The 72,089-nt window shown below is 43.6% G+C and overlaps 1 protein-coding gene across 2 annotated transcripts; it reads right to left on the minus strand.

The window, feature by feature from the left end:
* Positions 1–690: 690 nt before the first annotated feature.
* On the minus strand, positions 691–33,182 carry ANXA7 (annexin A7). 2 transcript variants are annotated; one of them, XM_075258002.1, is made up of 14 exons: positions 33,036–33,182; positions 20,314–20,353; positions 18,726–18,891; positions 17,965–18,255; positions 17,346–17,386; positions 16,995–17,012; positions 15,137–15,242; positions 14,963–15,057; positions 9,648–9,761; positions 9,157–9,327; positions 8,651–8,821; positions 7,964–8,039; positions 7,225–7,337; positions 691–1,147 (listed from the first exon to the last, which is right to left on the minus strand). In XM_075258002.1, the coding sequence occupies exons 2-14, from the start codon at positions 20,350–20,352 to the stop codon at positions 1,025–1,027; spliced, it is 1,524 nt and encodes a 507-aa protein (XP_075114103.1). In that variant the 5' UTR covers position 20,353; positions 33,036–33,182; the 3' UTR covers positions 691–1,024. The 2 variants fall into 2 exon arrangements, with proteins under 2 accessions (XP_075114103.1, XP_075114104.1); XM_075258003.1 differs by lacking the exon at positions 16,995–17,012.
* Between the last annotated feature and the right edge of the window lie 38,907 nt (positions 33,183–72,089).

The raw sequence follows: 72,089 nt of genomic DNA on the forward strand, positions 1-72,089 counted from the left end.
TCTTCAGGCGGAAAACGCCTGAAGAAAGATCATGTCACTTTTTCTGCTAGCAGAAAAAAAAAAAAAGCTAGCTGTTCACTTAGGGCTCCATTGTAAAGGGGCTGATTTTGAAGCGAAATCAGCTGTCAAAATCTGCCACTTTGCCCACGTGTGAACTAGCCCTAAAACAGCAGAGGGCCGGCAGCCATGGTCGCTGTTTACCTCCCAAGCAGCCACCATATGTAAACACCTGGTTATTTACCGTACTATGACGACGGATGTTGGGAAGGGGTTAACAGTTGAAGAATAAGATTGAACCCACAGATCTATTTTTACCAGATCAGTCAGCTGTTAATTTGTTAAAAACAGACCCACTGATTCCTTGTGTTTCTTTTGAAGCGGACAAAAAAACCCAGCCATGTGAATAAGGTCTTAATCTTGGCAATGTTACATAAACCAGTAAATGAGGAATCTGATTAAAGAAGAAAAGGTTTAGCAGAGCCATATAGTGACCAAGATGTTACTGATTGGTTTGCAAATGAAGAGAGTAACACCTTCTAATATTAGTGAATTTGGGGTCAGGTAACACTCAGATCATCTGCAGTCCAGGCCAACTCTTGTCTACATAGGACTTCACCCTCATACGCAGTCATTGTCCCATAAAGGACTTTCACGAGAGTTAACCAGTAAGAGTACAACACACAGCAAGTGTAGGTAGAAAACAAAAAGGATTAAACATTTATTCATGCTATATGCAGATCATGTGAATTATGCAGAGTATGGGAATAACTATGATAACATTGTCATTTTTAAGTACAAAGTGTAACATATTTCTCAAAGGAACACGTACTAAAAATGCCTAAAATGTGTTTCCTGGTAACAACAAGGTCAGGAAGAACCCCGGAGAAGTGGTTTTATGAATGCATGATGGGTAACAAACAGCATATAAAGAACACAATCACCTGCCTCCTGTACAGAAACCTTCAGCACCATCACTGACCACATATAACACATGAACCCCAGCACACGGCATTCACAGGGTGGACTATTGGCCAGTGATGGCAAGCAGCATCTTTCTGTAGTCTCCGCTCGTATCTCCTTGGATCATGGAGGCAAGGCTCTTTTGGTACATCTGTACAAAGGCTTGTTTTATCTGCACAAGATCAATCTGAAGAGACAAGATGCAGAACATTGTAAGGTGATGAGCTGCTTATAGTTTTCTAGGGTAAATGACAATGTTCACTAAGCAGAATTGTATTGTAATACTAGGGCACAAAAAGTCACTTGATAGTTGAGGGTCTGCCTCAGGAACTTAGAGCTGCTCCATAGCCCCTTGCCTTAGTGGTCTCTTGGTTGGATGTTACAGCCATTAAACAGAGCGGAGAGGTTGTGTAGTAGTGATCAGCATGGCAGCCTACCTGTGGGGCACTTGTAGTACTTATGTCTCTCAATAGTGTTTAAAGAAGACCTTTCACCATCTCCTAACATTTAATCGTTGCTGTTCTACCAATTCCAACGCAATTTTTCATCTAGCCTCCACCATTCCCAAGCAATAAGTGCAGTTAGTTTTGGTGCCTCATATAATGTACTGTCAGGTGGGCAATGTCAGGCAGAAGCAAGGGGTGTGATTCGGACACTGGCTGCCTCTTTATATCCTTTAATAGCTGCTGTTCCACTAGTTCCTGCACAGTTGTAATTTTATTTTTCTCTAGACCCCATGAGCAATAAGTGCTTTCAGTTTTGGTGCCTGTTAGAGATGAGCGAGTACTGTTGGGATCAGCCGTTCCGAACAGCACGCTCCATAGAAATGAATGGATGCACCTGGTACTTCCGCTTTGATGGCGGCCGGCCGCTTAACCCCCCGCGTGCCGTCTACATTCATTCATTTGTATGCGAGCGTGCTGTTTGGACCAGCTGATCCGAACAGTACTCGCTCATCTCTAGTGCCTGTTTAGTGTTTGTACTGTTAGGACGGTGGCGTCAAGCAGGAGCAGACAAGGGGGTGTGACAGCTCTGAATCACACCTCCTGACAGTACAAAGCTTAAAGGGGTATCCCCATCTACATAATTATTTTTTAATTTGTAGATGATTAAGAGTTAAACATTTTTGCAAATATAAGTAATTAAAAATTCTGCAGAGTTTTAAAGATTTTCTCTAACTTTCTGAGTGGTGACAGTCTGTTAGCCTGATTGGTTGCCATGGATACGACCACCAATGCAGAAACCTTCTAAGGTCAGAAAATCAGCCATGATGTCCTTATTGTGGCCGGGATATCTTCTGATACATGTAGTGTCTCTGCCTGATAACCCAGGTATAATAAGAAAGTCATAGCTGGGTTCCAGACAAGTCCCAGACCATAGAAAGATTCTACATTAGTGGTCGTATCCATGGCAACCGATCAAGATAAAAGACTGTCACCACTAAGAAAGTTAGAGGAAATCTTTAAAACTCTGCAGAATTTTTAATTACTTATATTTGCAAAAATGTTTAACTTTTAATTATCTACAAATATAGATCTGATTATGTTCATGGGAATATCCCTTTTAAATAGACACTAAAACTAACAGGATTGATTCAAAACAGTGTTGAATTGGAAGTAGTGAAAGGTTCTCTTTATAAAAGGTGTCCATGGTAGAGTGGAGTCCTAGGGGTACTTGTTATACCCGTGCAAGTAGGCACATATATTGGTCTAAGTATGTGCCTAGCTCACAGGGGGTTAAACCATCCCAGGATTCATAAATTCACAGTCTGGATGATAGTTAAAACTAACATCCAGACCGAGTATGTGCCTACTTGCAGGGGTATAACAAGTAAGCACGGCCCTCCACCCCAATCAGTTTTGGTGCCTGGTGTGCTACTTGGGCTCTGTACCGTCAGGTGGGGAGGGAGTAGAGTCAGACAAGAGCAACGAATGGACAGCTTTTATGGGAAGGCCCCTCCCTCCAATGACACTTTGGTACAATATGATACCAATTATAGCAAAGTGTCACTGGAGACAATCTCGTTTTGAGTGACACCAATATAGCAGAGGCCTTCCTATAAAAAAGTTGCTCCTGTCTGACACTGCACACCTGATGTGCTACTTGGGCTCTGTACTGATTGCTAAGGAATGGTGGGGGCTAGAGAAAAAAAAAATGCAACTGTTCCAGAATCAGAAAAACAACACCTAACAGAGGATAAGAACTTGTAGAGGGGGTGGTTAAAGGTCCTGTAATCACCCCTGTAGTAGTGTATGTAGTCAGTAGCTCTTCTTATCCCTTTTGAGTAAATTCATGGATACAGTTGCCATAAGGACAGAGCCATGGAGGCAGTGATGTATACAGTAGCAGAGTAATATGTCTTGCCCACATACTGCAAATACATTTCAAGCATATCAACTACTACAGGTAAAGCTGCAACAAAAACCGCCTATTTCCTTACTTGAAGGGGAACGTGCTGCAGAATTTTTCTGTGTTCCCCTAGCTAACAAGTTTCCAAAAATATTAAAAGGGGTTATACAAGATCAGAAAAACATGGCTGATCTGCACTAACCATTCCATAGACAGGTATTTAATACTCTAGCACCCCTTTAAGGAGGACCTGCCTGTATGTTTTTCAAAAATAATGCTGGCATACAGATTCTAAGGCTCCATTTACAAGATTGACAATTGTCAGAAAGCTGCACCAAAATCAATTGATTTCAATAGGATCATTTATATGAACATTTTTTGGGGGGGTGCTGTCCAAAATTAGGACATCCCATTTTCATTGATCCTTCAATAGACTCACGCCTATTAACCCCTTCCCAACATGCGCCGTAATAGTACGGCGCGTGTCGGGTCTGTAACTATGGCACTTTAAGCAGTAGACAACCGGCTCTGATGCCTCCGATTGGTCCCCGGACCGATCGGAGGCATTAACCCCTCCGGCGCTGCTGTCAAAGGCACCGGAGGCGCCATTTTCCCGGCGGCGCATGGGCGCCGCCATTTTGTCAGGGATCGCCGGCTCCTGGAGCATGCTCCAGGGCCGACCCCCCGTTGCCATGACAGCCGGGAGCCTTGTTAAAGGCTCCCAGCCGGTCTGCAAATTCTCTCTTTTGCAGGCTGGTGTATACAGCCTGCAAAAGAGATGATGATTTTTTTTTGCAATGCATTAGCATTGTAATGCATTGCATTAGTGATCAGACCCCCTGGGTAAATGCAAAAAAAAAAAGTTAAAAAAAATATTAAAAAATATAAAAAGAATTAAAAGTTCAAATCACCCCCCTTTCCCTAGAACACATATAAAAGTATTTAAATACTGTGAAACATATACATGTTAGGTATCCCCACGTCCGAAATCGCCCGCTCTACAAATCTATAAAAATATTTTTCCTGTTCGGTAAACGCCGTAGCAGGAAAAATAGTCAAAAGTGCCAAACCGCCGTTTTTTCACTGTTTTAATTCTAATAAAAATTTGAATAAAAAGTGATCAAAGCAATAACATTTCCCGAAAATGGTAGAACTAAAAAGTACACCCGGCCCCGCAAAAAAAGACGCCCTATACATCCCCGTACACGCACGTATAAAAAAAGTTACGGCTGTCTGAATATGGCGACTTTTAGAAAAAAAAATTAACACCGTTTTGGAATTTTTTTTTTAGGGGTCAAAATGTAAATAAAACCATATAAATTTGGTATCCCTGGAACCGTACCGAAACAGAATATAGGGGACATGTCATTTTGGCTGCACAGTGAACGCCGTAAAACCACAGCCCGTAAGAAAGTCGCAGAAATGCATTTTTTTCTTCAAATCCACCCCATTCTGAATTTTTTTCCTGCTTCCCAGTACATTATATAGAATAATTAATGGTGGCATCATGAAGAAAAAATTGTACCGCAAAAATTAAGACCTCATATGACTCTGGGAGCGGAGAAATAAAAAAGTTATGGGGTTTAGAAGGAGGGGAGTCAAAAACGAAAATCAAAAATGCTATCGGCGGGAAGGGGTTAAGAGATCCCTGAAAACAGGAGTCAAATGGATACAAAATGGCTTTGAAGAAATGATGTATTTAGTAAGAACCTCTCTGAAAGGGATCTTCATGGCAGTTTTGCAGCATGGTCATCTGAATAAAGCCATAGAGTGTCTGCCCACTTTTGTTATCCAATGGTGTGATGCCCTGTGCCGGATGTACTTTCTTTGCCCTAAACCCTGAAATGTGGAAGGATTTACGTGTACCCACAGTATAACTGTAGAATTACTACTCATTATAATGTATAAGGAAAAATCTTTGTACCGTGTTAGCTAGTGGATATGAAATAAAACATTTTTTTTTGAGAGAAGTCTTCAGTAGTTGATACCTTTATTAATGGCTAACTTGATGCCATATTGCGAGCTTTCGGGAACTACTAGAATGGTCCCTTCATCAGGCTGGTATAACACAATGTCTAATGTCTGAATGCAAGCATATTTATACAGGAATAGAGAGTTAGATGTAAAATAGATGGAAAGCAGAACATGCAAATAAACCGTTCAAAAAAACATATATATCAGTTCCCAGGAAAGTTCTCTGGGTTTATGGTTCCTTTGATAAGTCACTTGGTGTCTAGTTGTTGTTAAACATCATAAGACCCTGTGACTGGTTTAGCCCCATTTGGAGTGTGTCAAAGGTCATCATGAGTTTAAGTAAAACCAGGATCTTCATGTCATTGGTGATATTATTTTGGCACAGGGAGGTCAATTCTCTGCTCTCTAATCGTATGTCGGTGTGAATTCATCCTCATCCTAAGTGACTGTCCTGTCTCCCCTACATACAGCCCCCCAGGACACTTGGTACACATTATTAAATACACTACATTAGATGTGCTGCAGGTGAAGTTACCTGGGATCTTGTAGTCTTGATCAGAGTTTGGGATCTTTATTTTATCCGTAGTCAGTATGTGAGGGCAGGTCTTGCACCTCTTCTGTCCACATGGAAATGTTCCTGTGTTAGTTGGAGGTGACAGTGAGCTGCTAATAATCATATTCCTGAGGTTTGGTGGCTGCCTATAGCACAGGAGAGGGGGGGTCTGGAAATATGGATTTTAGACGGTGGTCTTTTTGCAGTAGTGGATGTAATTTGCGTGTGATTCCTCTCAGCGTCTCCAGGTATGGGTTATATTTGACAACCAGGGGCACCCAATTGTTTTCCTGTTTGGTATTGTATTTTAATAAATCCAATCTTGGTATTCTCATGTCCCTGTTAATTTGGTTATCAACTGTTCTTGGATGGTAACCCTGCCTCAAGAATGTGTTTTTGAGGCCTTCAAGTTGTTCGTCTCTATCTGCAGGGTCTGAACATATGCGATGGTATCTGATGGCTTGGCTGTAGACAATGGAGTTCTTTATGTGTTTGGGATGAAAGCTATCCCATCTTAGGTAGGTAGGGCGGTCAATCGGCTTCCGATACAGCGATGTCTCAATTTTGTTGTCCTGTATTTATTTCAGTGAAGGAGTGATTGAGTGTCAGGTTGATGGTGGGATGGAACTGGTTGAATTGTTCATGGAAGGTTTTCAGCTGTTCAGACCCAGTCCAAATAATTAGGATATCGTCAACTTGACCTGCAGCACACCTAATGTGGTGTATTTATAATGTGTACTAAGTGTCCCACTGGGGGCCTGTATGTAGGCGAGACAGGACAGGCACTTAGGATGTACTCACACAGACATACGACTAGAGAGCAGAGAATGGACCTCCCTGTGCCAAAACACTTCTGCAAACAAAATCATAATATCACCAATGACATGAAGATCCTGGTTTTAAGAGGAAATTTCAAAAACAACAATGGTTTTATGACGTTTTACAACAAGTAGACACCACGTGACTGTTCAAAGGAACCATAAACCCAGAGAACTTTCCTGGGAACTGATATATATGGGTTTTTGGTTTTTTTTACTGTATATTTGCATGTTCTGCTTTCCATCGATTTTTGCCTCTAACACTCTTCCTGTATAAATATGCCTGTCTACAGATAGTGTTATACCAGCCTGCTGAAGTGATAGCTTTAATATCCCGAAACCTCGCAATATGTCATTTTTTAAGTTAGCCATTAATAAAAGGTATCAACTACTAATTTTTTTTACTCATTATAATGCAGCAATTTTACAACCTGTGGGGCAGCTATTGGATGAATGGGCGCCTGTGCCCTGGAACTTTTATGCCCTTGGGCAGACAGCATCGGGTGAAATTTACAAATCTTCCCCATTATTATTATTGATAGTTGTAATGAATATAAACCAGAACCATACCTCACTGCGGGTTACAACCACCCGGATCAAAGTTGAGTCTTTGGTACCGGCTCCTTTCATGGACTTGTAAAGTCGCTCAGCAAAATAGGCTGGACGGTTTATAGCACACTGCACTGTAAAGAGATTCAGAGAGTGTTACTACAGCACTCATAGCAGAGCGGTCCACATAGCTGATCTTTAATGACCTGTCTAAAAAGAGACCACAGAAGCAGCTTCACATTTGCACAGTGGTTGTGCTTGGTATTGCAGTTCAGCTCATTCTCTTGCGAATATGACCAGCTCACAGATCAGTCCCAAATCAAGGAACATATAACATGGTTTGTGAAGCTGAGGAAGCATTCAAACAGTTGATTCACAGGAGACCTTTAAAGGCAGACTCCCAAATGATTAGAGTAGGACTCAAATCTGGAAGACACTTTCAGGCCAAGGCCTCACATTGCGAAAACCTGCAAATTGGATGGAATTCTGGCTAATCCCATCCAAACATTGCAGAAAATAAAAATCAGCAGCAGACATAATGCAACTTCAAAAACATTTGCTAGGTGCAGCACGTCTGTTATATCTATGGAAACACCCTGCTTTCCTCCACAGTGGGTTTGGGGTTTTTTTGTTTTTTTTTGGCTGCAGCCCACTACATGGTACAAACCGTACTATACATTTATGAAATATCAGCATATAAAGTTTCTATGGATGTATAACCAAACCAAATAAATACAATGTCTTAAGTATGATCACTTACAAATTGCCTTTAGTCCGTCTTCTATATGTCCAGAGAATTCTCTTCCTATGGCACTTATCAAGTCACGCTTTGAAATCTGCAAGAGACCAAGAAGTAAGCTTTATAAAGATCAAAGAGTACAAGTACAACACTGGATGTGCTAGAACTGGGCAAAAGGTCTCCCACTGGCACAAATATTGGTTTCTATAGCTTGCAGTGAGAAGTTTCTATGGTATACTTAAGTACAATTAGTTTCCTGGCCATGGCCCCCATTTTGAGTCACTTGGTTGTCGCACTTGCCTTGTGACAGGATATCCATCACACTAGACGAAGCAGCAGCATTGTTCATCATCACATTGGGATATATGCAGGATGTCTACATATAGTTCATTATTCATGGATGGAAAACTATGAACAAGCCCGCACACATGAATGCTCTCATTACACAATACAAGCCTCATGGTATTGTTCGCTATAAACAGTCTTTACATAAACCTGATGAATTTCTAAATGATTTGTAAAACTTTATGAAATACTAATATCTGGACTTTACTACACTATAGAAATATCTGGCTAAGGAATTGCTTTGGAGTTTTTCAGCAAGCTTTGTGAAAACCAAAAGGCGTGTGAATAAGCCCATTTTATGTCATTACAAGTCTTCATATATTATATATGGCAATGATAGAGTCCGATTAGTCAGTTACTTACTCTGCAATAGGCTTCTGACACAGCCCTCAAGTGTGGGAAGCTACGACTGGCCAGCACCAAATTAAAGGAAGACTCATCTGTCCCCAGTTTTCCTTCGCCAGCCTGGTAAAGACGCTGGGCATCTTGTTCAACGATTTGCATATTCACATTCTGATTTTCATCTCTATTGCCCTGAAGACAGATAAAAGACCTTAAGAAACAGAATCTAATGCAGATGACAAGGTGGAAAATAATAGGAAGGGGAAAAAAAAATATTCAGAAGTTTGCTTAGGTTTAAAGGGGTTGTGCAGTATTAGAAGACATGGCTATTGGTCACAGGCACCACACTACAGCTCAGTCCCATTTATTTTCATTTGAGCAGATGGACCCCACTGACGGCCAATATGGCTGGACTCCAGGGGTCCAGTTATCTGGTGATGCTTTAGGATTTCTATTGATAATGACAACTGCTGCACAGATGAAAAGCACAACTGCATCTAAAGCCAAGCATTGTGAGAAATCCTTACCTGGCACATAGACACAAGCAGTCTCTCAAAATGACCAGAGGTATCGGATCGGATATCCTTCTCAATGTCGCGCCCAAATTCGGATTTGTAACATGCCACAATGTTCCTAATCTCACTGTTCGTCCTGGAGCACAGGATCTCAATGAGCACACCTTCTTTAGTCCCCGCACCCTACAAAAGGGGGAAAGATAGAATAGCTCAAAATGCAGAAACACTAGAAAATCTTCTAGACCATACAAGTGTACAAGCAACAAGATAGTGAAGACCGCCTCAGAAGTCCAATGAAATGGGCTCTGCACAAAGTGCCTACCAGGGTTATACAAGTTTGTGACAACATTCAGACCCTGACTAAATCATGATCACTGCTCCATATACAGTCACATGGCAATTCGCACTCTATATGGCACATTTTATTTAAAAAAAATTCCTATTTTCTGATAAAAAGTATTCTTTACAAGTTTCTGGTTTATGAAACTGCAATGTCACGTTACCTTCATGGCATGGTAGATGCTATACGCGTCATAGTACGTCTGGGGCATGAAGAGGGCGATGATAAGCTCTTCCACATGGCCACTTAGTTCGGACTTTAAATCTTTGATTAAATCCTACAAAAACAGAACAAGACCCAAGTTATAGTTAGAGATTTCCTAAGTTTACAGTTAAAGTAAAGGTAAGCAACAAATATATTTTTATTAAAAGAAATGTGACTGTTCCTGTCAAGGGAGAAAAAAAGAGACACGAGACCGTCCAGCCAGCCACTCACATTGCAATACAGCTCTACTGTAAAGCACAGAGGACTCTCTTACCTCTGTCCCCTGGAGGAGGTCATTAGTACAGAGGGAGGGGAAGGAGGAAGGGAAAGCTGTTCTGACTATGGACACAAAGCTAAATATCCTGGAGCCAGCTGTTTTCTATAGGAGATTTCTTTGCAGCAGCCTCCTCACACGCTCCCCCGCCGCTCTCTCCGCTCACTGCACATGTGTGTCGGGCAGCTGGCTGCGTATGGCAGGTAGACTGCAGTAGAGGCGCCGGTTTTCGGCAATGCACTGTATAATACCGGCGCCTCTATTGCAGTCTACCTGCCTAGGCTGCAATACAAGCACACGTCTGACAGGCCAGGGAGGCAGCGCGAGGCTCCGGCTGTCATAGCAGCCTGATGCCAGCCCTCACTCTGCCTCATATATGCCATACGCAGCCAGCCGCCCGACACCTATGTGCAGCGAGCGAGCTGAGAGAGTGGTGGGGGAGCGTGGCAAGGTGGGTTCAACTACACTGGGGCTGATGGGGAGGGGGGGTGCATGAAGCCGGGGGCAGAGATTGGGGGGGGGGGGGGACAAGAGACTGGGAGCAGAGATGGGGGGGGGGGGGGACAAGAGACTGGGAGCAGAGATGGGGGGGGACAAGAAACTGGGGGCAGATGAAGGGGGGGACAAGACACTGGGGGCAGAAATGGGGGGGACAAGAAACGGGGCAGAGGTGGGAGGCTAAGAAACTGGGGGCAGAGATGGGGGACAAGAAACTGGGGGCAGATGAAGGGGGGGGCAAGAAACTGGGGCAGAAATGGGGGAACAAGAAACTGGGGCAGAAATGGGGGAACAAGAAACTGGGGCAGAAATGGGGGAACAAGAAACTGGGGCAGAAATGGGGGAACAAGAAACTGGGGGCAGATGAAGGGGGGGCCAAGAAACTGGGGCAGAAATGGGGGAACAAGAAACTGGGGGCAGAAATGGGGGGACAATAAACTGGGGGCAGAAATGGGGGGGACAATAAACTGGGGGCAGAAATGGGGGGACAATAAACTGGGGGCAGAAATGGGGGGACAATAAACTGGGGGCAGAAATGGGGGGGGGACAAGAAACTGGGGGCAGAGATTGGGGGACAAGACACTGGGGGCAGAAATGGGGAGCCAAGAAACTGGGGGGCAGACATGGGTGGACAAGACACGGGGGGGGGGGGCAGAAATGGGGGGGCCAAGAAACTGGGGGAAGACATGGGAGGACAAGAAACTGGGGGCAGATGAAGGGGGGGCAAGACACTGGGGCAGAAATGGGGGAACCAAGAAACTGGGGGCAGAGATGGGGGGGCCAAGAAACTGGGGGCAGATGAAGGGGGGGCAAGAAACTGGGGGCAGAAACGGGGGAACAAGACACTGGGGCAGAGATGGGGGAACAAGACACTGGGGCAGAGATGGGGGAACAAGACACGGGGGGGGCAGACATGGGTGGACAAGAAACGGGGCAGATGAAGGGGAGGACAAGCAACTGGGGGCAGAGATGGGGGGGACAAGAAACTGGGGCAGAAATGGGGGAACAAGACACGGGGCAGAAATGGGGGGACAATAAACTGGGGGCAGAGATGGGGGGACAAGACACTGGGGGCAGAAATGGGGGGACAAGAAACTGGGAGCGGGTCATTCCGTGTCAAGTGAACCAATGATTTTTCCCTCTATATTTTTAATTCTTTTGAGATTTTGTCATTTGGTAATAGTGTGTCAGAGAATGCAAAATGTGAAGAAAAAAAAAATTCTAGAAATTTTTTTGGATTTTTAATTGATTTTCAAAGTTCAGAAAAAGTGCGAATTTCGGTGTTTCCTGCCTTTACATTTCTCCTCATAACTTAGGCTAGAAAAAAGATAGAGAAACAAAATAAACGCCATTCTACTCAGAACTATACAGGCTTTCACCAAATATGTCACAAGAGTATCTTTGTTAATATTTTACCCATGTGAACACAAACGCAAAATTTTAAAACGCATTTCCGAAAAAAAAACGTTTTATTTTAAAAATTTCAAAAAAATGCACATGGGCCTGCTATGCCCTTAGCCACATCTGTACCAAAATTCAAGTTGGGATTGCGATGGGATAATATTTTAAAATCTAACTATTACAGTGTCATTCCGAAAATCTTGAATTCAGATCTGTTCAGCCTGTGGTCTAAAATGACAGTGAAGTCCATGAAGTGGTAGAAGGCGGCACAAGATTGGCAATGGATGACATAAATGGTTATGTGACCTGTGAATATTATCGGCGCTGGTGGCTGGCTACTGTACTCTCCAAAGATTGTGAAAATGAAGACAATAAAATTGACTTTTTTGCATCCTTCTGGTCCAGCACCATCCTTTGTGTATCCAAGAAAACAAGACATTTTACAAGTCAACAAAAATCAGATATTAACTCAGGTGGAGCCTAACACCATGACAGGCCGGACATACTCTTTGACACAAAAGGAAATGGCTATTGCTAGTAAGCGCTTATGGACAAGATTACATTTCACTCACTAGAAAGGACAAATTGATGATAAAAGGCCAGTAGTTTAAAAATGTCCTATTAATTGTTTGATTGGTTCATATTTTATAGAATGAGGATTTATCTACTGGACTATTTTTCTTAATTACATGTTTAGTGATATAGTAAAAAACAATTGTTACATGTAGAAATAGGTGTTATAAATATTGGTTCTTGTACTCTTAACATATAATTAGGATGAGACTATTTAGAAAATCGCACTTGAGGATATGAGCAGCTTTTTTCTTTCGGTTTGTTCAATGCATTCAGGTTGAAAATGCTGGACAAGTTGTGTTATGATGATAAGATGTATTTATTCTGGCACTTATGGGATTTGTTTTTTTGTTTCTCTTTATTGTTGCATATAAATGTTGAATTCAGCAAGTTGTAATTTGAAAAGAAAAAAGGAAGAAGCTCACACAAACATAAAATCAGATGATTCAAGCCTTAAAAAATTTTTTTTAAAAAAATTAAAAAAAATTGATCCCAATTTGGTCCCAAGTTGAAAACCTGTACAAATATAACCAAGAACACAAGTAACACAAATGCATTTTTTTCACAATTTTACAACATACGTTTTTTTCACAATTGCACATCAAAATTTTGAATTTGATTTCTCCAAAACAAAATAAAAAGAAACATCATCTTGTGACATATCAAATGAAAGCCGGTACCGCTCTGAGAAAAATGATGCCTCTCCCACCTATCTCCCTCCCACTTTATCTTAATTCTAGCCCAAGATATGTTAAAAAATGTAAAGCCATACCAGGCCAAAATTCACACTTTTTCAAAACTTTAGAAGTCTATAAAAAATTAACTGATGAAGAAAAAAAATTCAAAACTTTTTATTTGTAATTAACTTAAGTTGTACTTCATAAAAAATAAAAAAAATCTAAAGACGTCAGGTAAAAAAAAATATTCCTATTTGGGTCACTTGATATGGAATGACCCGAGCAGAGATGGGGGGACAAGACACTGGGGGCAGAAATGGGGGGACAAGACACTGGGGGCAGAAATGGGGGGACAAGACACTGGGGGCAGAAATGGGGGGACAAGACACTGGGGGCAGAAATGGGGGGGATATGAAACTGGGGGAAGAGATGGGGAGGACAAGAAACTGAGCGGAAGAAGGGGGGGACAAGAAACTGGGAGCAGAAGAAGGGGGGGACAAGAAACTGGGAGTAGAAGAAGGGGGGGACAAGAAACTGGGAGCAGAAGAAGGGGGGGGACAAGAAACTGGGAGTAGAAGAAGGGGGGGGGACAAGAAACTGGGGGCAGACATGGGAGGACAAGAAATATAAGCGGTTCAGCGCCACCACCAACCCGCAGACGAAGTCGCAGGTAACTGCTAGTAGTGTAATAAAGCAGAACAGGTGCTTACACAATGTCTAGGCCTCCAGTTACCACAAACCCTAGTGACTGTGAATCCTTAGACATACAATACCATTGTCAGACAGCAGGTGGAGCGCAGGATTTTTACTTCTCCATCAAAAAATACATAGACTGAATATACAGTGTAAATGTCACATGATAGTAGTGACTCAAGTAGTGTATACGTCATGGTCTATCACATATTATATAATACAGAACCTGCATTAAGTCTCAAGACTTTAAGACTCATCACCAGCAAGGCTCCCGAGTAATGAGTCTTAGGACAACCCCAATCAATCAAGACACCTGCAGATTGTATTAGTACACACAGGTCAAGTTTACTTCATCTTCTTCTACGTCTGTTGTTCTGATCCAGCATAACATCAGAATACAGGTATGAAAACTAATAGGATGACGGATGCACAGTAAAAGGGGGATTTATTAACAAATCTATGCCAGTTTTCTGGTGTAGCTGTGTGATAATGAGGTGGGGGAAATGGGGCAGGGCAGGGAGCCTGAGCCCAAAAAATTTATGAGTAAACTGGTGTGCAGTATGCAGGAATTCTCCAGTTCCTGACTGGCATAGACTTGCACCTTGTGCCAGTCAGACCTTTATTAAAAAGACAAGTGTATTCAACGCCAGTCTTAATAAATCTGCCCCACTCTATCTGTATTGGTCATTCATTGTAATGTAAAAAAACTAAATGGAAGCGCTGGCTTCAGTCTCGTTTGTTCACTTTTTAAACAGAAGCAGAGTGGTGCCTGCAGGACTTTGAGTTTTCAATTGGAAGACAACCACCAAGATGGAAGAAAACTTTCTATCTACATCCATCATTATATTAGCTTTTCAGTCCTCTGTTCTGATCCTGTGACTATCATAAAGTATTACAAGAACAAATAAATACTGATGTAAACTTAGCCTTAATAGAGTGACTCAAGAGTCCATACTCAGCTTTATCAGAGCACAAAGCCTTATAGATGTGGGAAAATGATCACAGCATTGTTTGCATAGAAATTGCCTAAGCAAATATCACCGATCCCTATTCTCCCAGTATTCAAATATGGTTGTAGACTAGCAGCACAAGCGTTCATGTCAGTAGGCCTGGTCACACCCATCATACGTGCGGTGGCTAATGGACGCCGGTTCTTACCTTTCCATAAGCGGTCTTAAATGCTGCCTTAATCTTCTGCCTTTGATCATTAGAACGGTTAGCAACGACGTCAATGATGGCTTGTTCATCAGTCCCTGTGTAAGACAAAACGTCAGTCAGATATAGTGCAGTATTACGAAGGCAATAGCTAACAGACTAAGTTACCGTCCTTACCAAATCCTTTCATGGCTTTTCTCAGTTTTTCAGCATCAGCTAAAGCATCAAAATTTGCTGCAGGTCTGATGGTTCCCTGAGTGGCAGTCATTGCAGCAGCAAAAGGCTGGAAAAGTAACGACAGACATTAATGTAGTGTATATGGTATACCTCTAATAAGATGTACAGGGAAGATGCCACATTAGAACATTACACCAGATCTGCCATAATGCTCTGATGAAGACGAGGCACAAGACAAAACATACTGATGAATATACGGCTCACCCAGTGTCACTAGGTCCCAGATGATGGCCTGTAGTATAATTTAGCATTTAAATGGAGTGTTTCTTAACTGGTGTGACCTCAAACTGTGAACAACTTGTATCGGGCATATTATATATGCACTGACCCTACTGCCAGACATTACATTTATTCAGAGAACGATTATATATACATATAACACCACCCATATGCTTAATACTACTTAAAGGGCAGGTTCACCGCAAGCACTTGCACACAAACATCTGGGTAATGGTGGCCAATACTGCAGCCATCACTACTGGAAAAGTGATCATCATCCAGCCCTTTCTTAAAGGGATCATGTAACACTGGCATTATTATGACTACTTTCTTACAGAAAGAGCACTTCTCTTGTCCATAGGTTGTGAGAGGCATCAGCTAAAACAGGATTGCAATGCCAGAACACAGCTCATAGTCAAGAGTGGCACGTTCTGGTATAGTGCAAGCACATTATTCCAATCTTACACAACCCCTTTACATTCTAAATGGAAAATCGGCCTGATTATTTACATGGAAATTCGCTTTAACATTATTGTCACCGAAACTTGCTGCAGAAGCCGTTTTTTCCCCCTCTTTGTGTATGCCAAGGTGATAACAAGCAGAAAGCTTCAGATCTGCCTGGATGCCCCCCACCCCCCTCATACAGCTGCCTGTATCTGGCCAGTGGGTTTCCCATAATAAACATTTATGGAACTAATTTATATGACCCCCTCAAAACCAAGAAAGTGGGAGCTCTGTCACACCATCCTCAAGGAGGACCTAGCCACGTGTACCTATGGGAGACATGGAAGTGTCAGTGTGCAGACTTCAGGCTTTGCTGAGACTTGCAAAACAGCTGCTGGTAAATCACAAAGCTGCTGCAGGTAAAAGAGACCCAGAACGATTTACTCCCCATTTACATGGAACAAGTTTACATATGACCAAAAACCAAGTATCTCAATTACATCTGCATTCAAAACAACCACTGAGAGGTACTTCACCCTTTGTAAAGACCACATCAGGGCCACACTATAGGCTACAATTACTGGGAACCTTTTTTTCCCTTTTATTGGGAGGTGAAGCAGGTCTTTAATCTACTAAAGCGATGCATCAAGTGCCCAGATACTGAAGCTAGCAGTCTGATGATCAGTTTAGACACACATGACAATACAACATATGAAAATGATGAAAACACACGCAGAATAAAACGGAACTGACTACGTCAGATGTGCGTCATACAAATGCTTTAGAAAACAGACATGCAGCTGTATGTTGTAGACATGATCAAACCCCAGTACACACACATGCAGTCACCTTGCTCCGACAGGCTTTACACCGAAAGGGGCATAACAGCATAGAGGACAATGAGGGAGATACAAGGTAAAATTAGGGGCAGCAACAAATAAAACGGAGGGCATTGGATTCTGCACAGTGCAAAATAATATCAGGCCATTCTATTCTGGAAAGTGAATGTTTACAAATAAACTATTATATTCCTTATAATGCTAAATAAATAAAAAAAGTGAAGCAGTCATCTTTACATGTGGTTAATAGTATTAAGATGCATGCACTGCACACTGTATGCATTGGCATCACATACCTGTTGCTGAGCACTAACCTGCAATGTGCAATATAAAACTACAGTTTACTAGGACTGTCACGCCATAAAATTTTTTATATCTATCCATCTCAATTCATAGTGCTCTGCAAGTAATACAATTTATTACGCTTTCCAATTACAGAAAATATGAATATCAGCTTCTCTTTTGACACCCTGAACTTGTTAGAATAGTCCTCTAACAATAACCATATACTTCACAAGAAATGTGTAATTTCCGTTTACTACTCCCAGCATGCGGTACCTGCAGCTTTTCCACTGAATTTGTATACAAGACTTCATTTAAAACCATTTGTAAGAATTATTACTAGTATTTAATAATGAAATACACACCACAGGCTGCTGTCCAGGGGCTGGTCCGGACGGATATCCACCTAGAAAAGAAGAATCCAAGAATAATCCAAAGACAACCAATATAAGAGGAATGGAAAACAAGTTTGCAGAAGTACAGAAGGTACACAAAGCCGCCTCTAACTTTACCTGATCAATCTTACGATTTACACACTGATCTGAATATTGCTGGCTAGGTATTGTATACAGATGTACAGAATACACTAGTACTAATATAACAAGCTATACGGGTCTTGTCACTTTGAAGACTAGTTTGATCTTCCTCTTACCTGCAGTCATGTAGCTGCTGCCAGATGAGGAAGTAAAATATTCATGAGCAGACAGAAGAGACTTGCGCAGAGACTGCTTTGCTTAGAAGCTTTCACACATATCATTTGACACAGGACACTCACAAATTTCATCACAAATCAAAAGTCCTACAGTCAGTCTCATGTTGTGCAAAAACTTTGTTTTAAGAAAATGACATACACAAGGACAACAATGGCACAAAGAAAATAGAGAGGTGATCATTGAATCATATTGTGATCTAGCCTTGTTACTACTCAGTAATATTTATGGCCTTAGTTGAGAAAAAGACAAAACAAACAAGAAGTCCACAAACCTGGTGCTTGGCCTGGCATTTGCCCTGGCATTTGGCCTGGTCCTCCTCCTCCATAACTCTGAGCAGAAGGCTGCTGGTATCCGCCATAGCCTGGTGCGCCACCTGGAGGTGCTCCAAATCCGCCAGCTGCAGGTGCTCCATATCCCCCAGCTGCTGGAGCTCCATAGCCACCAGGAGGAGCCCCATAACCAGGCCCACCATAGCCAGGAACACCTTGTGGCGCTCCATAACCTGGGGCACCGGGAGGAGCGCCATATCCAGGAGCTTGACCTGGTGCTCCATATCCAGGAGCTAAGGGGGTGGTGGGGGGGGAGGAAGAAGAAAATATTAATGTAATAGCATTAAACAGCATGAGACAATATTAAAAGGGAAAAAAAAAAATGATATATGTATTGAAAGAGTAAACCTAAAAGTCTAGGCACCTACATTTCGCAGCCTTGGTAAGTTGAGCAACGCTCATGCAGACTAGTTTAACACAGAACTTTGTGGACCAACAAATGTAAATGTCCAAGTGATCAAAGTCTCTCTATAGCTCTATTACTGTACAGTACATAAGGGGAAAATTTGATAAGACAAGAATTAATGGACTCTTCCGTTTATATGATCCTGCTATCAAGTGCTAAAACCCTAATTAATATCTGCAGATTGATAAGAAAACTAGAAGACTATCATAGATTAAGCATAGTACAAATGCAATAACTCATCAAACTATGGCATTCATTAATAAATAACAAAAACTGACCACAAATGTAAAAACCTACCTCCAGGATAGGATGGCATTGCACCAGGAAAGCCACCAGGTGCAGGGAATCCACCTGCAGGAGGGTATCCTCCACCAGCAGCGGGTGGGTAGGCGCCCCCAGGAGGATATTGCCCACCAGGATACGCCTGCTGCCCAGCAGGGGGATATGCTGAGGGATCACCACCCTATGAAGAAAAGTTTAGAGCTAAAATTAAAAGGAGGAAATTATACATACACACTATGGGCTAAAGTTTTTCACATACTCAGAAAAAGGGGTCATGGTAAAATTCACTAAATTTTCTCATTTTAGACTAAGGATCCACGTAGCAAGCTGCAGTGAAAAAGCGGAAACATATCACTTTTCACAGAAAGTCGGCAGTTTTTCTGCTTTCGTTATGCCTATAGCGAAACCACCAGCGTTTCCGTAGGCAAAACGGACATGCTGTGATTTCAAAAAATGTGACTGTTTTGGAAATCACGGCATTTCCGCTGCAGGTATTTTTCAGCAATGTGTGGATAAGATTCGCTTGAATGCCATCCACTTTGAGGGACTGTAAAACGCTTTATGCCACTTGGGGCTTCAGCCTTAAATCGCTCACTTTTGTTCAGCATATTCTCTTCTAACAGACATTATTTACCAACTGGATTCCCCTACTAAATGAAGAGTGACCCTACAGACAAGCACTGTCCAATCAGGGATGACACTCCCTTTTACTTTAAATGATAATGGTCAATTGTCACTTTAGTCATACATTTCCAGGAAGAATAACAGAGGAACAGTACAATGCACAGTTCTAAGGAAGGCTGTTCCAGGAGTTATATGATATTATTTGTAACTACAGACTGCCATGATAACTGATCGGCACCCCGTGATCCCATCAGGGACAATCGGGGGCCCATGACCTCATCCCAGAGGTCATTAATCCAGGACCAGTTACCTACAGCCCCAGTAGTTGCTGGCAAGTGTTAGTGTATCACAGTTGAGAAAAGTCATTCCCTCTCTCATGTATGGTGGAGGTGGGGAACAGGTTAAGATGGAGGGCAACAAAGCATTACATACTCATTGTGCCATTGTATCATGAACCAGAGCGCTGCATATCTACATATATATATATATATATATATATATATATATATATATATATATATATATATTTTTTTTTTTAATGTAGATTGTGAGCCCCACATAGAGCTCACAATGTACATTTTTCCCTATTAGTATGTCTTTGGAATATGGGATGGAAATCCACGCAAACACGGGGAGAACAAACAAACTCCTTGCAGATGGTTTTTTTGCCCTTGGCAGGATTTGAACACCAGGACTCCAGCGCTGCAAGGCTGTAGTGCTAACCACTGAGCCACCGTGTGGCCTCCGGAAAGGTATAATATATTTTGAGGAAATTGTGCAGTCTTCGCTAACTAGTGACATACATATATACACTTATTTGCATAGAACTGAATTTCACAGAAGTATTTAAAATGGATGCAAAAAAAAAAAAAAAAAAAAAAAAAAAAGGATTTGCACAGGAGTATATCAAATATCTCTTGTAGGAAGATGGATACACACGGGAAGTGTAGCATGCCAGCAGCCAGCAGAGAATACTTACTGGATAGCCAGAATATCCCGGAAACCCTGGGTACGACATTCTGCAAGACACAAAACAAAATGTAAGACAAATAAAAAAATATTCAGGTCTTTCATCTCCTCTCTATTTTTAGCCTGATCTCCCCATAGCTGGCACAACGTACTGCAGCTGTCGAGGACAACTAAGCCTTCAGAGTCTATATACAATGCGGAGAATTCACCAAGCCTGCTATGCCAGTTTTCTGACATAAAAAGGCTCAAGTTTTTGCGCAAGAACAATTCTGCAGCAATTTTTTTTTTAAACTTTTTACATGGGACTTCATGGGTGGACTACAGCCTCCCGAGGTCTGACAAATTCAGTATAACATATGCCGAAAAGAGACGCAAGATATAGATCAGAGCTATACCAGCTCCTTGGGATAACAGGATTGACCTCCTGGAGCATGGACGGTCAGAAACGCACCCAATTCATTAATGGACGGACACCTCTAAAACAGCAGAGGCCCAGTTTACATCTGCGTTCGGCCATTCCGTTCCCCTATCCGTATGAAAAACAGAGAGAAAAGTCCTGCAAGCAGCACTTTTCTCTCTGCATTTTTTGGGCAGAAACCACACGGACCCCATTATAGTCTATGGGGTCCGCGACTTTCCTTAGGTAACTGCTTTTTTATGCGAATAGGTTTCTGTTCAGGGGGTCCCCAAGTGGACTCCCCAAACAGAAAACCATGCACAGAGGTGAACCGGGCCCGAGATATGCATCACAATATGAAACACCCATCTTTCTGAACTGTCCATATTGGGGTTTTTTTAGAATAATACGGGGTTGGGAGGGAATCTAGTTCCACATTCAAGTTTACCAGAATAGTTGACATTTCACACAAACATTTGCTGATGGACACATGAAAACAGACATTCACTCTGTAGTGTGCACAATTTTTCTACTGATCAGAACAACCTTCATGCTTTTCGGCATAGAATGGAGAATGGCACAAGTTTTAAACCGCCTGTTGTAGCATATCTGAAAAAACCCTCCACATGTCTCAAAAACCCCTGCACTGACACCCTGTGGCACAGAGTCTGGAGTCACGCAAGTTTACCATGTAACAACCTGTGTTATCCATTAATTTTCTGCTTTGTCAAAGATTAGGAGTCCAATGGACCATCCTGAGTGAGGCTAAGGCCCATGTAGTGAATCGCAGCAGAAAAAACACCCTATGCTTTTCTCTGCAGCATTTTTTATTGAGTTTGTTTCTGCTTTTTTTCCCTCCTTGCTATTGAATCTATAAGGACACTGCTGGCGATTCCCCAGCTGAGACTAACCTACTACATTTATCAAAATGCGCACACGTTTACGAAAAAGATTTTTGCAATGTGTGAACAAGATTAACCACTTAATGACTTTGCTGGTATGATCTTCTACTACATTCATGTCTGTGTCAGGGTAGCCTGTTCTTTTAGTCTGACACAGGACCATAAGAACAGAAATATGGTCAGTCCATTGGGATCTGGCAGGACACGTACAGATCCCGAGGGAACCCCCTGACTACAATGGGGTCTGTTGGGTGTCTGCTTTGTCCTCTTAAATCGCTGGACAAAAAAAGTTGAGCTTGAAGGAATTGTCTGGGATTTCTTATGGATCTGAACTGGAGGGATACCAGAGACAGATGTGAACTCACCCTAAGCAATTGAGACATAGAATTGATAGTCTAGAACAGGATCTTTATATGAAGACTGAAGCTATTCATACAGTATAAGGTATGACCGCCCACTCGAACATGAAGAGATATACAATATCCGAGTTTCCCTGGAGGAACATCGCTTGGAGTTTTCATTGGTATAGACTTGTTTTCTTCATTTCCTCTGGTTATAATGGCCTTTTGGCTGAGGCTACATTGTGCATGAGCTTATCCTTTCTCTAAGCATCTTACAGAAAATACCTTAAGAAAACACAGTAACATGCACATGTATCAGTACATAATGGAGGTTTTATGGGCAACTCTGACCTTCAATCCCAAGATATAGGACATTCCATACACAAAAGTTGCTTAGCAGTGTATTACCAGCCAAGGGATAAAGAAGAACCCTAACCTACACAAGTAAACCAGTGACAGAAAGCCTGCACAAGTTAATCTTTAATGTGTATGTGGAGGTTTTTCAACTGTGGTTGCAAAAAGATGCATTAGCTGTAGAAAAGCAGTAGGTGTGACAACACTGTATAGTGTGTAATCTCGCCATTAACCCAATCCTTTGATATGCTGCTAACTGGTCATTCACACCTTAGTCTGCAGAGCCTGTAGTCAACAGAAGGCTTACACTAAGACACCAAGCACCATTTATCTTTCGAAAAAGAAAAAAAAAAAAGTTTGGGTGTAGTTGGTTGGTTTCTGCATACTGGTACTTTGCCATGTCAACTAAACACTATTATGCCACACAGGCAGGGGTAATAGCAGGGCAGAGGGGTATCTGCAGCAGAATGGGCAACAGGGCAAGAAAGCATCCCTGGAGCAAACCACTGTGCTGTACAATAGGAAGAAAAAAAAAAAAAACAACTGGTGGTAGAAGTCATGGGGCATGGCGCAGATCACCTCCATGTTGGCGGCTTCTCTGGGGAGGGTCACTGTGACTTATAGCAATAGTCCAGACATTCATGCAAATCGGTGTACCTTACGTTAGTAAGTATGACCTAACACTGACAGCACAAGCCAACAATATACAATTTGAAGCTACTGAACCGGTTTCATATCATGAGAAGCATTATCCTGAAGAGCTCCTGGTGATAGTTCTAGCCACTAAATGTGTAATATACACAAGTCCAATGGGTAGATGCATCATGTCTTGCATGATAGATTTTTTGTTAGACAAGGCAAGAAAAAGTTGCAAATGTTGGTACAAATCATTGTCCTGCCAGCACAGCCGCACTCAGCACTGTCTAGGTACAAAGTATCTGTCTGTATTGACTGGATTTGTTCCAAGGATATCCAGGATTCCAAACCATGCCCCAACCCAAGTCCAATACACTTATGAAACCTGAAATGTAACTATCATGGCCAGACTGAAGTCTGACCATGGCAGTCAACCATTTATGAACAAGAAGTAAAGCTCCTCTAATTCACTAAAAACTAGTGCTTGAACTCCTAGGAAAATAAATCTGCAAGAATCTAACCATCTAGTTATACAATATCAATAACCATATAATAGAATGCACATATATAAGCGATACTATCCAGACAGAATGCAGGTCGGGGCATCTTAAAGGAACTTTCACCACTTCCACCAATATCTGGTTTTAGCCACTGTTTCACTGGTTCCAGCGCAGTTGGGATTTTTCCTCTAGCCGCCACTGCTCCTGAGCAAGAAGTGCAGTTTGTTTAGGTGCCCGATGTGCCAAGATGCTAACAACTGGGATTGGTGGAAGTTGTGAGGGTTCTCTTTAAGCTCTGTACTGTCAGGTGGGCGGTGTCAGGCTGGGGGTGTGTGTGATTCAGAGCTCCAAACAGAAGCAGCCAGTGTCAGAGCTCAGTCACCCCCCTTGTCTGCTCCTGCCTGACACCACCCTGACAGTACAGAGACTAAATAACAGGCACCAAAACTGAAAGCACTTATTGCTCATGGGGTCTAGAGAAAAATAAAAATTCCAACTGTGCAGGAATCAGTGGCGCAGCAGCTGCTGCTGATAATAAAGAGCTGAAGCTGGAAGAGGTGGTGAAAGGTCCTCTTTAAACTTCTCTATTCTGGGCCTCAACAGCCAGAACATAGTTATGCTTAAGTCACACCAGCCATGGGTCCAAGTCCTCACCAAATTTAGAAAAATTGTTTCACTTTTATGTTTCCTCTGTATCCAGCGTTGAAATGAAGACAGAAGGAATGATTTACAGTACTGTGCTGCTATACTAGAGATGGGCAAGTCAGAGAAGGCCAGTGTCGTATGTGCTCACCTCTGGTAAAGTTCTATTCCCAGCTATAGCTGACCAACAACTAGAGGGCGCTTCACATATTACAGCACTGATGGCGAGATTGCATTTGGAAAACTCCCTGTGACAACAATACACAACAGGAATCTAAGCAGGAAATGTTTTGCAGCCTCAGGCTTTAGACATGTGACCTCCAGCGATCAGGTCACCATAGAAGGTATATTATACATGTAGTGCCATTCTTCCCATCAAATCTGACAATAGAGGCTCCTGAACAAAGCCGTCAGCACAGATGTGAACATTGCCTTACTTTTCCACAAATGTCTCCCCAAATAACAGTTTTAGAGCAGGACCCATTAATGGGGATACAGTACAGCATACACCCCTATGAATTATAATGGGCCCTTTGGGGTATCAGTTTTGATATCTAGAATACATCTAAGGCCTGGTTCACATCTGCGTTTCGTGAAGTCCGCATGGGGACCCCCTGAATGGAATACCGAACGCATTGACAAGCAGTGAGCTTATAAAAGCACATGGTCCCCACAGAACATGCGGAGTGAAAAGTAGTTCATGAAGAACCTTCCTCTCTGCATGATTCATGCGGACACCGAACAAAAAACACATGGACCCCATTTTAGTCTATGGAGTCCATGTGCTTTCACTGCTCACCTTGTCAAAGTGTTCGGTATTCTGTTTGGCGGGGGGGTCCCCATGTGGACTCCCCGAACGGAATACCGAACGCAGATGTGAACCAGGCCTTCGTTCCGTGCTATTCTTTCCACATAACCAATTATCTAACAGTAGTGTGAACAGGGCCTTAAAGACTTTCAGGATCAGTCCACATCAGCGCTTGTACTCCGTATGAGGATTCCATTCCCCTCTCAGCATTTCTCGCCCTTTTCGGGTGGAAACTGAATGGACACCACGTGGACTCCCACGGGTAACTGCTTTTTTAAGCAGATTAGGTTTCCCGAATACAGATAAGAACCTAGCCTCAGTTACTGTTTTGTAGGTTTTTTCACAGCAGTCACCTCACTATCAGGGCAGACAGAATTACATGATAGTGTAACTATGGGAGCACCTATGGATAACACAGTCACAATAGGGGATTGTCACAACTTCTAGAAAAATTTCCCACAGACCTCAACGAACATCTGTAGACTATTGAATGTATAGTTCATTTGGCTGCTGTAAAGTACAACTCTATAGGCTTGTAGCAGCAGTCCAGGCAAGATGTGGCCGCCTGCCGCCCCCATAATCGTGTACTTATACACAACCTTTGAGCTACTATTAATTTGAGAATGATAAGGTCATGTTCACACAGACGTTTGGAGCGGATTATGCTTCAAAAATCAGCTGCAAATTCTGACCTGAATCTGTTGTCAGTGGGACGCAGAGACTGATGCCGGTGGTGTCTCCAAAACGCGTTGTGTGAAGTGAGCATTTAATAAAGTTCATCATTCTTCTAAGAATTGCAGACTAATCCTCTCTTCATTGGAGTCGCCTCTCCTTTTTCCATTATCTGCTCATTCTGGGTCTGGAAGATGGCTGCCAAAGGCAATCACCAAGTAGATTGACTCATTTGACTTCTAGGCACAGAATGAGCAGATTTTTTTTTTCACCAATACATGACAAGTTATACTAAATAATAGCTCTATGATATGGGTAATAGGACTGTGCATGGGGATATCTGAACTGTAGCTAGATCTTTGATCATCTGTCTTTTAAGCAAACAAGAAGGAAACCAGAGGTCACTAAACAACATTGATATTTCACAACAAACTGTACAAACAGAGAATCCACGCACAAGCAGCAATAATGACTGAGCACAGAGCTGAATGAATAAGCCACAGCCGCATAACTGGAAAGGCTGCTACTATAGCCTAGGCCTCAGGCTATGTTCAGACAGCAGGATTACAGCTACATGAAGTAGGTGTGATAATAGAGCAATTACTGGAGAAGAGAACTGAGGAAGGACAATAGCCTGAGCTTCTTACCTGACCCAATACATACGTAAGTACTACAGCTGCTCGGATCTGCTGGGCCAACAAAACATTTATGTCTAGTCATACTTTATCCCACTGAGTGAAGAAGATGAAGCTGCTGTATACCGCCGTATACTGCACAGCCGCTAGCTGCAAACAGCTGAGCAGGAGACTTGCTTGGACCACCATAAAATTAGAATTAGAATATTGATGACCTATCCTATAAAGGTAACATGTAACAATACCAATTATTCACAATTAGGTTTCTTTTACTGTAAAACACACAGAAGTTTGCACGTGTCCCACAGACACACATTGAATAAAGAAGCCCTCGCGCCCAGACATTTTTTTTTTTTAATGTACCGTATATACTCGAGTATAAGCCGAATTTTTCAGCCCAGTTTTTGTGCTGAAAAAGCCCCCCTCGGCTTATACTCGAGTCAGCAAAAAAAAAAAAAATATATATATATATATATATATATATATATATAATTTTTTTTAGGTGGGAGGGTCTATGACCAGCCACAATATTAATGTATAGAATCTCCCATAAAATAGTGCAAAAGAAAAAAAAAAAAAGTGTTTTAGAACTTTTATGTTTTTAAAATCTCCTTTTCCTAGAATACATACAAAAGTAGAAAATGACTGTGAAACACATACACATTAGGTATCCCTGTGTCTGACAGTGCCCTGGCTACTGAATATAGGGTATCTGCAGTGCTCCTGTTCCGTCGAGAAGGGGTTAATAGAAGCACTGCAGATACCCTATATTCAGCCAGACTGAATTCCAAGTGGGGGGAAGAAAAAACCCAGTCCTCAAGCTCAGGGAAGGGGCAGACAGATGACCAAAACACCCCCTCCCCTTTCCCAGCAACTACTGCACCCAAAAACTCCGACCATTTTAATTTTTTAAATTTTCCAGTAGCTGCTGCATTTCCCCACCCCCCCCTAGGCTTATACTCGAGTCAATAAGTTTTCCCAGTTTTTTGTGGTAAAATTAGGGGGGTCGGCTTATATTCGGGTCGGCTTATACTCGAGTATATACGGTAGATTGTGAGCCCCACATAGAGCGGGGGTGGAAATCCATGCAAACACGGAGAGAGCATACAAACGCCTTGCCGATGATGACATCCCTGCCGATGGCTTTTTGCCCTTGGCAGGATTTGAACACCAGGACTCCAGCGCTGCAAGGCTGCAGTGCTAACCACTGAGCCACCGTGTGGCCCCTGACATTTATCATTTATATTGTGGTTGGGGGGATAAAATATCCTTTATGGGAAAACTCCTTTAGGCCAGGGCCTCATGTAGCGTAAACGCCATGATTCACAGTCCCTGCAAGAGGACGATAGTCTGGCTAATCCCATCCACACATTGCAGAAAAATATCAGCAGCAGACACGTCTATGGAAAAAAACGCAATGCGCTATATTAGCCTCAAAATTCTGACCAAAAAGACAGCTTCCATTGATTTAAAAAAAAAAAAAAAAAATACATATGCTCATTTTTCAGGCGGATTCGCTCCCTCCCGACTAGGCCCATTCATTTGAGTCTAATCCGGATCGCAGTGCCGCGACTGGATGCTGATGCACTGCACCGGCATCCAGTCGTGGCTGCCCCGTATTTTGGACTAGAACCTGAGGCGGCCTCCGCATCAAATTCCAATCCAAAATACTCTGTCTGAACTCAGCCTGAATGACCTGCTGCGATTTACAAAGACACGATGGTGGTCCGCTGCAGGTATTTTTCAGCAACGTGTGGATGGGATTATCCAGAATGCCATCCACTGTAAAACTCCACAGTTGTTGCCAACTGTGGTGTTTATGCCATATGGGCTTCAGCCTTTTAGTTACCTCAGACTCATCTCTGGAGCTCCCAGCCCCTTCCTCAGTGACGCCAGGGACGTACACCCCAGTATCACTGTGTATAAGTACTCCTCTGGCTTCACTGAAGGACTGCGCCGGGAGTACAGGATGTGCTTAAGTATAAGTGACTTATTTTTATTGTGGGCATTGAAAGAGGGTTACTTGGGAGATCCTGGTCTAAGGACCTGTGAGTGGTTTAGTGTCCCAACATTTGCTAATAGGTTCCCTTTAAATTGTATCTACAGACTACATCAGGGCCCCTTCAGTTGTCTGAGCCAAATCCATAGGCGGATTATAATAAGTTGTTGATTGTTCCTGCTACCCCAGCCATTCTCCGACTGCGACAATAGCTCCTCCAACAAGATCATTAACTTCATGTGAAACACAAATCTCAGGTGTGAACTTACAGTTCACATGGGAATAGTTATATCTATATGTTCTCAGGGAGAGTGTTGTGCCTACATAGGCGTATGGAGACTTACAAGTCATTCCTGCTCCGCTAGGTCTTTTCGAGTCTCTGTACGCCTATGTAGGCACACACTCTCCCTAATGTGTATGATTATCCCCTGACCCTCGTCTATAGTCTCTCACTCTGCCAAACTAGTATCCCTATGCTATGCTGAGGTCCAAAAGACCGAAACAGCGCTGTCCATAGCTGGGAATCTGTTCCTTTTGGAATAGAAATACTAGTTTGGCAATAAACCCATCATCATGTCAGTAGGCTTATTAACTGAGTCATGCATGATGTTAAGGGGGCTGCCCCTAGAGGGCGGCATACAGAGGCACTGTTCTAATTACATCCTGGAGAATAGATTTTCATATTTTTTACCCTATATGTTCTCAGGCAGTTTTTATTGCTATTTGCTAAAGCCTCATACATGGCTTTTCTATGTGCAGAGATTTCATTACTGATCTTTATTAAGTTGGATTCACACAGTCATATGTCTAGATTGTAGCTTGTTCCGACTACGGGTCTAATAGCTTAAATGAGGGGTGCCCAATACGTCGATTGTGATCTACCGGTCGATCGCGGGATGCAGCCAGGGATCCCCGATGTCTGCTTGTTCACAGTGCAGGCTGAGAGTTGACTCTTAGCCTTCGCAGTGAACAAGCACTCCGGACACTTGCAGGCCGGGCAGCAGCAGCTCCGGGGGATGACGCGCTCCCCGCTCTTAGGGATGGAGGGAGCCGGGGTGCTGCTTGTTCACAGCGCAGGCTGAGCGTCATCTCCAGACACTGGCCGCCCACAGACCCACCCCGGCCCCACCCACAAGAAGTGGGTAGTAGTTCTTTTGCCTTGGTCAGTTTATAAAGTAGCTCACATGCTGAAAAAGTGTAAGCCCCCCTGGCTTAAATGAACAGCATCATAGATCCCCTTGGTGCTCGGATTAGTAGACCTACACCAAACCCAAGGTCTCACAGCATCATTGTCGTCTATGATGTTAGGATTCAATGCCCCATACTGTAACCTTGAGTACAGAACAGGGCCGTAGTTCTACAGCGAGTCAACACATCATAGATACCCATGAGGCTGAGAGTCTAGTTGCTCATCTGGTGTATACACCTAATATACAGTATGTATTTCATGGGCAGAATGTGTGTGAATCAGACCTAAGGCTGGGGAGAACAAACAAAAATGTTTGTTAGCTGCCACAAATCCGCTTGTGGTTAACCTGCAGTGATTTATACTCCCAGCATGGTGGATGACATTTAAGGAAACCCCAAGCACATGTTGCAGAGAGAACATGAAGGACAAAGTGACTTGTACTACAGGTTTTAAACCAGTATCATGTCAATTATTACTAAGGGCTTTACCCTATATCCTGAGGGTAGACACACACATTCAGGTTTGTCTTATAGGCAAAACCAGGAGTGGAATGAAAAAAATTAAATACCACATGACATTGATAGAGTCTCACCTTTTAGGAGCCACACCTGGGTTTGTCTTCAAAAACTGCAGCAATAAAATATGAGCGTTTACACACACATGTCTGATATTGACAGGCATGTAATATGTGTTACTTACAGACTGCATGTATACTCGCTGGGGTGAAATTTATTAAGATTGGTGTTTCCCAATCCAGGTACCAACCAGATGATGAAGAGACTCTGGCACAGGATGGATATCTACGCCAGTCCTGTATAACTCACATCAGTTTTCAGTGCATCTTGATCTACATCCCACTTCGCCAAATTTCATAAGAAGGGGTAAGTGGGCAGTGGCATATATTTGAAACCAAAATGGACCATGCACCAAGGACGCCCCACAACTACTCCCATCTACACCAGTTTTCTTTGGCTAGGTTCACATCTGTGTCAAAGTCTGACGAACACTGGAGGAGAGATACGTCCTAAGCACTCCCAGCCACAATCTGTCAGAGGAGGCTTAGGGCCCACGTAGAGGGCCACAGTGACAAAGCGTTGCAGGAAAAAAAGGCATTGTGGTTTTTCCCAAAAAGCTTTCTCCTGTGGACTTTCTGCTTCAATTATACTTATAGGGAACCCACCAGCGTTTCTGTAGGTATAATCGACATGCTGTGTTTACAAAAATACAACGTTTTTGGAAATCGCTACATTTTTGCTGTGGGCATTTCTCATGGTTTGGACACAGTGGAAACACAGTGGCAAAAAAAACACAGCATTTTATAGTCTCTGCAAAGTGGAGTGAATATGGTAATGGCATTTAAGGAAATCGCAGCATTTTTACTGAAATGTGCAGGGACTGTATAATGTATCTAAAATCAACTATAATATAAATATTTTATTTAAATTCAGGGTCCTTTAGGGAGCGTTCACACTTCCGTCGGTGTCCGACATGTAGTGTCCGCTCAAAATCTGTCACGGACACTAGGAGCGGACACTAGCTGTGTCCGTGACACCTGTCATTCACTTGAATGGGCATCGGGTGCGTTCTTTTGCACTCCGTGCCCTTCCTTTCCTGTCCGCAAGAGAAGATGTCCGACTTCTCAAGCGGACAGAGGAACCCTGCATGCAGGGTTTTTCTGTCCGCTTGAGAAGTCGGACATCTTCTCTTGCAGACAGGGAAGGACGGGCACGGAGTGCAAAAGAATGCACCCGATGCCCATTCAAGTGAATGACAGGTGTCACGGACACAGCTACTGTCCGCTCCTAGTGTCCGTGACAGATTTTGAGCGGACACTAGGAGCGGACAATGACGGTAGTGTGAACGCCCCCTAACTTTCTCCAAATCCAGCTAAAACTGAACCAGACACCAACTGCACAGCCCTGCGTCGGATGCAAGGCACGCCAAATTTATTAAGAAGCTCTGGCCAGAAGACTGGCACGAGTTCTAATCGATATGCTGGGCCGAGGCGTCCTCGCTCTGTCTACATTCATAAAAAGCAGCAACTGCAGTGCAGAACGGGGAATGTGTAGAATATTTGGCACAAGAAAGGGCCTTGTGCCAAAGATTTGCGATATCATCACATCTACACTAGGAAACTGGGATATTGGTTTTGATAAATTCCCCCCGGCATCCTTATTGTTGTCCTTTGGATCATTCTGGTTAATAAAATAACTTTTAATTAGAAATAGGCTTTTGCATGTGCTTCACCTCAGGTAAACCTATAAGTTACTACTGTCCTAAAGTCACTCCCACACATGTTGTTTAGCCAGCCTAAAAACAAATCCAGACCCCTTATCACTAAGTTGAACATGCTTGTCATTCCTGACCCCCTAGAAACCTCTTAGCAATCCCAAATCCAGATTAAACTAGTAAGTACACAGTTATATTTACAGAAGGTTCACAATTTTGTTCGGGATTCTGTTATTGTGGTCCATCAGGGGACCAAAACAATGGACAAATGGACCACTAAAATAGGTGATATATACGTCCACCGTTTTCAAACTGAAAGCACCGGATGTAAAAGTCGCGCGTGCAGGATTTCAGCCAGACACTGAAATGGAGTCTTTGATGCAGATGTGAAGGTACTCCAAGACTAGTACTACATGGGCGACTTTGGCTACAACTCCTGTCATGTGACCAAAAATTGCCACTTATATAACTAAATGGAGTGACACTGTTGCAGCTGCGACTTCAAGTCTGGATTTGTTGCAATGATAACCTGAAGTCACAGGACCGTCTGGGTCACCACACAGCTCCATTTACTTAATGAAGGAGTCACAGAGTGACATACTTTGGAGTCCCGGCCACAAGTGTTGTGCGGCCCTAGCCTTAAAGGGAATGCCCAGACATATTGTCCCACCTGATCAGACATTAGATGAGGAGCGATAGAACTGCACGATGGGGGTCACAGTCCAGGTAACTGTCCAACGCCCTGTAAGTAGAGTGCACTGATCCTATTCTAATTTTTGGGACCCATGTACTAAACCCGCTGGGCGACTACCCATTGCATTGACATTTATAACACTCAGCATGCAGTTGCTTTCCACACCCAGCATCAGATGGTATGAGAGAGTGTGAACAATCCCTTTAAGTCACTGGGGTGTGATATAGTTGCAGCTACATAGTAGAAATGACAATCTCCTGGAGTGACTGGTGCAAAGGTCTGACCCTTGTCCAAGTGACCTCCTCAGCTCTGCTGCACTGGTGTAACACCTCACACATACAGGCTGTAGTGAGCACAGAACATGTTCTGCAACTTTCTCCCTCGCAGAGAATAACCTTCAGGGTGTGGTTACCAGGGACTGACTGGAAACACTGACGTGCAGCCGGGACACTCCAGCACTGCCATGCTAGCCTCATCCCAAATATCACGGCAAGAGCTAGCAGTGCACAAGATGTTATAACATATATGACAGTATCGGGTATTATGCAGGACTAGAGCATGCAATGCTATCACAACACAGCCAGCTCTGCTACATCTGCACAGGACGTATTCTGCATACAAGTCATATACATGTCGTCACTGAGGCACAGCTGCTATATTGCCAGAAAGTTTCCAAAAACTCAGCCCCCCCCCGCAGTAGTGAGCCATGTTATCCTATGGCGACACAGCCTCACCTTGTCAGAAGTCCTGCAAAGCCGCAAACTGAAGGAGGGGGAGGAGGAGACTGCCGAGACCCTCTGCTGCCAAGATGGAGCCGTCAACACCAATTCCCTGGGGTGGGTGGGAGGTAAATATGCTAAATGTGAATCAACCCGGAAGATAAGATGGTTCCGCCCGTCAGGTGACGTCACTAGCTCAGAAACTTGAGCAGGGCGGGAACGGGGAGGGCCTGGGCCGGGTACATGGTCGGTAACTATGGCAACGCCTGGGGTGCGGAGCAGCTTATGGGGACGTCCTGGAAAGAAATGCTAGTGCTGAGTGTACACTATTGTACACTATTATGGAGTTTACCCTCACCTGGAAGATATTAGTAATGACTAATGACATTTATTACACCAGTTATCAGCACTGTTGCAATAAGACTTTGTTCACACAGAGTTTTTTCATGAAGATTCTGGCACATTTTCCATTCTGTTATCCAGAAAAAAACACCACGCCTGTTCTCAACAGCAAACATTTGATGGAAAGATGTGCGCTGCCTATTCATGCTTCACTGCCAGAAACCGTACTGAAATGGCGGCAATGATAAGCGCCATGCATTAAACTTATGGACCTGAGAAAACGGCAGCAGAAAAACAAGGCTCATCCTCAGATCTGTGCTGCAGCTCTACACAAGTCATACCCTGAGGCTGAGCATTGTAGAAACGCCGCAGGAAAAAACAACACTTTTTATAGTCCTGGCGAAATGAATGAGATTTTATTCAATCTCATTGCCACATGTAGAAAACATACTGCAGAAAACCCAGCGCAAAATTCCTGTAAAAATCGCTGCGTTTTCTCCTTAGGCTATAGGAAACACAGCAGAAAAGCAACGGAGATCTACACCTAGCCGGTGAAGACTGATAAATGGCCCCCACCGTGTCTAACACCAATAACGTTTTGCACATTTAGGGGCTCTGAACCCGCAGCGTGACAAATATTGCTGCGGATTCTGGTGCTTCACAATGTAGAGGTAGAAGACCGGGCCAGCCGCTTGATAATAATGGCTGACTTTTTTTGTCTTGGCCGCGTTCACTCCAGAATGTCAGCGTTTGGACAGGATTTTGTGCTATCCGTGTGCTGTCAATGTTTTGCATGAACCCATAAACTTGAATGAATGAGCTTAGACTGCAACATGGACAGGAATTGAGATCTGAGTCTGAGTTCGTGGACCTGTGAACACCACGGTCCAACCATTGTGAGAACAGTTTGGAGAAGACCCTTTTCTGTTCCATCCTGAGTTTGCCCAGGTGTACAAAACAAAATCTATAAAGACATGGTTGAGTGAGCTTGGTGTAGAAGAACATGACTGACCGATGGAGTCCTGAACCATAACAACATCCCGGATCTTTGGGATTCACTTAAAATGTTTGTCCTTGTAATCCATCATCATCACCCCTGCACTACTACAGAACACCAGTGACTGTCTCTCTGCTGCCTGTAACATCATGTCTTCTCTTTATCTGAAATTGAATCTTTCAAAAACTGAACTTCTTGTGTTCCCTCCATCTACAATACTAACTGACCTAACCCTGATATCTCCATTTCTATCTGTGGTCTTACTTTTACACCAAGGTGTAGTATGCCTGCTAACTGGGGGTTGTATTTGACAACAGATCTCACTTTTACCACACATATTCAGACATTTTCACGTTCTTACCGCCTGCACCTCAAAAACATCTCTAGAATGCGTCCTTTTCTCACCATGGAAACATGAAAAGCCCTCATTGTCACTCTGATTCTCTCTCATCTTCACTATTGCATACCTCCCAACCGTCCCGATTTCCGCGGGACATTCACGATTTCAGTAACGTGTCCCGGTTGGAAGGAGGTATATCCCGATTTCAACTCAGATCTGCGTCTGGAGGCTCCTTGCTTCGCCACTGCACGCCGGCTACTGGCTGTGTAGACGCGATGTGATGATGTCACATCGCGCCTACAACTATGTGTGAGAGAGAGACGCGGAGAGAGGGACGGGGGAGCGAGGAGAAGGTAAGTTTAATGTGTACACTGAGGTGGAACGTGAAACTGGGGGCAGATGAAGGAGAGGACGGCATGACACTGGGGGCAGAGATGGGGGAACATGAATCTGGGGGCAGAGATGTGGAGACATGAATCTGGGGGCAGAGATGGGGGACATGAATCTGGGGGCAGAGATGTGGAGACATGAATCTGGGGGCAGAGGTGTGGAGACATGAATCTGGGGCAGGGATGGAGAGGACATGAATCTGGGGGCAGAGATGGAGGGGACATGAATCTGGGGGCAGAGATGTGGAGACATGAATCTGGGGGCAGAGATGGGGGACATGAATCTGGGGGCAGAGATGTGGAGACATGAATCTGGGGGCAGAGGTGTGGAGACATGAATCTGGGGCAGGGATGGAGAGGACATGAATCTGGGGGCAGAGATGGAGGGGACATGAATCTGGGGGCAGAGATGGAGGGACATGAATCTGGGGGCAGAGATGGAGGGGACATGAATCTGGGGGCAGAGATGGAGGGGACATGAATCTGGGGGCAGAGATGGGGGGACATGAATCTGGGGGCAGAGATGGAGGGGACATGAATCTGGGGGCAGAGATGGAGGGGACATGAATCTGGGGGCAGAGATGGAGGGGACATGAATCTGGGGGCAGAGATGTGGAGACATGAATCTGGGGACAGAGATGTGGAGACATGAATCTGGGGGCAGAGATGGGGGACATGAATCTGGGGGCAGAGATGTGGAGACATGAATCTGGGGGCAGAGGTGTGGAGACATGAATCTGGGGCAGGGATGGAGAGGACATGAATCTGGGGGCAGAGATGGAGGGGACATGAATCTGGGGGCAGAGATGGAGGGACATGAATCTGGGGGCAGAGATGGAGGGGACATGAATCTGGGGGCAGAGATGGAGGGGACATGAATCTGGGGGCAGAGATGGGGGGACATGAATCTGGGGGCAGAGATGGAGGGGACATGAATCTGGGGGCAGAGATGGAGGGGACATGAATCTGGGGGCAGAGATGGAGGGACATGAATTTGGGGGCAGATGAAGGGTGTATATGAAACTGGGGGAGAGATAGAGGGGGATATATAATTTACGGGTGACTGTAGGAGGATTATACTGTGTGGGAACACGTGAAAAATTAATGAGAGTGGGCAGAGTCAACACAAAAGTGGGCGGGGCTAAATTTGCAGCACATTTTGTCCCTCTTTCAGTTCTTCAAAAGTTGGGAGGTATGCTATTGTAGTTCTCTTCTAATTGGGCTTCCTCTTACTAAACTCTCCCCTCTACAATCGGTCCTGATGGAGGCCACCAGACTCATCTTTCTGTCAAACAGGCACACAGGTGCATTTACCTAGTGCCAGTCACTGCCCCGGTTGTTCATCCATCACAGAATACAATATAAATTATCACACTCACCCACCAATCCATCCATAATGCTATGCCCCCTATATCTCCTCCCTCGTCAATGTCTATTGCCCTCTCCATTCTAACAATGACATTAGACGTGCATCCTCTGTTATCCGAACATCCCACTCCCGTCTCCAAGACTTTTCTCAAGCTGCACCTCTGCTCTGGAACGTTTTACCCCGGACAATCTGATTAGTCTCCAACTACAGCAGCTGAAAACTCCAAAATGTCTTTGTATGTTGAAGCATTAACATTACTTTTCACTAGAAATAAGGGACCTTGCCAAAACGCTAAAAAAAGCCCTCCACCATTATTCCTCTTCCACCATATTTAATAGTAGGCAATATGCATCTCAGTAGGAGGCATCCACTGAAATGTGAGTCATCACTCCAAGGAACACATTGCATTGTTCAGTGGTCACATGCCCTGACTTTTAGGGAATTTGGAGACCAGGTTAACACCTTGAAGTTTTTGACATATTCTTTAGACCACTGCTCAACAAATTTTACAGTGTGGTAGGGTGCATTATCCTGCTAAAAGAGGCCCCTGCCACTATGGAATTTCAATGAAGGTGTATATTTGGCCTGCAACATAATTAGGTCGGTGCTATTTGTCAAAGTAAGTCTCTGTTTGGAGACTCAGTCGCAGTGCTCGCCTAAAATCAACAGAAAAGTCCTGCAAGTCAGTTTCAGGTAAATGGAACAGACATCCGACAGACCCCATTATAGACAATGGGGTCTGTCAGGCATTGTTGATGTCCACTATATTAGTGGTCCATTTGTCTATTGTTCTGACGATGGATACCCCAATGCTAGCATGAACCAAGGGTAACATCCACTTAAAAGTGAAACCCAAGATTTCCCAGCAGAACATTGCCTAAAGCATCATTCTGTCTGCACCACTTGAATCCTTCCCATTCTGGTACTATCTCTTTCCCAAGTAAGTAATGTACATGCACCACTTAATCCAAATCAGGTAAAACAAAAAGTTTATCAGACAAGGCTACCTTTTTCCATTGATCTGTTTTTCAGTTCTGACTCTCATACACCTATTGTAGTTGGTAGTCAGGAGTCAGCAAGGACTTTATGACTGCTCTGAAGCTACCAGCCCTTTATACAGCAAACTGTGATGCAGGGACGGACCACCCCCTCTGGGGAATCGGTGAATCCCCCCATGTGCCCTGTGCTTCTAGTAAACCGCACCAGACCCCACGGCAGTGTAGACCTGGTAATGGGTGGCGTAACGAACAGAGCAGTATGGGCCCACTGAAGATGGGCGGGGCCCCGCAGCACCATGATAATGATCTGTGACATCCTGGTTTCCCAACCTCTATACATATTGTTAATGAAAAGGGGCCAACATTGTGATGTCTCTACATACAGGGTCCCTACTAGTCTGCCCAGCATTTTATACTGCTTGGGGGCCACTGTGTGGAGTATATTATACTGTGTGGGGCTACTGTGGAGCAAATTATACTGTGCAGGGCCATTGTGGAGTATATTATACTGTGTGGGGGCCACTGTACAGCATATTATACAGTATGGAGCCACTGTGGAGCACATTATACTATGTGGGGGTGTCACAACCTGAATTCTGGTAATAAAATTGTGTTTTTTTCTGGTGGGGATTTGATCCGGGGTTCTGTGGTTTTCGGGTGGTTTCCTTGCTATTGGTCCATTCTGTTTGTACATTTGGTGTTGGCCTTCAGAGTATGCTTGAGGTTCTCTGAAGTGAACCTGTTGGTTGTTGTCATTATCCTATGGGACGATTCTGGGGCCTTTATTAGGAGGAGGGCTGGCTTCACTAGTTGCTGATTTTTGTTGTATCCTACATAGAATTCATGGCTCAGGGAGGAGGAGTGTTTTTGGAACTTCAGCTGACTTGGAAGTGGTGTGAGTGTTGCTTTTTGTGTGAGTCTGGTTTGTCCCTCCACACTTCCACTCTGCCCTGTCCTACAGTTCTGATTGCCTGTCACTGTCTTGGTGTTTGTGAGGAAGTTTGGGTTCCAGTTTGTTTTGTCCCAGTCCTGTGTTAACCCTTTCCTCACCTCTCCACTGTCCCTCTCCTCATTCTCTTGTTGCTTATTGTGTTGTGCTGCGTGTCTGTTGTCCAGCACTTCCCATCCTGTTTTGTCTGCAGCTGCACCTTGGTTTCGGTAGGGGTGACCACCTTAGTATCCCCAGTCCCTAACTCTCTTGTAGCTCTCGCCCTATCTGTCAGCTAGGCCTACGTGTTAGAGAGCCAGGAGTTGTCGGGGCCAAGGCTAGTTCGGGAACAGCTGACCACCACCCGCAGGCAGGGCCTAGTTAGCCGATGTAGCGTCAGGGAAAGTTTCCCTCCCCTGTTCCCTTAGCGGTGCAGTCTGCAGTCCGGATTTTGGGTCTAGACATAGACACGAACGTGACAGGGGGCAACTATGCTGTATATTATACTGAGTGGGGGCCACTGTGCAACATATTATACTGTGTGTGTAGGGGAGCCACTGTGGAGCATATTATACTGTTTGGGGGGCCACTGTGGAGCATATTATACTGTGTGCAGGCTGCAGTGAAGCATATTACACTTTTGTCAAACCCCTGCACTCATGCACTATTATTACTGGCTGTAATCACATTGCATGATCCCTATAAACACTGTGCACACTGCGCAGTGTAAATAGCGAAGGGGAGAGGGTGCTCGCAAAAGCATCACAGTCCCTTTAATAGTTGAGCAGCAGGGGCCCGAGTGTTGGACCTCCACTGATCTCTTACATCTTTCAGACTGCTAGGAACCTGCAGATCAGTTGGTTACCACAGTGCGCAGCTCGCAGTATTGTTTCCATGCTGGGCATCTCTCTCTCTCCATATTCTTGATAACCGCAGTTGTGGGTACTATAATTGTATGGGCCATGTTAATGTTGACAATTCCAGGGGCCACGCTGCCCACTTGCCATACACAGTATATTGTGGGTTTAGTTAATTTAGTGCATTGGTGCACATCATATAGCGGCTCAGCATGGTATTGTTATTACCTGTAGCCACGCTGTATTGGTACAGCTGATCTTCAGGAGTCCTGGCGGCGGGCCCCTACAAACAATTCCATTGGTGGGCCCTGGACATCCCATTCCGACACTGCTGTGACACCTTTTTGCTATCAATAAAGAGGTTGTTCCAAGTTTACGAAGTTGTCCCATTGCAATATGGAAAATAATGTTGTTAACTGCCCCAGTTAAATGTTACCCTCCAGTTGCCCTATAGTTTAATGTCCCTCTTAATGATTTGTGTGGGTAGTGCACGGCAAGCACACGGACTCCTTTATAGTCTATGGCGTCTGTGCACATTAACTGCACAGCCCTTGCAGTAGCGTTTGTATTCCGTCCGGGGGGTCCTCATGTGGACTCCTTCCGGACGGAACACATAGGCTAGTGGGAACCGACCCTTAGAGAGCAAGAGATTAGATAGACAAGTTCCTATGAGCCCTGTCTATCCAACAGAGTGCTATACTCTATGTTATATGCCAATTTAAGTTGTGGTTTGTACTGAACTTGTTCGACATGAAACAAATCTTTGGACAAACCACCCAAACATGAATTCATTCATGAGAGGTTGGCCCTCTCTAACATACACACATATATATACACACAACGCTAAACACCTCATTTCTGCAGTTGCTCAAAGACCTTTTGAAAAAAAAAAAAAAGTGCCGAACCACCTTTTTTTCCGTTTTGTCTCTGTTAAAATTTTTAATAAAAAGTGTTGAAAGCAATAGACATTCCTCAAAATGGTCTAACTAAAAAGTACACCTAAAAAGATGCCCTATTCATCCCCGAACACAAAAATATTTTTTTAAAAAGTTACTGGTGGCTTGGCATCTTTAGGGAAAAAAATTTTTGAAAAATTTTAGATTTTGTTAAGGGGTTAAAATATAAATAAAACTGTATAATTATAAAACTATATAAATTTGGTATCCTTGGGATTGTACCTAAACATAGAATACAGATGACATGTCATTTTGGCTGCACAATGAACGCCGTAAAAATTAAGCCTGCAAGAAAGTCTCAAAAATGCACTTTCAACAATTCTGAATTTTTTTCCAGCTTCACAGTACATTGTACGTAATATTAAATGGTATCACTATGAAGAACAATTTGTCCTGCAAACATTAAACCCTTATATGGCTCTGAGAATGGAAAAATAAAGTTATGGGGTTTGGAAGGCGGGGAGTCAAAAACGAAAAATTGAAAAATGTCACCAGTGGCAAGGGGCTAATATTCAGGGGTAGATAGTAAGCCTTTGATAGAGCCATCGCTGGTAGCCTGGGGCACTCACAGCATAAATGGAGGCATCTTTACTGGCTAGGGCAGTGAATTGGTCACTGTGCCAGTGCACACTAACTGCCTTCACTTAGTGATTATGCCCAGTTATAAAGAGGACTGGTTGGCTGTAAAATGATCCATGGATGCTAATATTACCTGTTCACTGCCATATACCACCAGTAACTGTGTACACCATAACCACCTCACTACTTTAACCCAATAAGGATTAGCAACCATTTCAGTACTTTACTTTCGAGCAACTCTACAAAATAATAGAGATGTATCGGTCTGCACTGTCAGTAGGCATAGTGTCCCCATACAGTATAATGCTCCCCAGGGTCCTACACAGTATAAAGCTACTTATATTTTTTAGAGGTAACCACACTTATAATGCTCACCAGTGGCCCCACAGAATATAATACTCTCCAGTGGCCCCGCACAATATCACTCTTCCATTGGCAGTAACAGAAGTAAAGGCAACAAGGGGCAACACGGTGGCTCAGTGGTTAGCACTGCAGCCTTGCAGCGCTGGAGTCCTGGGTTTGAATCCTGCCAGGAACAATATCTGCAAGGAGTTTGTATGTTCTCCCTGTGTTTGCGTGGATTTTCTCCCATTCTACAAAGACTTACTGACAGGTTGAAAAAAAATGTAGTTTGTGATCCCTATAAGGGGCTCACAATCTACATAAAATAAAGGAGTAAAGGCAACAGATATGGAATTGGCCAGCAACCAACATTGTGAACATCTTTCCTTTATATGTCACCATGTAAAAGTTTTGTCACCAATTAACGAAACAGACAAACAATATTATAGTCATAGTAAACTATATTTCCTTGACCAGCCATCTTGTAGGGATACGTTTATATGTCCATCCTGAATGCAGCAACTGTGATGCATTGTGTAGACTTAGACAGCGATGACAAGTACCTTAGAAACAGAAGAAACGTCAGCTATGTTTAGGGTTTAGTTTTGGCTTGTGACGGGATATCTGCTATATTTAACGTATCACGCAAAGGAGTCATTTGCCACGGAACAAAAGAATTACACTCAGGAATGCTACAGTAATCACCAAAATATGGTTATTCTGTCTATCCCTTCACTGACATGAGGTGTAACCAAGCTATACTTATTCCTGACAGGTGGACTCTACTGACAAGAAATATATATTGTAAGGTGTATAAATTGCATCAAGAACTTGAACAGAAACTAAACCAATCTGTAAAGTGACATAAACCATTCCCCAAGAAAGTAAAATATTGAACGCACCAGAAATATTAGGGAGGTGCCGCACTGTGTACTTTTGATGCACCTCTCTATGCCACAGGTCAGAGGATACACTTAGCTCAGTGTGTCCAGGGTCGGACTGGCCCACCGGGTGAATCCCCCGGTGGGCCCCGAGCCCCAACTGTTAAGTCCTCATTGTACTAATGCAGATACATTGGTCAGGGGCCCCCAATCGAGCACCTGACCAATGCATCTGCATTTGCCTCAACACACACGGGCCCCCATTAGCTGATGCTGAAGCTGCACAGTGTCCTCCCGATATATAGGGAAAGTATATATCAGAGGACACGTGTGCAGCTTCATCATCAGCTATAATGGCTGCTCGTAATCCTCTCACTGACCTGCTGCAGGACCTGCTGTGCTGCCCGGACTTCCTCCCTCCCCCTCCTCTTCACAGTGAGCCGTCTCTCACATCGGAGCGTGTGGGGAAGACTGGAAGCAGTCTGCTGTGATGGTTCACTCTTCTGGAAAATGTTAATCCTATAGAATACGGTATCCTACCAGTCAAATAATAAAGTATGTATGAAACGTAACTTTTAATAATTTAGTTAAAATCCTCCAACTCGGAGGTAGTATTGTAAAGACATCCAAACTATCGACTAAAAATAGGTAGGTGCCGTCACTAAGATAAGTATTCCCCAGAGAGAGTATAGAGATGATGTCCTCTCCTCCAGGTAAACCCTTAGTTATAATGTATCCGACTCCCCCAATAACATTGACTATACACCGATGATTTGGGATTAGTGCATGTGTCCCAATATCACGTTTATCGGATGCATATGAGATTGGGATACCACCATATGTTAAATAAAATTTCACTGGTATCCACAACAACGTCTCACTCTAAGCTGAATAGTCAAAAATCAAGTGTCCCACTGCCACTAAATTAAATGAATTCAACGTGTTTCCCCTGAATTGACAGGTTGATCAGGAGCTAGACACTGACTATTTCTAATGTTTGATCATTTCTTATGTGGCAAAAATTCGGAGAGACAAAATAATAAATGCAGTGATAACTGCAGTTGCCGGAACAGCTCTGATGGTGAGCTGACGTTACTTGGCATGACTTGGCTGCCCCCAGCGGAATGGTCACTCTCCATTTCCTCCTCCTCTTCCTCCTCCTCCTCCATTTCGCCCCATCCGCTGCAGCAATGGGACGCACTGAACTTCCCCGCTAGCCTCCTGTGTGACAATGAGATCTGCCACTTCGTCATCCTCCTCTTTCTCCCTCATTATACACTGTGAAGCTGACAGAAGTGTGCCCTGACTATCCTGCTGGGATGGTTGTGCTCCTATGCCCGACTCTTCAGCGTTCAATGCGTTATCCCTGATGGCGATGAGGGATTCTCGCATCACACACAGTAGCGGGATTGTGATACTCACAAGTGCGTCGTCACAGCTGACCCTCATGGTTGACTCCTCAAAGACACGCAAGATCTCTCATAAGTCCCCAAATGTAAAGCACCATGGAATTAATGGTGCTATATAAATAAACAATAATAATAATAATAATAATAAGTCTGCCATCCATGGCCACTCATGGTGCAGAAACTGTGGGAGCTGACTCTGAGGAACCCTTGGGTTTTGTAGATGGTACTCCATCAAGAGTCTCTGCTGCTCACACACTCTACTCAACATGTGGTATGTCGAGTTCCAGAGTGTGGGGACATCGCACATCAGTTGGTGTTCTGGAAGATGCTGGCGTTGCTGGAGGCTTCGGAGACTAGCAGCGGCTACTGTAGACTTGCGAAAGTGGGCGCACAAGCGCCGCACTTTCACCAGTAGCTCGGGTACATTTGGTTACATTTTTAAAAACCATTGCACCACTAAATTGAACACGTGGGCCAGGCATGGAACGTGTTGGAGGTTGGCAAGCTCCAGAGCCACTACCAGGTTGCGGCCGTTTTCACACACGACCATGCCTGGGCCCAGGTGCAGCGGCGAAAACCATGTTGCCGTCTCACCTCGGAGGCAGTGTGCTGTCTGTCCCCCAAGTTGATGAGCGTCAGCACGGCCTGCTGAAGTCTCCCCACGCCAGTGCTTCAGCGTTTCCAGCAGGTAGCTGGGGTCGATGTGATGGCGGAGGAGGAGGAGGGTGGTGGTTCAGAGCCCCTGCCAGGGATGTTGGGTGGGGAAATGAGGTAGACCGCCCCAGATTGTGACCCGGTCCCAGCCTCAACTACATTCACCCAGTGTGCCGTCAGTGAAATGTAGCGTCCCTGTCCGCATGCACTTGTCCACGTGTTGGTGGTCAATTGGACCTTTGTGCAAATCGCGGAACTTAGGGCCCGCCTGATGTTGCGTGACACGTTCTGGTTCAAGGTGGGGACGGCACAGCGGGAGAAGTAGTGACGGCTAGGGACGGCATAGCGAGATGCGGCACTTGCCATCAGGTCATGGAAGTCCTGAGTTTCCACAAGCCGGAACGGCAACATCTCCTGGGCCAGGAGTTTGGAGATGTGCGCAATTAAGGCTTGTGCATGGGGGTGGGTAGCGCTGTATTTTTGCCTGCGCTCAAAAGTCTGGGAGATGGTGGGCTGCTGTGAAGAGGCGCATGATGGTACAGGAGAAGGAGCAGGGGCGGATCCAGGGCCAGGCGAGCCGGGCAACCGCCCGGGGCCCCGCGCTTAGCAGGGCCCCACGGCACGGCCGGGACCTAACAAAATGGTCCCGGTCGGCATGTCCCGACTCCAACTGAGCTCAGCGTTAAAGCAGGAGCTGAGCTCACAGCTCCTGCTTTAAACGCCTATGTATTTCAGCTCATCGGAGGTAGGACGCTGATGCGCTGAATGCATAGGCGTTTAAAGCCGGAGCTGTCACAGCTCAGCTCCTGCTTTAACGCTGAGCTCCGGCATTTGTAGCCGCGATGTGATGACGTCATCACATCGCGGCTACAATATGTGTATGAGGGAGAGAGCTGCGAGGGAACGAGGAATGGTGAGTGTGTGTGTGTGTGTGTGTGTGTGTGTGTGTGAGAACGGCATGACACTGGGGCAGATGGAGGGGGAGAACGGCATGACACTGGGGCAGATGGAGGGGGAGAACGGCATGACACTGGGGCAGATGAAGGGGGAGAACGGCATGACACTGGGGCAGATGAAGAGGGGGAGAGAACAGCATGACACTGGGGCAGATGGAGGGGGGAGAATGGCATGACACTGGGGCAGATGAAGGGGGGAAGAACAGCATGACACTAGGGCAGATGAAGGGGGGAGAATGGCATGGCACTGGGGCAGATGAAGGGGGAAGAACAGCATGACACTGGGGCAGATGGAGGGGGGAGAATGGCATGACACTGGGGCAGATGGAGGGGGGAGAATGGCATGACACTGGGGCAGATAGAGGGGGAGAGAACAGCATGACACTGGGGCAGATGAAGGGGGGAAGAACAGCATGACACTGGGGCAGATGGAGGGGGGAGAATGGCATGACACTGGGGCAGATGGAGGGGGGAGAATGGCATGACACTGGGGCAGATGGAGGGGGGAGAATGGCATGACACTGGGGCAGATAGAGGGGGAGAGAACAGCATGACACTGGGGCAGATGGAGGGGGGAGAATGGCATGACACTGGGGCAGATGAAGGGGGGAAGAACAGAATGACACTAGGGCAGATAGAGGGGGGAGAATGGCATGGCACTGGGGCAGATGAAGGGGGGAAGAACAGCATGACACTGGGGCAGATGGAGGGGGGAGAATGACATGACACTGGGGCAGATGGAGGGGGGAGAATGGCATGACACTGGGGCAGATAGAGGGGGGGAGAACAGCATGACACTGGGGCAGATGGAGGGGGGAGAATGGCATGACACTGGGGCAGATGGAGGGGGGAGAATGGCATGACATAGATAGATGGGGGGGACATGAAACTAAGGGTAGATGAAGGGTGTATATGAAAATGGGGGGGAGATATAATTTATGGGTGACTGTAGGAGGATTATACTGTGTGGAATCACATGAAAATTGAATGAGAATGGGTGGAGTCAACATAAAAGTGGGCGGGGCCTAATTTGCTGCGGCCTAATCTGCTGCGCGCGCCGCACGTTTTGTTCCCTCTTTCTAGTCTTCAACAGTTGGGAAGTACAGGTTAGAAGTGCGAGACCCCCAGTAAGTAGGGCCCCGCCAAAGTCAATTGCCCAGGGCCCCACAAACCCTGGATCCGCCACTGCGAAGGAGCTAAGGCAGGAGAAGGAGCAGAGGCAGGAAAAGGGGAGGATGAGGGAGAAGTCTCCAAAGTGGTGGAGGTTTCCTGGCTGCTGGTCTGGACTGCAGCGCCAGCACTGGCAACAGTGGGAGAGGCAGTGGTGGCAACGCCGGGCGACGAATGTCCTGCGTTTGCTCTCTGCCACTGAGCCCAGTGCTTGCCTTCCAAATGATGGCGCATGCCAGTGGTTGTAAGGTTGCTCTTTTCAGAGCCCCTACTCAGTTTGGAGTTGCAGAGTGTGCAAACCACAGTATATTTGTCCGCCGCACATATGTAAAAAAAATTCCACACCACCGAAGACAGTGGCCTCCATGTGGGAGTTTTTCTAGGCTGGCTACAAGAGGGAACATTTTCGGCCCTACTGGCTGTGGCCTGGCTTCGGTGAAGCAGCTGTCCTCTGCCTCTAGCCACCCTCTTTGGTGCTGCACTTCCCTCCACATCTACACTGCTCTCCCCGCTTGACATACCCCCTGTCCAGGTAGGGTCAGTGTCCTCGTCGTCCACCACCTCCTCTTCCAATTCCTCCTCCTCTTGCACACCAACGATGGCAACAGGCTGCCCTGATGTTCAACAACAACAACAGGAGATAACGGATGCTCCAGTGTTTGTGCATCAGGACACAGCAACTCATCTGTTACCTCTGGTAATTCGGGACAGAGAGAGGGACAGTGAATGGACCCAAAAACAGCTCCTGGGAGGTGGGAAAGGTGGGATTAGTTTGCTGGGAAGATTGGGCAGGGTGTGAGGAAGGAGGACCAGACTGTTGGGTAGGAGAAGGAGTTGAGGTAGAGGCTGACTGGCTGGTGGAGAATGTGCTGGAAGCATTGTACGCCATCCATTGTAACACCTCTTCCTGGTGCTCGGCCTGGTTAGGGTTGTACCCTGCACCCTACTTAATGTGGCCATCAAGCCGGAGACTGTGGGGAAGTGCAATGATTGCTGCCGCAGAGCAGTAGGCACAGTAGACGCTGTTGGTTGTTGAGCGCAACCTTGCTCCACATCTGAATTTCCACGCCCCCGTCCTCTTGTGCTAGCCTTTACGCATTTTTTGATGTACAGTATAATAATGCCCTTTTTATGGTCTATACACCCCTAATAAAAGCTGTTTTTCACGTATATAGCAAGAAGTAACTGATGTGGATTCCTGCTACTTTTTTGGGGGGACACCCCTGATAAAAGCTGGTTGAAATGTATATAGCAAGAAGTAACTGCTGTGGATTCCTGCTATTTTTTTTTTTTGGGGGGGGGGACACCCCTGAGAAAAGCTGGTTGGAACGTATATAGCAAGAAGTAACTGCTGTGGATTCCTGCTATTTTTTGGTGGGGGGACACCCCTGAGAAAAGCTGGTTGGAATGTATATAGCAAGAAGTAACTGCTGTGGATTCCTGCTATTTTGTGGGGGGACACGCCTAACAAAAGCTGGTTTGCACGTATATAGCAAGAAGTAACTGCTGTGGATTCCTGCTATTTTTTTGGGGGGGAAACCCCTAATAAAAGCTGTTTTTCACGTATATAGCAAGAAGTAACTGCTGTGGATTCTTGCTATTTTGTGGGGGGACACCCCTAACAAAAGCTGTTTTTCACGTATATAGCAAGAAGTAACTGCTGTGGATTCCTGCTATTTTTTTTTTGGGGGGGACATCCCTAATTAAAGCTGGTTGGAAGGTATATAACAAGAAGTAACTGCTGTGGATTCCTGCTTTTTTTGGGGGGGACACCCCTAGCAAGCTAATTTTCACGTATATAGTAAGAAGTAACTGCTGTGGATTCCTGCTATTTTGTGGGGGGACATCCCTAACAAAAGCTGGTTTGCACGTACAGTCCTATGAAAAAGTTTGGGCACCCCTATTAATCTTAATCATTTTTAGTTCTAAATATTTTGGTATTTGCAACAGCCATTTCAGTTTGATATATCTAATAACTGATGGACACAGTAATATTTCAGGATTGAAATGAGGTTTATTGTACTAACAGAAAATGCGCAATATGCATTAAACCAAAATTTGACCGGTGCAAAAGTATGGGCACCTCAACAGAAAAGTGACATTAATATTTAGTACATCCTCCTTTTGCAAAGATAACAGCCTCTAGTCGCTTCCTGTAGCTTTTAATCAGTTCCTGGATAAAGGTATTTTGGACAAACAATTCAAGTTCAGTTAAGTTAGATGGTCGCCGAGCATGGACAGCCCGCTTCAAATCATCCCACAGATGTTCAATGATATTCAGGTCTGGGGACTGGGATGGCCATTCCAGAACATTGTAATTGTTCCTCTGCATGAATGCCTGAGGATTTGGAGCGGTGTTTTGGATCATTGTCTTGCTGAAATATCCATCCCCGGCGTAACTTCAACTTCGTCACTGATTCTTGAACATTATTCTCAAGAATCTGCTGATACTGAGTGGAATCCATGCGACCCTCAACTTTAACAAGATTCCCGATGCCGGCATTGGCCACACAGCCCCAAAGCATGATGGAACCTCCACCAAATTTTACAGTGGGTAGCATGTGTTTTTCTTGGAATGCTGTTTCTTTTTGGACGCCATGCATAACGCCTTTTTTTATAACCAAACAACTCAATTTTTGTTTCCAAAATGAAGCTGCCTTGTCCAAATGTGCTTTTTCATACCTCAGGCAACTCTATTTGTGGCGTACGTGCAGAAACGGCTTCTTTCTCATCACTCTCCCATACAGCTTCTATTTGTGCAAAGTGCGCTGTATAGTTGACCGATGCACAGTGACACCATCTGCAGCAAGATGATGCTGCAGCTCTTTGGAGGTGGTCTGTGGATTGTCCTTGACTGTTCTCACCATTCTTCTTCTCTGCCTTTCTGATATTTTTCTTGGCCTGCCACTTCTGGGCTTAACAAGAACTGTCCCTGTGGTCTTCCATTTCCTTACTATGTTCCTCACAGTGGAAACTGACAGGTTAAATCTCTGAGACAACGTTTTGTATCCTTCCCCTGAACAACTATGTTGAACAATCTTTGTTTTCAGATCATTTGAGAGCGGGCTGTCCATGTTCGGCGACCATCAAACTTAACTGAACTTGAATTGTTTTGTAGAAAGAAATGGTCCAAAATACCTTCATCCAGGATCCAGGAACTGATTAAAAGCTACAGGAAGCGACTAGAGGCTGTTATCTTTGCAAAAGGAGGATGTACTAAATATTAATGTCACTTTTCTGTTGAGGTGCCCATATTTTTGCACCGGTCAAATTTTGGTTTAATGCATATTGCGCATTTTCTGTTAGTACAATAAACCTCATTTCAATCCTGAAATATTACTGTGTCCATCAGTTATTAGATATATCAAACTGAAATGGCTGTTGCAAACACCAAAATATTTAGAACTAAAAATGATTAAGATTAATAGGGGTGCCCAAACTTTTTAATAGGACTGTATATAGCAAGAAGTAAATGCTGTGGATTCCTACTATTTTTTTTTTTTTTGGGGGGGACACCCCTGAGAAAAGCTGGTTGGAACGTATATAGCAAGAAGTAACTGCTGTGGATTCCTGCTATTTTTTGGGGGGGACTCCCCTAATAAAAGCTGGTTTGCACGTATATAGCAAGAAGTAACTGCTGTGGATTCCTGCTATTTTTGTGGGGGGGGACACGCCTAACAAAAGCTTGTTTGCACGTATATAGCAACAAGTAACTGTTCTGTGTCCCTGTTTTCCACCATCCGTCGAAAGCTGGACTCCTCTTCCTGCAGTATATATCTCTGAGAAGAGCTGTTGGTTTTCTTCATTAGTTCTTGCCTGCCTATCTGAAGCTAATGGCTATCTAGCCCTCAGCAGATATGTTTCTCTACCTATCTCTGACCGCAAATCTGGCGAATATGGCGATGACTATTCTTATAAATGGGAGGTCACATGTTTTCGTCAGCCAATGTTTTTTTTTCAATTTTTTTCAATGCCTCTGTTGTCATAGTACCTGTCCCACCTCCCCTGCGCAGTTATTGGTGCAAAAAACCCGCGAGGGAAGGTGGGAGGGGATACGAATTTTTACTGCGTATGCCGCGTGGTATTCGTTTGGGAACGAATACCTCGTACGGCCTGATATTCGATTGAATACCTATTCGATCGAATGGTGTTAGCTCATCTCTAGTATTTATGGCTTATTCTGAGTATAGGCCATAAAAAAAGATTAACCCTGCACAACCCCTTTATCATGCCCCACACATTTTAACATCCCCCTTCCACACAGGATGTTACCCCATCACTGCTCCCACACAATATAATGGCCCCATCACTGTGGAAACCTCTAGAAAGTGATCCCATTTTGAAAACCGCACCCCACAAAGAATTTATCAAGTTATGTAGTGAGCATTAGTAACCCAGAAGTAAATATGTAAACTGTGCGGAGTAAATTGGGTACACCAAATCCCATGAAAAATCACCAATAAAAGCAAATCCAGCAAAGGCCACGGTGGATATATTGGAAAATCTTCTTCTTTATTGATCACATCCTCTTAACAAAACGCAATGGTACAAACAGTGCAATCATGATGCGTCAGACTGAGTCATTTCTTCCGGTGCAGGCTCGTAACTTCTAGGCCTGGGGTCTTGGGCAGAGCAGACTGCGCAGGCACACAGGCCACGGGAAAATGGCCACTTGCGCAGTATTGTTAGCGGCCATTTTCCCGTGGCCTGTGCGCCTGCGCAGTCTGCTCTGCCCAAGACCCCAGGCCTAGAAGTTACGAGCCTGCGCCGGAAGAAGACATTGAAGATGACGCTGCGGACGAAGAAGGAGTCGGAGCTGGAGACACTTCTCCGGCAGCGGTGGGGACGCCCCCATCGCTATTTGAGTGCTGGGGCCCACCCCCATCGCTGCGAGAGAACTCATTTGCATACCGGTAAAAACTGGTATTTCTAAGGAATGGCGAGTGGAGACCACATCTAAAGGTAAGAGACAAATAGCCTTTCTAAAGGCTATTCCGATGTCTTATCCACAAAAAAAAGGTTTTAATGGTAGAATCCCTTTAAATGCAAGTGGGGATACCTAATATGTTTGTTTGTTTGTTTATTTTGTTTACATTATGTTTTTTTATTTTATTTTTTATTTGTTTGGTTATTTATTAATCTGTATTTTATATGCTCAGCGCGACTTATTAGTGCAGTGCAGAGCAGGAAGGGTTAAAGGGGTATTCTCATTTTAACCACATATGTCATATAGGCTGATAGGTGCAACTTAAATAACTCATTCTGTAATCCCTTGAGACTTTAATGAAGATGGCGATCCTCAAGTCCAACTGACTCTCCATTGAATGCTATGGAGACGCAACAGTCATAAACTAGTAAACTGGGGTCTCAGATAAGGGACCCGGAGGTGAGACATGCACTTATCAGTTACTCTTCTCTCCTAGGGTCTGGCTGTCTCGTGAGTGATGTCAGACCCACTGAAACCTCTCAAGGGTCACATGGGTTACGCCAGCTTCATTATGCATCATCATTCAAGAGGTCTGAAAAGAGGTCTGAAAATCAGTGCTTGAGCCCAGGAGCGTTGAGTAACACTGTTTACTCAACTTATCCGGGACTCCAATCATTATAATCTGGGAATAGCAGTTCAGTTTCAGACATGTTCGGTCCAAACTAAACTGCTGGACGAATCTAGCATTCGCAAGGTTCGCAATTGAGCCCCCTGAAGGTCTGTATGGGAAATGGATGCAATGTTGGGCAGGATCAGGGATTGGTAAGTAAATAGTGTCCATAATTCAACAGATAACCACCTAAGGGAGCCTTCACGCGGAGTTTATGCTCAGCTCATTCTGAACGTAAACTCGTTCAGAGTGAGTGGCATAAAAAAACAGATCCCATTGACTTGAATGGGTGTCGGCATATGCACTCTCCCCATTTAAATCAATGGGAGTCTTTTTTACCTATTGCTTTCAATGTGATACGCGCATATGCTGGCACCCATTCAAGTCAATGAGATCTGCTTTTTACGCTGCTCACTCTGAACGAGTTTACGTTCAGAATCAGAATGAGCGGACTGTAAACTCCGTGAGAAGGCTCCCTAATAAAAAAAAAAAAAAGCAGCAGATGGCCGGCCAAGCTGAGAAACAGGACCACAGACACTGAGATTCCTAACATAGTGACATAGTAGAAGTGTCATAACTGCAATTAAAAACTGCATGTGTAATCCCAGCCTGTGCGTTCACTTTTCACATGTTGCTTCTGCATTTTGCTGTAGTTTTTGTGAAGTTAATAAAGAACACTGTGCAATGTATCATGTGTTGTTATTGACATCTGAGACTGTAGTTACCTAATTTTATTTCCTTCTAGGGACCCAATGTTTTGTTTTATTATGTACTGATACGTAAAACCACACAATTCAAAGAGGGGGTACTTTATTTTTATCATTTCTGAAAGGTACCTTCCACCATAGGGAAGATGCCTGAGCAATTTAGGATCCTAACTTGCTAGTACCTGACAATATGCACCTGATCACAACAGTATAGCTATAAGAAGTACAGCGGTAGCAGTCACTACCAGGTCCTAGACCCTGAGGAGGCCCAAGGGTCCTTCTGCCACATAAAATATACTACTTTTCTAAATGACGCAAGGCAGACAGATTCTGGAACTTCAAGATGTCTTTTTATGTTTTGCCGCTTGCCCTCTGCCTGTTATCTGATTCCAATCCTGTGCCAATCCAATCCAATCTCTACTGGATTGAAGTACATATTCTGTGCTACCTGCCCTGACCTCTGCCTAGATTACTGTAATGCACAAACTCTGACTGCCCTGACCTTGGCTTATTCATTGACTGTATCTCTGCTGGTCCCATCAGTGCATGTCTTGACCAGTCTGGTACAGCTGTCACTAACACTAGTACTTGTAGAGGTAGTAACTGGGTGGTCCCCTGCAGCAAGGACCACGCACTCAGGAATAGCCCAAAATCTAACCAATGTTAGTGACACAGTGGATCCACATCCACTATTCCAAGCAATATTATTAATATCCCAACTGTATGATTCAAAAATACTGAAATATGACACATTTTGTAAAAGGAGCACTGGCAGAGCAGAATAGACAAACAATGACAGTGAAGCAATACTCAAAAAGTACACAGATAAAGTACACAGTTACTATGTCATAGCGACGGCATCATAGCAACATATCTACACAGTACTTTGACTCTTTACATTATTCATTTGGATTAGCAAAAAGAAGAATAGCTTTGGAATAATCTCCTTTGGTTTTATAAGGGAATTCATTGCAATAGATAATCAATTCAAAAGACATTGAAGATGGTGCAAAACTTTACATTGATTTCACATCAATCAACAAGCAAGGAATATACTTAATACAGAGGAAGAGAACTCTTGTCTGTCAACAACACAATGGCAAGCTGTCAAGTTAAAGACCCAAACAGCCTGCCTAGTCACATATCTCTGATAGAGCCTGGATCGAATATCTATAAAATAGTATATCCAGAGAACATGGACAGCGATGAGAAACTTGCATTCAAACATGAGACCATAGAAAAGCATCCAGAGACTTTGTTTGCCGATTCAAATAAAAAAGGAAGAATGACAAACCTGTTATTTTTTTCACATCAAGGAGACAAATGGATTAAGATGTTTTGTGACCACTATGAAGTACATACTCGTGACGAAAAGAAGGTTGCAATGAAACTGATAGTTGGGAATCAGCAGGAACCAAAATGCTTAATAATCCATGTCTATCACAATGGGAAAGTATTGCTGCAAGGAACAGAAGAAAGACTGAGAAATTTCGAAACAATCTTCCTCAATCTTAAAGATAAAATTTAAAGTGATAATCCCAATGAAGTATCAGGTGGCAACTGTGGCAAAATGGCATCATATTCATCACTGAAACTATATAAATCAGAGAAGCAGGCACCAAGCCTAAGACTTTTCCCTAATGAGAAGTTGGAGTTTCTGTATAATTCTGTTCAGTCTCTTTATTTTTTCATTTCTAAACTGAGAATATCATCTTTAGAGATTCAAGTCTGTGATAAGGTGAGGTCGTCCTGGATAAATAGATCAAATATCCCAGGCTTCTCATACTACCCTCAATTATAACCCAAAGATGTGAAGATCCAAGCTTTGACCCCATTATGGCCAAAGTTTTTGCAGCTTTTATACTCCCCATTTCAGTTTGTACAATGCAAATGCTTTTTATGCTATAGTTAAAGGAGCTCTATCAGCAAAATTATGCTGATAGAGCCCCACATATGAGGCAGAAGCAAACAAAGGATATCGTTGTATGCTAGTAAGGAAGATACATGCAAAAGATATATATGTCATATGTCCATAGGACTTTTGTCAGATTCAAGTTATTTCTGTGACCATTGTGGGTTTTTCTTTCTTTAAACGAGGGGTACCAACAATTTTGTCCGTGTGTGTACAACATTAATCAGTAACAGATTTAAAGGGGCTCTATCAGCAAAATCATGAAGATGACGTCATGAAGATGACGTCATGAAGATGACGTCGGACCCTGAATTCCCGCCCTCCCCCGTGCACGTTCGGTAAGTTGATCATATTCTTTTTTAGGGTTTTATTTTAAAACGGAGGGGTAGTTTAATATAACTTAACCGATGCCTGAATAGCCTTTTTAAAGGCTATTCACGCATATGTGGGACTCTATCAGCATGATTTTGCTGATAGAGGCCCTTTAAATCTGTTACTGATGAATGTTGTACACACACGGACAAAATTGTTGGTACCCCTTGTTTAATGGATGAAAAACCCACAATGGTCACAGAAATAACTTAAATGTGACAAAAGTAATTTTCCAAAGTACATATTGACAAGCCACAAAGCTTCTGGGAGAATGTCCTATGGACATATGACATATATATCTTTTGCATGTATCTTCCTTACTAGCATACAACGACATCCTTTGTTTGCTTCTGCCTCATATGTGTTTGACTGTATATGATTTACTGGTTATTTGTCCACTGCTGTATTTTTGCATATTACAAATGTTTCCTATTGTTGACATTGAATAAATAATTTTGAAACTGCAGATTCCAGACTGGTAAACACAGAGAGAAAAATATATTGTAGGCAGGCAGTGGGAATGGTTGTGGAGGGAAAATATATCCCATTGAGATGGCTCCTCTACACTTGGTGATGGACGAATCCATGTCCAGGTTTTGGGGCTTAATTGTAGACCCGGGCCCAAAGCTCTATCCCGGGGTTTTATAACAGCAGCAGTAGGAGCCTTAAACCCTGTCCAAACAGTTGGGTGTGTCTCACTTCCCTGGTTCTGCTGCTATTGAGAAGCTGAGGACCCAAAGACTCTGTTGTGTGGAGAACTACAAGAGCCAGTCTGCTGAGTGTATGGACTTTACTACCTTGTGGCTAAAGTAAGCCGTTTGCTTTATGTTGCTTTATGCTGAGGAAAGCTATTTGTGTTGAACTGTTGTGATCTGCACCTAATAAAACAAGCTCCAGTTTGAAGTTGAAGACCATGCTCCATGTGTTTTTACTTGCCTGACAACCAGCCCCCAAGCTGCCGCATTTACAATATTAAGGAAGGATATAAACATTAAAAAATTCATACTTGCAAAATTTGGCAAAAATAAAAGCTTAATCGGTTAAGGACCGCCGTACGTAAATTTACGGCCTGCGGTCCAGGTACCTAAAGACCGGACTATTGTCAAAATACGTCCTGTCTTTAGGTACCTATTTCGCGGGGGGAGGGGTGCGGGGAGGACGGGGGTTAGGTGTTACTAACACCTAACCCCTTCCTCAATAACGTCCAGTCGGAACTGAAGGTTTTAACCCTTTCGATCGCGCCGTGAAACATCTCGGCGCGATCGAAAGGCATCCGCCGACAATTGAAGCTGATCGGCACCCCCCCGCGGCGAGATCGGAGGGTGCCGATAGCAGTAAAAGGTAGTCTGGGGTCTGGCCAGTGACCCCAGACTGCCCGGAGCCCCCACATACCTGGTGATCCTGCCAGGACCTTCTGATGTCAGGCTGTGCGGCTACACAGCCTGACATCCTGCTACGGAATGCCATGTGGGAAACGTGCAGGCTGTGTCTCACATGGCATTCTATATCAGCAAAGTATTGCTGATTGAAGTGTCCTAAATGGACACATGAAAAAGTAAAAAAAAAATGAAAAAAAAAAATAAAATGAAGTGTATGAAAAAAATTAATAAAGTTATAAAGCCCAAAAATCCCTTTTTCTCTATAGAAAATGAATTATATAAAAAAAGAACTAAAAAGTAATAAAAACAATGCATATTTGGTATTGTCGCGTCCGTAACAATCTGTACAATAAAACTGAAATAATATTTAATGTACACGGCGAACGCCAGAAAAAAAAAAACGGAAAAAACTCGCCGGAAGTAATGATTTTTCGCCATCTCACCATACAAAATATGCTATAAAAAGTGATCAAAAAGTCATATGCATCCGACAACAGTACCAATAAAAAGCGCAGGTTGTCCCGCAAAAAATAAGCCCTCAACCAACACTGTCAACCGAAAAATAAAAATGTTACGCCTCTTAGAAGATGCGATGCAAAAAACATTGATTTATGTCCCCAAATGTGTTTTTCCTCTGCAGAACTAGTAACACATAAAAAAATAATATAAATGAGGTATCTCCGTAACCGTACCGACCCGCAGAATAAAGGGAACATGTTACTTACCGTATTTTTCGGACTATAAGACGCACTGGACTATAAGACGCACCTAGGTTTTAGAGGAGGAAAATAGGGAAAAAAAATTTTGAAGCAAAAACTGGTAAAATCCTATTAATATTATAAATGTGAAAGTTTGTGAGTTTGTGTGTTTGGATGTTTGTTAGTCAATCACGCAAAACCCGCTCGACCGATTTGGCTGAAAGTTTCCACAAACATAGTTAATACACCCGATTGCGCAATAGGCTACTTTTCGTCACAATAGCGCACATACGTTTGTGCCAGGACCCCCACAAAACCCAAACTCACACCACCATCTCTGCAATCTCACACACTTTGGACCACAGCAAGCCACAAAATTCATATTGCCCTCTACAGTCTCGCCCCTAACTCCACACAATCTCATATACATATACTTTACCACTTTGCCCCTCCTCTTAACGATACTCCAGGAGGCTCTCTTTAACCCTCTGGAGCAGCCATGTTTGCCGACTCCCACCGCTCTGACAATCCGCGACACCGCCCACCCATGTCAATACCCCTAGGCCGTCTAATAAATGCAAAAAAAAAAGTTTAAAAAAAGTAAAAAAAAATAAAAATAAATAAACAAAAAGGATTAAAAATTCAAATCACCCCCCCTTTCCCTAGAACACATATAAAAGTAGTTAAAAACTGTGAAACACATACATGTTAGGTATCCCCGCGTCCGAAATCGCCTGCTCTACAAAGCTATACAAATATTTTTCCTCTTCGGTAAACGCCGTAGCGGGAAAAATGGTCAAAAGTGCCAAACCGTCGTTTTTTCACTGTTTTGATTCTGATAAAAATTTGAATAAAAAGTGATCAAAGCAATAACATTTCCCGAAAATGGTAGAACTACAAAGTACACCCGGTCCCGCAAAAAAAGACGCCCTATACATCCCCGTACACGCACGTATAAAAAAGTTACGGCTGTCAGAATATGGCGACTTTTCAAAAACAAATTTTTTAACACAGTTTTGGATTTTTTTTAAGGGGTCAAAATGTAAATAAAACCATATAAATTTGGTATCCCCGGAATCATAACGAAACACAGAATACAGGGGACATGTCATTTTGGTTGCACAGTGAACGCCGTAAAACCAAAGCCCGTAAGAAAGTCACAGAAATGCATTTTTTCTTCAAATCCACCCCATTCTGAATTTTTTCCCTGCTTCCCAGTACATTATATAGAATAAATAATGGTGGCATCATGAAGAAAAATTTGTCCCAGGAAAAATTAAGACCTCATATGACTCTGGTAGCGGAGAAATAAAAAAATTATGGGGTTTAGAAGGAGGGGAGTGAAAAACGAAAATCAAAAAAATGCCATCGGCGGGAAAGGGTTAACTTCAAATACTTCTGTCCCAAAGTCACTATGTAAAGTTTCTCACAACACCGTATAGCAGCTCAAATACAAATTAACTTCAAGACAAAAGTCTCACGTATTCTCTGAATTACAGAAAAAACAAGATACAAAGTTACATTTCATATCCCATATCTTATACACAGTACGAAAACCTTACCCACGCCTGTATATACCCACTGCTACAATCACCGCAGACGAAGTTGCGGGTACCAGCTAGTATTTAATATATGGGAGTTGTAGTTTTGCAACAGCTGCAAGGCCACATTGACAGGTGACCCTGCAGCTGTACGGGGATGCATAGAGCGTTTTTTTTGCGGGGCCAGATGTACTTTTTAGTTATACCATTTTGGGGAATATCTATTGCTTAGATCACCTTGTATTGAAAAAAAGAGGAGGTGATTTAGAACTTTTATTTATTTCATATTTTTAAAGCTTTTTTTTTTTTTTTTTTTTTACTATTTTATTCCCCCCCGGGGGCTTGAACCTGCGGTCACTTGATCGCAAGTCCCATAGACGGCAATACAACTGTATTGCCGTCTATGGGACATTCTGTGTATTAGTATTACGGCTGGTCATAGACCCAGCCGCAATACTAATATATAGCAGTGACAGGCCCGGGAGCTTCATTAGGCTCCCGGCTCTCACCCGGACAGGTCGGCTCCTGCGATATCGCCGCGCAGGAGCCGGCCTGCAACTTTACAGGTACGGGGCAGGTGGGGACCGGCCCCGGGGGGAGAAGGGGCCGCTGATACTGACCCGGCATCCGCTGTACTAGAGAGGCGGATGCCGGGGAGGGATAGACGCCGGGGCCTGAGACATCGCTACGATCCTCTCCCCTGCATGAAGCCAGCGGCGGGGGCACGGAGGAGCCCCTGCCGCTGCTGGCTTCATGCGGGGCAGAGGAGCGCAGCGATGTCGCAGGCCCCGGCACCTGTAATGGCGTCTATCACTTACCGGCTTCCGCCTCTCTATTACAGCGGATGCCAGGCGCCACCTTCAGACTATAAGACGCACCCTTCTTTTCCCCAAAAATTTTGGGGAAAAAAAGTGCGTCTTATAGTCCGAAAAATACGGTATACTGTACGCTGCATGGTGTAAAATTAAAAAAGTAAAACTCAATGCCAGGATTGATTTTTTTTTCTAAATCCAGCAAAAAAGGGTTAATAAAATGTATTCAATAAGATGTAGACACCCAAAAACGGTGTCATTACAAAATGCATCTTATCCCGCAAACAACAAGCCCTTATATGGCCGCGTCACCAGAAAAATAAAGAAAATATAGCATCTCACAATGTGAAGACAAAAGTCCGCAAAAATCGCCAAATTATTTGAACACAACTGGCTGCGTCAGGAAGGGAATATATAAGCTGTGCGAGCGAATATCAGGGGACACCCCAATTTTACACCTTATGAGGGAACGGACACCAGAAGTGACCCCTAAAGTGACCCCCAGAGTGACTCCCCCAATCATAGGAGCTACGGGGACATAGTAGGGAATTTGGTGTTTGCAATGTTCTCCGCACTGCTTATATATTCCCTCTTTTCGCCATCCGCTGTGCAGTCACGTCCGGGATACTAATACTCACTACACCCCCTGATAAATTCTTTGAGGGGTGCAGTTTTCAAAATGGGGTCACTCCTTTGGGGAATCCACTTTTCTGGTACCTTACAGGCTCTACAAACATGACATGGCGCCCAGATACCAAACATCTGAATCTGTACTCCAAAAGCCGCATAGCGCTCCTTCCCTTCTGCGCCCTGCTGTGCGCCCAAACTGCAGTTTATGCCACATGTATGACACTGGTGTACCCAGGATAACGGACGTAATGTCATATGTGGGTATAAACTGATATTAGGGCACAGCCGGACACAGAAGGGAAGAAGGGTCATTTGGTTTTTGGAGCACAGACGGTTTGGTTTTTGGATGCTATGACACTTTTGCAGAGCTGAAACGCCAGTAAAGTGGAATCCCCAGATATGAGACGTTATTTTGGAAACTACACCCCTGAAGGATTTATCCAGGAGTACAGAGAGCATTTTTAACCCCCAAGTGTTGCTATAACTTATTATCCATAAATGAATACGCAGCTGATTGTGAGAGGTAAAAATGACCATTTTTCCAGGAATATGTCATTTCAGTGCGTAATATTTTGTGCCCGACTTGTATCCGAGATGAACGCTCTAAAAGCTGTTGTGCCCAGGATACCCGTTTAACAGTTTTTGGAGTGTCTCTGCTGACATAAGTCGGGCACAACATGTTGCACACTGAAATGGCAAATCTGTAAAATTTTCATTTTTAACTTCTCTATCAGTTGCGATTTCATTTCTGGAAACTAAATAAATGCAACACTCAAGGGTTAAAAATTCTCGCTACACCACTTGATAAATCCCATCAGTGGGGTAGTGTCCAAAATAGGGTGACATGTCTGCGGATTCCACTTTATTGGCAATTCAGGGGCTTTGCAAAAGTGGCATGACGTCCAAAAACCAAAATAGCGCTCCTTCCCTTCTGTGCCCGGCTGTGCCCAAACAGCCATTTCTACCCACATATGGTATTAAGTACGTTATCAGGGGTACACCAGTGTCATACATGTGGGCATACACTGCTATTTGGGTACCCAGCAGGGTGCAGATGTGAAGGAGCAATATGTGCTTTTGGAGTGCAGATTTAGATTCTTCGTTTTTGGACACCATGTCACATTTGCAGAGACCCTAAAATTGCCCCTACAAAATGGGGTCACTTCTTGGTGAATTCCAGTTTACTGACACCTCCAGGGCTCTGCAAAAACAACATGGTGCCCAGAAAGTCCCTCTAAATCTGTACCCTAAAAGCTAAAACGCACAGTGGTCCTTCCCTTCTGAGCCCTGCTGTGTGCCCAAGCAGCAGTTTACACCCACATATATAATTTTTTGACCCCCGGGATGGCCCACTTAATAGTTTTAGGAGTGCAGGTCTCTGACAACACAAAGTGGGTGCAACGTATTGGGCACCGAAATGGCATATTTTTTAAAATTTCAATTTTCATTTTGTACATTAATTTTTGGGAAGCATTTTAGGCTCAAAATGATAATACCCCTTGATAAATTCCTTGACAGGTGCAGTTTCTAAAATGGGGACACTTTTGAGGGGTTTCCATTGTATTGATACTTTAGGGGCTCTGCAAATGCGACATGGCCCCTGAAAACTATTCCAGCAACATATGCCCTCCAAAATCCAAATAGCGCTCTTTCCATTCTGAGCCCCACCATGTACCCATACAGCAGATTTTGGCCACATATGGGGTATTGCCGTCTTCAGAAGAAATTGTGTAACAAACTGTGGGGGGCTTTTAATTCTTAAACTATTTGCAAAATTAAAACTATGGCGCTAAATGGACGATTTATTGGGAAAAAAAGTAATTTTTCATTTTTACGTCCCATTGTTAATAAAATCTGTGAAACACTTGTGAGGCCAAAATACTCACTCTACCCCTAGATAAATTCTATGAGGGGTGTAGTTTCCAAAATGGGGTCACTTATAGGAGGTTTCCACTGTATTGGTACTTTAGGGGCTCTGCAAATGCGACATGGGACCTGAAAAATATTCCAGCAAAATCTGCCCTTCAAAAGCCAAATAGCGATCTTTCCATTCTGAGCCCCGCCATGTTCCCATACAGCATATTATGATCCCATATGGGGCATTTCTGTGTTCAGGAGAAATTGTGTAACGAACTTTAGGGAGCTTTTTCTCCTTTATCCTCTTGTGAAAATTAAAAATTTGGGGCTAAATTGACAGTTTGTTGGAAAAAAAGTAATTTTTCATTTTCATGGCCCAATGTTAATAAAATCTGTGAAACAGCTGTAGTGTCAAAATGCTCACTCTACCCTTTAATATGTTCTGTGGGGGGTGTAGTTTCCCAAATGGGGTCACTTTTAGGGGGTTTCCACTGTATTGGTACTCTAGGGGCTCTGCTAATGCGACATGGCAGCTAAAAATAATTCCAGCAAAATCTGCCATCCAAAAGCAAAATAGCGCTCCTTCCATTCTGAGCCCCGCCATGTTCCCATACAGCAGATTATAGCCACATATGGGGTATTGCCGTGTTCAGGAGAAATTGTTTAACAAACTGTGGGGGGCTTTTACTCCTTTAACTCCTTGTGAAAATGAAAACTTTGGAGATAAAGTGACATTTTAGTAATTTTTCATTTGCACATCCCAATGTTAGTAAAATCTGTGAAACAACTGTAGAGTCTAAATGCTGACTATACCACTTGATGAATTCTGTGAGGGGTGTGGATTCTAAAATGGGGTCACTTTTGGGGGGTTTCCATTGTTTTGGTACTCTAGGGTCTCTGCAAATAAGGCATGGCGCTGAAAATTATTCCAGCAAAATCTGCTGTTCAAACACCCAGTGTCGCTCCTTCCCTTCCATGCACTGCCGTGTGCACAAAAATCAGTTTACACCCACATGTGGGGTATTTCTGTGCACGGGAGAAATTGCACAATAAACTGTCAGATGCATTTTCTCCTTTAACCCTTTGTGAATGTGTTAATTTTAGGTCTAAATGAATGTATTATTGAAATAAAATGAAATGTCTAAATTTCACTGCCATATTATTTTTATTCTTATGAAATGCTTAAAGGGTTAACAAACATCCCAAATGCTGTTTTGAATAATTTGAGGGGTGCAGTTTTGAAAATGGGGTAATTTATGGGGGTTTCTATTATACAGGCCTTTATAATTACTTTCAGAACTGAAGTGGTCCCTAAAAAATTGGTTTGGAGAATTTTCTTGTAAATCTGGAAAATCGCTGTTACACTTGTAAGCCTTGTGACGTCCAAAATAAATTAAAAGACAATCAAAATATGATGCCAATATAAAGCAGAGATATGGGAGATAATATTTATTCATGTATTTGGATGGTATGACTATCTGCCTGAAAAGCAGAGAATTTCACATTTTGAAAATTGCAATTTTTTTTCAAATTCCATCAAATTTCCTAGTTTTTTTATAAATAAATGCAAAAATATTGATTAGTGTTTACCACTAACATGAAGTATAATGTGTTACGAAAAAAACAATCTCAAAATCATTTGTGTAAGTTAAAGTGTCTCAAAGTTATTGCCATTTAAAGTGACACATGTCAGTTTTGAAAAAAGAGGCCTGGTCTTTAACATACTTTTGGGCCTGGTCCTTAACCGGTTAAAATGATGACAAGTCAATCCCCATTAACACCGTGAAGAGAAAATCCTTATAAATAATTCAATAGTGTTCCAAATACATGTATATAGGGATCACATAATGTTATCCAATTATAAAGTGTGTACTACCATTGGATAATTAAAGTATTACCACTTAGGCCTGGTTCACATTTGCGTTCAGTATTCCATTCGAGGAGTCCGCATTCTTCACATATAGCGCTGTATATAGGCCACTTCATATTCCAGACCAAAAAACTGGTAGCTGCGACTGGATGCCGATACAGACGGACATCTCGTGGCTGAACCGGCTGCGGCATCTGCCTGAAGAATGAGCATGTCGCTTCTTTTTTCCAGGAGCCGGAACAAACGGCTACCGTAAAAAAGACCTGACTGGCATTGAATTCATATCAATGGGAGCTGTTTTTTTATCGGTCAAGATTTTGAGGCCGATTCCGCCTTAAAATCTTGACCAAAATACCCTGCGTGAAGTCAGCCTTAAGCTAAGTTCTTCTTCTTCTATGCAGACTCAAGCCTTTTGCTAAACTCCCTGACACACCTGCAATGTTGACATTTAATGGCTTGGTTCTTGCTGCAGATCCTGTCTGCTACATTTTCCCCCCCTTAGTGCACTGTACTTGGTGGATATCTACAGAGGATATCAAACGAATAATATTACGAAAGAATAATATTCCAGTAGAACTTGACATTTCAGGATGCAGGTGAAACCCATTTAAGATTAGACACGGACTGATCTGTTCTATAAATGTGAACTATTAAGACAGTAACCTCCCATAAACCTACATATTGAGCAATATTAGTTCAGCACTGGGATATGTTACTCACAAATTATTTATTTTCCTCTCAATATACTGCATACTGTATACAGGGTGTGCACAGAGGGCAAACACTTATCAGTCCCTGTGCCCAGAGAAGATCGCAATCTTATATATTCTGCTCTTTATTTGTAATGGTGGTGCAATATGATCCATGACTAAAACTACTCACATGTTGTCATTTTTGGAGCAAATGTGATCAGACTGCCAAGTAATGATTGAAATGAAGTGCGTATCACATGCCGGTTATCTTGGGTGGGAGATCAAAGTTTTTCATGCATTCTTTCCATAAAGCGACATGCACACAACAGAAGATGAAGATATATAATGCACAGTCTTTCACCAGAAAGGAGAAAATCAACTTTATAATGGCAAAGTAGCATTTGGTTAACATAGCATAGAGGGAGGCCATGGTCCAGTTAAGCCTCATACACACGACTGCAATTTTATCCGCATTTGTAGATAGAAGTATAGGTCCGTACATTTCAGTAGCAGAAAAAGGAACCCATTGAAGTCAATGGGAGGCTTTTTTTTTCAGCGCTGAAATTCCACACTAAGTTCCTCACCATTTTCCTCTGTGTGGGTGCACCCTAAGGGTCCATTTACTCGGAGGAAAATGGCGCTTTATTTGGCACTGAGTTTTCCACGCTGAAAGAAAAAGCCTCCCATTGACTTCAATGGGTACCGCTAGCTTTTTTTTCCCACTAGTGGAATTTTCTAGCAGAACCCATTGAAATCAATGGAACGCTTTTTTTTCAGTGTGGAAAATTCAGCACCAAATAAAGCGTCATTTTCCTCACTATGGAAAAGACCCTCATTATGTAGAAAGCATTGCCAGGGGAGGGAATGATAGAAGGCTAGTGCAGGCATGGACCCCAATAGTGAAGAAACAGATACTACAAATGCTGCCACAATCGACAGATGGGAGGTGGCTGATGGTTATAAGAAGTTGCTCAGGGAAGCCAAAGCTGAGCTTTTACACCAGGTCTGTGAACTGTAAAGATAACGCGGAAAATAAGTCACCTAATGGCCAGAAATTGTGATAATCCTCTTGTACTGTGTATGCTTTACTATTTATTTCTGCAAGGTTTGGTGAAAAGTTTGGTATTTCTTAAAGGTTATGACTGTATGTATGACACTGCACACCAAGCTGTATCATGCCATTCACTAGTCAATCCAACAGACTGGCTGTCTGAAGGTTCCAACTTCAGTCTTTCTCTGAACTGTTATTTTGTTCTTAAAATAAGACTTTATTCACAAGAGAGTGAAAAAACTGTTGTATGATATCACGAGGCCGTACAAACAATGATTGTGAATGAGTGTATTCACATGTCTAGTTTTTTGACGGACCGTTCTACATGTTGTGAAAAAAACGGGCATGCTCTACCTTTGTCTATTTTGACGGATACAAAAAATAAACATGTGAATATAGTTTTAGTGGATTTTAAAATAGCTGTGTCACTTCTGTTTTTCATGGATGTTAGATCCAAAAACAGAACTGTCAAATACATAAGTCCTCCTGTACACGACTGTACTTATTGCGGATCCTCAACTGCAGATTAAAGTATGGACACATGCATTTCTATGGCCCAGACACACCAACCACATTTTTTGTATCCAAAGACTGCAAATTATGAAGCATGTCCTATATCATGCAAGTCTTTTTGTGGTTCTGTGGTTGCAGATGACATACTGACAGGCTCCTGCTTCTACCTATTATTATTATTGTTTATTGATATAGCACCATTAATTCTATGGTGCTTTATTTGTGGGTTTGCATACTATAGCATTATTTGTTTTGTATATTTTGTGTAACCAGTGACCAGCAAAACTGGTATTTTGCAACATTTTTTTATTCGTGTATTTCACCGAAACATAAAGAGTTGCAGATTCTTTGTCATGTTTGTGTTGCATGAACCCATTATATAATGTGGGGTATGCAGGAAAATGGACTGTGTGAGAAAACAGAAGGAGTGATGTAATAGCTGCTTTCTGTCCAGCCTGACATAAGTGCATTACAAGAAGGACAGGACTATGAGGGCCCATTCACACGGAGGATACACTGGCTGATTTTGAACGTGTAAACATTCCGAATCAGCAGCGTTTAAAGCAGGTCCCATTGCTTTCTATGGGAGCCGGCATACGTGCGCTCCCCATAGAAATGAATGGGCTGCTTTTTCCCATTCATGTCTATGGGGAGCGCGCGTATGCCGGCTCCCATAGAAAGCAATGGGACCTGCTTTAAACGCTGCTGATTCGGAATGTTTACACGTTCAAAATCAGCCAGCGTATCCTCCGTGTGAAGGGGCCCTAACTGTATTAGAAGGGACAAAGGTAAACACACTGAAGAGGTGAACAAGGGTGGAGTTGTCAATAGATCATATTCCTGCTGCTCAATACTAGCCCTGCTCATTTCTTATGGACTGTGCTCATTTGTCAGACCGTTGACATCTGAACCAGTGGCGTAACTAGGAATGGCGGGACCCCGTGGCGAACTTTTGACATTGGGGCCCCCCCGACACCGAAGATCTCAACAGAGTCCCTCCTACGCATTCCTGTGCGCTCTATTATGACCAATAGTGGTCCCTGCACACAGTATTATGCCCCATAGTGGCCCCTACACACAGTATTATGCCCCATAGTGGCCCCTGCACACAGTATTATGTCCCATAGTGGCCCCTGCACACGGTATTATGTCCCTTAGAGGCCCCTGCAGGACTAAATACTGTCACGTCACCGCTGACCGCTATACCAGGACCATTGTGGATAAAAAAAATCTGGTCATGTGCATTACAATTTAGTAACTCCATGTGCCTCATATTAATAGAAGTTAACCCCATCATGTCCCTCACATTAACCCCTGTGTGCCTCACCATAAGAGTTACTGATATGTGAGAGACATGGAGGTAATAAAGTATCTTCATTATTATTACCCCCATATGTCTCACATATCAGTAACTCTTATGGTGAGGCACACAGGGGTTAATGTGAGGGACATGATAGGGTTAACTGCTATTAATATGAGGCACATGGAGTTAATAAAACAAAAGCAATCACCCCAAATGCCTGATACTAATAAGTACCGTAACCCCAGTATGTACCTGTGTATCTTCAGTTTCATTTTCCTGGAGCAGCTTCTTCCTCTTCAGTGCAGGAGGGCAGGAGCTCGGCAGGGATAAGCCCCGCCTCCTCCTCTCATTGGTGGGCAGAGGACAGGCAGAGAAAGGGAGGGGGGAGAGAGGGGGAGCATCCTGAAGCGCTGACAGGAGCCAGACCTGCAGCTCCTGTGTCTCAGCCGTTGGTGCAGCTTCGGGGCCCCCTGTTGGTGGAAAGTATTCAACCAACAGGGGGCCCCGATCATTATACTCGGGGGTCCGAAAAGACCTCCGAGAATAATGATAGCAGCGGTAGCAGCTGTCACCGGGCCCCTAATGTCCCGGGCCCTGTGGCAGCTGCCTCTGCTGCCTCCGTGGTAGTTACGCCACTGATCTGAACAAATACATGTGACGTGCTGCATTTAGTGAATTATAAGAGACGAAGTGTGGAGTATACAGGAAGCTTAATATAACTCTTCTACTCAATCCTGGCTTAGGACAAGGCCCCACGTTGCAGAAACGCAGCTCTTTTTATTGCAGATTTTGTTGCATTTTTTTGAGCCAAAGCCAAGACAGGCTACAAATGGAATCGGAACTATATAGAAAGTTCCTATATTTCTAATTTCTGCTCAATCTAGTCCTGGCTTTGGCTCAAAAAACCACAACAAACTCTGCAACAACAAAAAAAAGCTGTGTTTCCGCAATGTGGGGCCCCATCCTTAAAGGGGTTCCCCCTATGCTCTGAGCACATCTTCGTAATGAGTTGAATGCCGCCTCCTGGGCATTTCATCACACCCCCTGCGATGTCCTGGTCCTCCTCTTCACTGCTTAAGCAGCTACGCCATCTTCAGCGGGATCGAAATCCCAAGCATGTGCTGTACATGAGCACCATATGCTCATGTAGGAATAGAATAAAGATGGTTGCTGAGCATGTGCAGCAGCTATGACAGCAAGGGGCGTCTAGCAACGGCCCAGGAGGAGGCATTCAAGTCATGACAAAGAACACCCCCTCTACTCTGAGCCTCATTTGCATAAATGGAAAAAGCGATTTATTAAAAAAAATGGTGGCATTGAGGACTGAACCAAAGGTAGGAATATAATAGTCTTTCTAAAGGTTATTCCGATGTGTCCCTAGTTTAAAATGCGTATTCCCAGAGGTAGAGCCCCTTTAAAGGGGCTCTATCAGCAAAATCATGCTGATAGAGCCCCACATATGCGTGCATAGCCTTTAAAAAGGCTATTCAGGCACTGTAAAAGTTAAATTAAACTACCCCGCCGTTTTAAAATAATAACTTAAAAAATAATGTGATCTACTTACTGAAGGTGCACGCTGGGCGGGCATTCAGGGTGCGCCGTCTTCTTCTTCCCCGCCTCTTCTTCCTCTGACGTCTTCGGGTCCCGTCCTCCTCCCGCGCTTGCTCGCGGACACTGATAAAAAAAAATAGCCCGGGCGCATGCGCAGTAGCCGTAGTAGAAGCCGCGTGCTACTGCGCATGCGCCCGGGCTATTTTTTTTTTGTCAGTGTCCGCGAGCAAGCGCCGGAGGAGGACGGGACCCGAAGACGTCAGAGGAAGAAGAGGCGGGGAAGAAGAAGACGGCACACCCTGATTGCCCGCCCAGCGTGCACCTTCAGTAAGTAGAGAACATTCTTTTTTAAGTTATTATTTTAAAACGGCGGGGTAGTTTAATTTAACTTTTACAGTGCCTGAATAGCCTTTTTAAAGGCTATGCACGCATATGTGGGGCTCTATCAGCATGATTTTTCTGATAGAGCCCCTTTAAAGAGTCAGATAAAACCAACTGCATCAACCAAGTAAAGTGTATAGAGTTTATATATAGATATACATGAGTATAAACAACAATGCTGGACTGAGGTATTCCCAGGATTCTTACACACATTATAATATGTATGTAATAAACGTATATTTTCCCTTTTTCCATACTTTGTTATATACACCCATTTCTTTCTGTTATCCATTTCCTTTGATTATGATTTCACTATAAACCTATAAAGCATAATATGAACCATCCTCCCTCAGAAAGGATGACAACGTAATGCATGTTATCTTGCTCCAATTTATCAAAAGTTGCAACAATTTCTAAGTTAGAGCTAGTCTCTCCTATTGCTGCATGTTGTGACACATTTATGACTACAAGTTTCCCTCTTTGATAACTCTGTTACAATATACTTTGCTACAATTAACATTCACTGTGGCGAAAATGATGCAAACTTAAATACAAGTCCTATAATTTTTTATAATGCTTTTTTTCTAATTTGGTCTTTTTTTTATAAGTCATATTTCACATATTGAGGGGTGGGATTTGCTATCTATACCAGTGTCTTAGTGTACATAAGTTTAAATGTAGCACATCTTTGGTGCGCAGCCTTTTCTTGCACCAAAGATGCACCACATTGTTACCTCTGCACCCCACTTTTTTTCAAAAATGGTTGTAAGAAGGCAGAAACAAAGGTAGGCCAGAACCAACAAGTTTACTATAAACTACACCAGAAAGCTGGTGCGAGTTATACCTGATAACTATACCAGTAAATGGCAGGTGCAGTTTTCAGTTTTGGCACACAAGAGTGCGTCTAAACTATTAGTCCCTTCCCACCAGTGACATTTTTAATTTTTGTTTTTTGACGCTCCACCTTTCAAAGCCCAGAACTTTTTTTTTCCATTCTTAGAGACATATGAGGGCTTACTATTTGTGGGATAAATTGTTCCTTACCATTTATTATTCTGTACAGTGTACTCGGAAGCTGGAAAGAATGGGGTGGATTTAAAGAAAAAATGCATTTGTGCGACTGTCTTATGGGCTTCGTTTTTGCGCCGTTTATGCTGCAGCCAAAATTAAATGCCTTGGTACTATTGATTTTTTTTCCTGCAACGGCATTTACCGTACAGAACAAATATTTTTAGAACTTTGTAGACCGGGCATTTTTGGACACAGGTATACCTAATGTGTATGTGTTTCATAGTAATATTTTACTTTTATAGGCATTCTAGGGAAAGAGGGGTGATTTGAAATTTTAATTCATTTTTTAATTTTTATTTTTTTACTTTTATTAGCCCCCGCCCCTGATAGGGAGCTAGAACCTGCACTCATTTGATTGAAGGTCCCATAAGTCCCATATTGCAGTCTATACGAGATTCGCAATCACTATTGAGGCTGGTCATAGACCAGCAACAATAGTAATTGTTATGATAAGCCTGGGAGCCTTCATTAGATGAAACCGAACCAGTCTGCAGCAGTAAAGGTACAGGGCCGGTGGGGACTGATGGGGAGGCTATTTTATTTAGTTTGAGGGGGAAAGGTGATCCTGCCCTGCAGCGCCTGTGATTAGAGTTTATTAGGTAATTAGCTCTGGGTCTCTGCTGTATTTTAGCCAGTTGCTATGGCTGCCACCATTTTTAAAGAGCCAGTATCTGCCATACATCTACAGGACACTGATGCAGTTGAATTACATGGTAGATCAAGAAGCTACTTCCTATACTCCTATACCCATACAATGCATAAATCTTTTATATAACCTTATGCATTGAAATGATCATGTATTGTTTTTATTTCATGTAACTTCTTGAATTTTCTTAAAGTTTTGCAAACTAATAACTGTTAAAATACTATTATTAGTTATATTTAGTAATTCTATATGCTTCCCCTCCTCATTCCTGGTCTACCCTAAGGTCACTAAGACCTATCTGTCTGGTCAAAGATACTGTACTTCATTGTTATAGGGATCATTCACCTTACCACTTTTGTGTCCACGTTATTGGCATATTGATAATGTTTAGAGATGAGCGAATAGTATGAATGGGAGTGGCTGGCGTGCTGCAGACGCCGGCGGCTGCCGCTTAACCCCTTTGCGATTGGCTGCTCCCATTCATTCCTATAGGAGCGGAGGTATTCGAATCTAGGATTCGAATACTATTTGCTATTCACTAATGGAAACATTAGTAATGTTTTATGTAGCACTCCTTCACCACTTGCTATGTATTTAGCTTGTGAGCTTACAATGCATTGTCTGAGACTTATACCTACATCCATAATAGAGAGCCCTCGCTTGGCTATACTTGTAAATACCAATAAAGGGAGCAGTACATGTAAGGCCATCTCCTAGTATCCTGAAGCCACAGCACCAGTTCTAATGGGAGATGAAGGAACTCTGTTTCGGAGATGTGTTCAGATCCCAAAGGTGGAGAAGCACAATGGTGTCCAGATTTAGAGAGGCCTGTCCCAGTGAAATAGGGAAATGACAGGTTCACATTATTGTGCTGAATGTTCACATACTGATAGCTGTCAGGACTATGAAGAGATATTTTCCACCATAAACAGGTGCATGCATTTTTCCAAGAACAATTCCAAACTCTTCAATGTGAATTTGCATCCCTGAACATGCAAGACAAACACGCAATACAAATGGCACGCTAAGTCATTTCATAACATATAAACATGTTTCTAAAAGTTAGCAAAAGAGACTGAAAGAAATGTAAAAAATATAAAACCAGATCTTTTATCATCACAGTTAGCATGTAGTGGAGATCTAGAGAGCAGGGTTTGTTTTTAGAGCTCTGCGCTGAGAGAGGAAATGCCCTGTGACCACCCCTTTGTTCTAGATTCCTGGAGGACAGCAGAGTTGCTTACATCACCGTACCCTTGTGTGACCCAGTGGTTTTAATGAACACGGAATATTTTGAGGAATTACAAAATAAAACAAAAAAA

This window comes from Leptodactylus fuscus, chromosome 10 (genome assembly GCF_031893055.1).
Source record: "Leptodactylus fuscus isolate aLepFus1 chromosome 10, aLepFus1.hap2, whole genome shotgun sequence".
NCBI classification, from domain to species: domain Eukaryota; kingdom Metazoa; phylum Chordata; class Amphibia; order Anura; family Leptodactylidae; genus Leptodactylus; species Leptodactylus fuscus.

Excerpts from the sequence above, each read along its gene's own strand:
- ANXA7 (XM_075258002.1), bottom strand. The coding sequence starts at position 20,352 with ATGTCGTACCCAGGGTTTCCGGGATATTCTGGCTATCCA. Across the intron at positions 9,762-14,962 it reads TTAAGACCGCTTATGGAAAG|GATTTAATCAAAGATTTAAA; the intron begins GTAAGAACCGGC and ends CTGTTTTTGTAG. Across the intron at positions 9,328-9,647 it reads GCATCTACCATGCCATGAAG|GGTGCGGGGACTAAAGAAGG; the intron begins GTAACGTGACAT and ends CCCCTTTTGTAG.